The sequence below is a fragment of the Lissotriton vulgaris genome, chromosome 1_1 (genome assembly GCF_964263255.1).
Source record: "Lissotriton vulgaris chromosome 1_1, aLisVul1.2, whole genome shotgun sequence".
In the NCBI taxonomy this organism is placed as follows: domain Eukaryota; kingdom Metazoa; phylum Chordata; class Amphibia; order Caudata; family Salamandridae; genus Lissotriton; species Lissotriton vulgaris.
Window position 1 is genome coordinate 410,978,797 of NC_141685.1, and position 72,089 is coordinate 411,050,885.

Here is a 72,089-nt window from a genome sequence, read left to right on the forward strand (position 1 = left end):
TGTCTATGACCGTATTGTAAACTGAAGAATTCTTGCCTGCAGCTGTTATTTCTGTATAGAAGGAGCAGGCTGGTTCTGTAAAAATGAACAGTCTCCTGAGAACTTACGACCCGTGCTGTTGCAATTCTAGGGCGCTTGTTACTTGGTTGCAGCCAATAAAACTCGATCTCTGACTTCACCTAGAAGACTCTTGGTTTCTGTGGTCCGGAACAGGGAGAACTCAAAGGTCTTCGGGTGTTATCCCCTGGCACCACCGGGTTCCTAAAAACCCGGCACCTCAGTTGGCGCCCAACTCGGGGCGGTATCAAGCGGTGACGGTCCAAGCCAGATGTTCGTGAGGAGCTTCGTGTGAAAATTCCAGAGGACGGCCAGCCACTTCAGCGACCCCTGTATGTCGACGTGGTTCCGAAGGTCTTTGCTGCGAGGTTCCCCGCGTCCCGACGGCTACGAAGGACTGCTGCCCTGACTATCGCCCTGTTTTGGACCCAGTGATCCTTGGTAGAGCGAAACGATAGACGAGTCTTCTAGTGACGTCATCGATCTTCAATACTTCAGTTAAGTATAAGTGGAGCGTCTCCCAGTCCTTAGTTTGATTCTTAGTTTTGGTATCCTTGAGATACACCTTGTTTGGAACTTGCAAGCGCCAAAACCGAGGGATTCGTGTATTCACGAAAATATTGTATTCGATAATCCCTTGAAGTTTGAAGCTAGACTAGTGAGCGAAGATGCCTGGTCTTAGCAGACTTGGAAACTTGTTTTGTCTTGGTTGTGGTAAGGACTCCCGATTTAGCAACATCGCTAAGATCAGCAGGAATAAAGGAATGGGGTCAACTCCTGTTTCAGAATAATCTGCTTGACTGGGATATACTATCTCATCGCACGAACTTCACTCTTTCTAAATTCAAATACTACCAACTGCTGAGTTGGAGTAAGTCTCTCAAAGAAACTAGAAAAGGTAACACTACCCTGGAGACAAAGATGCAGATGTCTAAATCATTTTTGAAAGACACTTCCTACTGGTACTGGGCCCTAATCTCGGCCGGGGAGGAAGATTTCCGAATTCCAGAAGATATCTGGGGAAAAGATCTGCCGACGCTGGATACAAGTAACATATGGCAAGTATCTATGAACATGTGCTGGTCAATTGTAACATCTGCTGCTCTTTAAAGAAACCATTTGCTCACTGTACACAGAGCTTACTGGACTCCGAAAAGATGATCCAAATTTAACGGGGCCACTGTGAAGAACTGCCCAAAGTGCGGTCTACAGAGGGCTGATGATTTACATATGTTTTGGCGTTGTCCCAGCTTGGATACCTTTTGGAATGAAGTGGGTACTACCGTAGAAGGGGTATTTAGAAGACAACTCTCTGTAAGTATGGACTTAGTTATTTTTGGGATCTCAAGAACAAATGTGGGAAGGCCTCTTACTAGAGCCCAAGAGAATTTACTTTTCATTCTGATTCTCTTGGCAAGGAGGGAGATGTGTGTAAAATGGATAACTCCGGTTCCCCCTACTCATAATGAATGGTTGGCCTCAATTTTGAAAGTGTTTAATTTAGATAAAAATAAGAGGTATCCCTCTAAAAAATATAGATTCTGGGACCTGTGGGAAGAATACCATAAGCGATGAACTAAAGGGTGTGGTATATATAATGTATATTTGAAACTTGAAGGCAACACTCCTGGCTCTCCAAATCACCTCCTCTGTTTACGGTCCAATGATTACGCTATCGCAACAATGATGAGAAAGGCTTGTAAGAGTAGCAAAAATGGCTAGCTCAACCCACTAGGAACAACCATGCCTCCTCCCTATAAGTATATGGACGTAAGGGGTTTCCTTTCTCAAGGGTGCCACGAATGTCGAGAAGGATCCCTGAAAACTCCTGACTTTTAAATGTTGCGTAATAAGGACAAAAGAAAAAAAATTAAAAAAAAAAAAAAAAAGGACTCCCGATTAGAGGATTCGTGTCCGGTTCCTCCGGTTGGAACTCCAACATATGAGTTATATATAAAGCACGGAGTAGGCCCTATCACGTATAATGAAGTATGGATAAAATACACCCGCAAGGATGGTGTTTTAAAATGGCCCCAATATGGTAGCTTTGATGCAGAAATTTTAGATAACCTCGAGGTCAAACTGTTTAAGAAGAAAGCCCGGCCGGCGATGTTTGACTCTTTTGGCTTATGGCGCAAAGAAGCCAAACAAAAAGAAATAAAACTAGCTAAGAAAAATAAAAAAGGTATGTCAATGGTGCAAGATGCCATTGCATACAGGGATAATGAGGAAGAGCAAGAGAGTGAACAAATGGTCAGAAGCAAGAAGTTAGCAGTAGATAAATGCTACCCGATGTTGCCACATGAAGGACAAGGTTCGAAGGGAACATCCGAGAAAGATCCATTAATGTCCCATTTATTGAATTCACCACCCCCATACACATCGAGTATCATTGGACCCCCGAGGCGTATTGTTATACCGCGCCCCGGTGCGCGAAATGCAGCTCTTGCACAAGCACCAGCTCCTCTTCAGCTGGTTCCTACTTCTCCGGCGCAGCCTTCTTAAGGGCCGCCGCCTTTTCTACATACTCCATCTACTTCCTCTACAACTTTGCCTACTGCTCCAACTGTTTATCCTGATACTGCTACTGCTACTGCTTCGACTTCCTCTGCTATTGCCTCGACTTCCTCCTTACATCAGCCTGTCTTTTCTGGCACATCTGCCTCTCCACAAGCTTCTCCTTCTGTTCGACAGAGAGTGGCAAGTACTGTCACTGGTCTGTTCTCACCTTTCTTTGGGTCGCCTAAAATGACCCCTAAAACTGGACGTAGACAGTTGCGTAGTCAACTGCCTGATTATGAGGAAAGAGAAGTGCTGAATGAGTTAGCACGCAAATGGGTTACCGACACTGTAAAATATGACGTTCAGTCTGTTATGGAAGTTTTCCGTCAATGGGATGCACCCACTCAGAGATACGTATTTGAAGAGATGTGTGTATACCTTTGCGAAGATTTGGAGACGAACGATCCAAAACGCAAAATGAAGGAATTATTCCATATGCGTTTTAAGTTCTATGAAGGAATGATTGTAGGTGCCGATGTTGAAAAAGCAATAGACTTGTTGTTATCTTATAGGAGTAAGGGAAACGTCTCTAGATCACTGTATGAGGATGACATGTCAGGTAGGAAAAAGCCGCGACAGTACCCCATGAGAGAGGTTCCTCCAGTTTGGAGGGAAGGTGATGCGAATGCAAATCCACCCGTTCTACCGCATTTCCAGCGTGTATGGGTACATGCCCCCTGGAAAAGATCTGAAGTTTTAGCCCTCAAGCAGACATTACCTGATTCTCGCAAAAACCCTGCAGGATATTATAAGGAGTTATCACAGACTGCAAGCTCTTGTATGATGAATTTAGCGGATATAGACATGTTGTTTGGGAATGTTGTTCCACAGCCCTTGTGGAGTAAGATTAGGCATGCAGATCATGATCAAGAACTAGGTGACACGTGGGCTAATATTACTGCTACAGATGCTAGACAAGTTGGTGGTTCTAAACCTGAGCCGTTGGTCGCTGAACTTCCTGGTAGAATTATCACGTATATGAAAACTTTAATGCCTGAATTGCGCGTAAATTGGGATAAGTTATCTGCGTGCAAGCAGAAAAAAGATGAGAATGTGTCTGACTTTTTCACGAGATTTGAAGAGACTTTCGTCGACCACAGTGGTCAGGATATGGCTACCGAGGGTGGCCAAAGATTATTTGTAGACAAATTCGTACAAATTCGTACACAAAGAGTTCGATTATGCACTCAAAACTTCCTGGCGCACCTTTGTCTGGTGAAATGAATGTTTCAGTAGGTTTTTCTGGCGCCCCGGTTACAAACCCAATCTCTAGTCCTATGCCCCTTTCTGTTGGCCCATGCGAATTAGAAGCACCCCTCATTCTTACAACAGGTTGTGGCGAAAATTTGTTAGGTTTGGATTTGTTGAAGAGATTATATGCTACTTTGTACTGTTCTCCTTCGGGAGTACAACTTACCCTAGGTAAGAAAGTGATTTCCCCAATGTATTTGTCAAAGGAAAATATTACAACTGAATTGTCATCTCTTCCAGATATACTTTGGGCTACTGGTTCTAACGATGTAGGTCGTTTGGAGATAGCACCTTATGTCATAACATTGAAAGCCAATGTTAGGTTGCCACGTATTCCCCAATACAAAATTTCTAGCGAATGTGAAAAGGCGTTGTTAGCAATCATTTACGATCTGATTGAGAAAGATGTCATTGAAGAGACAACAGGCAACATTTGTAACAGTCCTATTCTGCCAGTTTTAAAGCGTACTGATCCTTCGCAGCCACCTGTGTACAGATTCGTGATTGATCTCAGAGAAGTGAATAAGATTGTTGTGCCACAATTTCCAGTTGTTCCTGACATTACTGCCTTATTGACAATGGTTCCAGCTTCAGCCACTTGGTTTTCGGTGATTGACCTGAAGAACGCTTTCTTCAGCATCCCGATTGCTGAGGAGAGCAGGGATATTTTTGGCTTCAATCTAGGAGGACGAAGCTTTCGCTTCAAACGCGCTCCTCAGGGCTACCGTGAAAGTCCATCTATATTCAGTCAAGCTCTGAAAACACAACTTGACACGATTGTTCTACCTGATGGTGCGACTCTGATTCATTATGTAGACGATCTACTGATCGCTGCAGATACTGAAGAGATTTGCAAGAAAGCCACATTGTCGTTGTTGCGTCATTTATGTGACATGAAGCACAAAGTCTCTCTTTCAAAACTGCAATTTTGTCGACAAGAAGTGACCTACTTAGGTCACATCTTATCGAAGGAGGGAAGGAGACTGACCCCAGAAAGAATACAGGCAATTGCAAGACTGAGTGCCCCAAGGACACAGAGAGAAGTGCGTGCCTTCGTGCCTTCTTGGGCATTACATCGTACTGTAGACAATGGATACCGAATTTCTCACTGCCGGCTAAACCTTTGCTGGCACTAATCTGTAAAGACACACCCGACCCTATGCCTTGGTCTGAAGATTGTCACACAAGTTTCCACGAGTTGCATGATGCATTATGTTCGGCTCCTGTGTTGGGTAACCCCGACTACAGTAAGCCTTTTACATTATATGTCCATGAGAAGGAAGGTTGCGCATTATCAGTCCTGACACAATACTTTGGGGACAAACAGCGCCCATGCGCGTATTTCTCAGCGACTCTAGATCCTGTAGCTAAGGCATTACCAAGTCGCTTGAGGGCCACTGCTGCAGCAGCTGTCTGTATTCGACAGTCTGCTGGGTTAGTCATGAAAAATACCCTGGTCGTAATGGTCCCACACGCAGTAGACATTTTACTAAACAGAACGAAGACACAGCATTTAACTAGTGCTCGACTGTCCAGTTATGAGCTGACACTATTAGCAAGTCACATACACATAAAGAGGTGTGATACACTCAACCCCGCTACGTTATTGCCTATTCCGGCAGACACAGATGAGGTTGAAAGACATGATTGCTGCTTTAGGACAGAAGAAGAGACAAAAGGGAGAGTAGACTTGCAGGACACTCCCCTTCCCGAATGTAATGATAATTTATGGGTTGATGGTTCATGCTTCAAGTTGCCAAATGGTGATACGACTGCAGCCTATGCTGTAACAACATTGCACACGATTGTAGAGTCTGCACGTATACCGCACAATTCTGCGCAAGCGGCAGAATTGATTGCACTTACAAGAGCGTGTGTGTTGGCAAAAGGAAAGCGAGTGAATGTGTATACTGATAGCCAATACGCCTTTGGCATGGCCCATAGTTTTGGAAGATTGTGGCGTGAACGTGGGTTCCTGACGTCACATGGTACAAGAATCCAACATGGTCAGTTAGTTAACGAGCTTCTCGAGTCACTGACCTTGCCCCTACAAGTTGCGATTGTAAAATGCAGTGCACACAGAAAGATTCAAGATGATGGTGGTCGTGGGAATGCATTTGCAGACGAAGTTGCGAAAGAGACTGCAAGGAACACAATGAGTCGGATGTACGTTGTGGGTCCTGCGAGATGGATCGCCGATGTGGGTATGTGTGAGGACATATTGAAAGTGTGAAGTCTATACAATCGGATGCCACTGAGAAAGAGGTGAATGAATGGAGAGAAAGCAAGGGTAGATTGGATGCGAATGGTTGTTGGGTCGAATTGTCAGAGCATCAACGATGGCTGTTACCCGATGCATATGTGCTTGCAGTGGTGACAATGGCCCATAGCATGGCCCACATTAGTGCGAAAGGAATTTGCAAGTTGTTGGCCCCAGTGTGGCAGAATAGTGGTATCCCGAAATGCGCAGAGAATCTGGTCAGGAACTGTATGGTGTGTTTGAAGTACAATCCCGGTAGGGGAACCCGAACTCCAGCTGGTAATTTTTCGCCTCCAACGTATCCGTTCGAGGTTTTGCAGCTCGATTTCATCCACATGGAAAGGTGCAACAATCTGAAATACGTGCTTGTTGTCGTTTGCGCCTTCTCCAGGTGGGTGGAAGCGTATCCCCTTAAAGACAACACTGCCTTGTCAACTGCCAAAGCCCTGGTCAAGGAATTCTTCCCTAGGTATGGTATGCCTAGAATGGTCTGGAGCGATAACGGAAGTGAATTCGTGGGACGAGTGATAAAGAGAGTGTGCGAGTGTCTAGGCATACACCAGAAATTCCACGCTGCAAATCACCCCCAATCAGCGGGTTTAGTGGAGTGCTACAACGGCACGTTAAAGTTAAAACTAGCCAAGATCCAAGCCAGCACAGGTCTTAAATGGCCTAACGCCCTGCCTTTAGCACTCCTGTCTACCAGAATGATTGCCCATTCTAGATTAGGACTTAGCCCTTACGAAATTGTGTTTGGCCGCCCAGCCAACATCTGGGGCGGGCCAAGACCCAAGAAGCTAAGCGAAGTAGAGCATCCTGTACTGCTTGACTATTTACACGAATTGACAACTAAATTGCGTGTTTTACACCAACAGGTTCACAGTTCCTCTCTGCCAGCATCTGATGATCCAGGTCACTCCATTGAACCCGGCACCTGGGTGCTGGTGCGGAATTTTCAGCGCACGAACAACGAACAGCCCAGGTGGACCGGACCGTACCGTACCTCGTCCTTCTTTCCACAAGATCAGCCGTTCGGGTGGAAGGAAAGAAGAATTGGATCCACGGGACCCATTGTAAACGGGTCCCTCTGCCCCTTCCATATGACCGGTGGGTCCAGGAGGGAATTGTACCACGCTTTGCACTCTTTAGCGATGCACGATTGAAAGGAACTGGTACCGAAAAGGAGAGCGATCGTATTTTGCAAGGATTTGTGCCACCGTCAATGCAGTTGGACACTACAGAACCTGAAACAGTGTTTGAAGATCACACCGTACCTGGGAAACAACGATATAATCTGAGGTCGAGAAAAAGGGACTAATAAAAGCGAATTAATGCGATTTTCCTTTCCCCCAAGAACTATTTTTGATTTTACAGCTCTCTCACCCAGGGAACTTGCTCATTTTTGATTTTCGAACCGCCATCCGGTTCTGCTGCTAGGGTCGCGGTTGATAGTCTGGGGAGTGCAGCTGGGGACGTTTAGGTCAACGGTTCTGCTTGGTCTGAGGGAATTACCCAGGACTGAGCAGAAAGCACTCCTTGGCAGAATCAATCTCCCACCGCGGGCAGCAACTAGAGGATGGAGTGTTCGAGGGTAGAGAGACCTGCTAGATCTAAGAACTTTGAAAAGAAAATATGCACCGTAATGGCAAAAAGACGATTTCTAGTAATATGCATTTTAATGTTGTGTAGCATAATAATGTTTTTAATTGGCTATGCTCTGTTCATTTTTCGAGTTCCGTTCATACACAACACTCAGCCCACACCTTTTCCTACTATTTCCCCGCATTCCTTTCACCCCCTACCTGAACACAAGTCTGCCAGAAGACTAGAATTTGTAAATAACTCGTTCATCCAGCTCCTACACCAGCACCAATCTATAATGAACACATCGAACTGTTGGATATGTGGACTTATGCCACACACCACAGATAAGGGTATTCCGTATTTTGTCCTGCCATTTAGTTATTTCGGTTCTCTGTGGGCTTTCCAGACCATGTTCCTGTTTTCCCTTGAACCGTACATTCCAGGGAAAAATTCAAATAACAAGGCACTAGTGGCAGGAATCAGAAATATGAGTAGGGATATGGACACGGTTAAAGCGACTCCCAAAGATGAGCTTATACCATACAGTCGATGGAATATAACTAAGTATGGAATTTCCTTGGCTGAAAGTCAGAAGGCGAAGAGATCCTCCCCAATCTGGATAGTACCCCACCGAGGTCATCTATGTCTGCAGGGAAATGGGAACAACCCTCGAGCCCAGTTAGGGAAGAGTGTCTGTACTGAGACCTATGTTCTCTTATCTCAGACCTCCCCTTCATTCTTAGCTGCTAAGGGTACATACTTCGTCTGCCACGACAGAGCATATACATGGTTTCCCCCTGACTTCTCGGGCACATGTTTTATCTCGTTTCTGCTGCCACCCACCTACATGGCCGAGGCAGATTACCATCGGACAAGGACAGTTAGGGGTGTCGTGAGTCAAGACGACACTGTGGGTCAAGAGTTTGGGGACTTCGCAAAGGGTTTTCTGCCGTTTTGGGGGCCAATGGTGAACAGCAGGAACATTCGCCAGTTGACAAGGGTAGTCGAATCCGCCGTGATCGAAACGGCCGGTGCCCTTAGTAACTTGACAGCTGAGCTTCAGTCAGACAGACTTATGACCCTTCAGAACAGGGTTGCCCTAGATATCATACTTGCAGACCGTGGTGGTGTATGTAGGGTGATCCAATCCAGTTGCTGCATTTTCATCCCTGATAACGCCCCGACAGTGTACCAGGCCATCTCCAAACTGCACAAAATATCTGATTCCATTCATGTGGATAAAGGGGATTGGTCCTTACTAGGGTGGTTCTGGGAACTGATCTCTGCCTGGGAATGGAAAACTCTGATCTTCATTGGGATGATCTTAGCCATTCTGTTTATGTTCTGCCTATTTGTGCAGTGCGCTCCTGCAATATGTGGCCTCTGTGCTACTTCATGTGTAAGGAAGCCTGTGTCAAGGGACGAATTGAGCAACAGAATGATGCTACAGCAGCATCTCCATGAATTCATTAATACAGATTTGGACTCAGATTAGCATGAGTTATTGCCTAATATGAGGGCAAAAGGAGGGTCTATGGTTCTGAAATTCTAGACCCTGCTGTAATATGGTCCCGAGGCCCAACCTTCGTGACAAAATATCGTCGTGCCATGGCGTATTTAGTATCGGCAGACCGGTAATGGTTAGGACATTATCCCTACGCATTTGCGTCATGATTGCGCAATGCTAACACCCTTAAATCATGGTTTCCGTTCAGAACCCTCAGACTCCATTTTGTGGACGGAGTCCATCTTATGGCTTGCCCTCATATAAGTCAATCGATTAAGGCCGAGCTTGATCTGAAAGGACACGTCCACCTTAGCTGACTTCCCCGTGACCTGGCCAAACTGACTCCACTGTCTTCAGCCAAACCTGTTTGGGCAGCTCCTCGCCCAGTGGCCGAATAAGATAGCATCAATGCACAACATGCCATAAACCATTCACTACATACAGACCATGTTTTCTACACACATACACCTGTCCATGTTCCTTTTTTTATGGCCAGTTTTACGACTAGGAGGTGCCCAGTTTTATTGAGGTTTCATCGATATCTGATGGGAGTTCTGGGCCTGGCTGGGTCATCTGTCACAAACTGGACATCTAAAATATGGGTTTGCCGACATGACTGTGCGTTTTGCTCTATTGTGAAAATATGTCTATGACCGTATTGTAAACTGAAGAATTCTTGCCTGCAGCTGTTATTTCTGTATATAAGGAGCAGGCTGGTTCTGTAAAAACGAACAGTCTCCTGAGAACTTACGACCCGTACTGTTGTAATTCTAGGACGCTTGTTACTTGGTTGCAGCCAATAAAACTCGATCTCTGACTTCACCTAGAAGACTCTTGGTTTCTGTGGTCCGGAACAGGGAGAACTCAGAGGTCTTCGGGTGTTATCCCCTGGCACCACTGGGTTCCTAAAAACCCGGCACCTCATAGTGTAGGTTTATTTTCAATACTGTACGAAATGTCATGCTGTCAGGACAACATGCATCAGTACTTAAATTGCCTCTTATGCCAGACATTCATATGTTGAACGTGGGAGAAGAGGTTGGCTAATGACTAAAAGGAAGGAGGTTTCTGTTGTATAAGCTACTAACCCACTGTTGATCACAGAGTATTGCCAGAATAAGCATGTTCGTCCCCTTTTTTCCACATACGCTTTACTATACCCAAACAAGCTTAGCCTCCCACCCTTTCAGTCATATTAACAATTACGTTCAGTTTAGGTGAGTGCTACTAGAGGTGACAAAAATTGTCTGCACAGGTATTTGTACTTTTATTTGCTTTGTGCACATGTGGTGGAGGTGCATGCTTGTTGGCGAAGGACACCAGGAGCAACACAATTCTGATATACAATATTGGAATGTGAAAACAGGTGCAAAGGTGCGATTTAATATTCCCTATGTTTGGATTCTTACTACTATTCTGCCTCTGACTAAAACGGTATTAACTGTTGAAGACTCCACCAGGTGAGCAGTCATGAAAAATTAAGGAGATAGCTTCTCCAATCAAACAGACTTACACACGTACAGTGGCACAAAAAGAGCTAACAGTGAACCCGCCTGCAACCGGATCAGCTGCAGCTGCAAAGTGTCCCCAAAGATGAAGAATGCCTCCAGGAGAGAGTGAGAGGTCAGCATCCTCTTTTTATTAATGCAAAGGATATGGTCAGTAGAAGTATGTTGTGTACTAGGTTTCAGAAATTATGGAATGCCTAAAAGCTCACAGTTTCATTATGAAAGTAAGTAACGCTAGTGAGGATATATTGTAAAAGTACATCTCTGCTCCCATATCTATGTAAATCATGTTTAAATAAATCATACTAACAATTAAAATGTTCATTGAAAAAACAAGTTCCATTGGATGTTATGGTTCTCTGTTGAGGTCTGTCTTTAATCAATAATACAAAAACAATGAAATTCCCTCCATGAAATTCAATTGAATGGATGTTTTGGTTATCCAAAATGGTAAATAAAAAATACTGACATTTTCCAGTTATGACCATAGCTGCCGCTTTATACACTGCTCGTGACCTCAATTTTGACATTGTTGATGACATCATTGACAACTCTAACACACACTCTTTCAACATCTTTTTTGGTATTCTGTACATTTTTATGATGGTCTTGCTTGTGATTATGAGCTAGAGATCCACATGTCTCCCTTACCGGTGCTTTCTTGCATTTGGCCACGGATGCTCTAGTGCAGACACAAATTATTGGTTCCACTGCAGCTTTCACCTTCTGCATTTCCATGTGTATTTAGTGTCTCTAGATACTACAATCAGGGGTAGATAGGACAAGAAGCAAAGAGTTTGCTTGGATAAAGGCTTTCATAGGTTTCTCAATATGAGCAACCTCTTCTAGCTAGCTGGAGGTCTTTTCCTCTTCATAATTAACATCCTCTATGGTGGAGCGAGAACTACACTACACAATGGTGACCAATGTCTTTGAGGGCGTAGTTGGAGGGGTTATCAAAGAAATTTTATCTTTCAACCCACAAAGCGCCTCCACATCCTGCAGCAGAATATTTGCTAATAAAACACAATGTATCAGAAGCTGTGATTTATAACCGAGGGCATAAATCCTCAGTGAGCTCAAAAAGGTGGTACAAAAAATAAAAGTTGTTGGAGCTCAACAGATAACAGATGAATTTCCCCACATACAATCAGTGTCGCTTAGCTAGAAGAATCTGAGAAAAATCACTGCTGATCTTCCTCCTGACACTCATCTGCTATATCAATTTAAGGTCCACACATACTTCCTTTACCTCTAGTAGTTCCTGCCTTGTCTGTTTTCAGAGACCAATGGCTGGCCAAACTTCACCAATCATCATTGGCAACAATTTTCAGGCGGCTCCTGATGTAGGTAGTTAAATCTTGCTCTACAAGAAAGATTCAAACTGAGTTAAATTGTGCTTTTGACTAACTTTATATCTCATGTCAGCTATGTTCCCTACCTATGCTGCTACCCTCCTCTCTGAGTCGTGTCATCTAAAAATCCCCCAAACCACACCAGCATTATATTTAGCATGTTTCTATTGTTAAACATTTGCCATGGACTTTTATGGGTCCTTGGAGTAAACCTTTTATGCATCTACCTTGTTGGACCTGGGGGAGATTTATAAAAAGTGGTTCACACAGCTAGATTGATGGTTGTTGTGTTGGTCTTTAAAAACTTTTCTTGCTGCACAAATCTGTTAGAAATCACCTCCTGAGTAATGAATTCCAGCGGAGTTATGTGGAGGTACATGGATTGAAAGTATAGGTTCATAGAGAGTAAAAGCCAAAGGAAGGGAAACAAGTTTGAAGAGAAGGGAGGGGTGTTGGGTAAGTGTGGTGGAATTGTGGCTAAGGGGATTAGCAAAACCGACAAGCATTGTCAATGTCAATAGGTCTCCCCTCTAAGAACTATCGGTTTAGCAATGTTTGTAGCTATGCTGCACAGCATGCCTAAAGGTAATTTTTTTTAAAGTGCTATGGTGTAGCTAGGCTTAATGTATTTTGTTTTTTAAAAAGGATATTGGCTGCGTCATGGCACTTTTAAAACGTTTTAGCTGTGTGCTCCCTAGGAAACTATGTGGGGGAGGGCAGGCAGGAGAAAAGGAAGAAGCTGGAGGGATAGAGCTGGCAGGGGAATGAGGGAGCACACGGGTAATGGATGGTGGTTGGGAGGTGCTGGGGCACCCACACAGATAATGAAGAGTGGCCTGGAGGGGCTGGCGGCAAGCAGACAGACAACTGAGTGTGCCCATGAGAGGCTGGGGCGAAGCAGAGGGACAACGAAGGGTGATCTGGGGAGACTGAGGGAAGGACATGAACAGCTAAGTCTGGGTGGGAGGGGCTGGGGAAAGCACACGGACAAGCACACGGACAACGGACTGTGGGCAGGAGGGTCTTGGGAAGCACTCAGACAACCAAGGGAGGGCGGGTGCTAAGGACTGGTGGATGAAAATGTATAGAGAAGTACATGAGGGAGAAAGCTGAAAAAGATACTCAATCTTGTACAGTGCTTGAAGAGAAAATAAAAAGTAGCGTCTGAAAACGTGACCAGTGGAAGGACTCAGTAATGTGCCCAGGCCCCTGGGCATGGACAAACTTGAAGAGGAAGGAAGATGATAAGAAGGAAACAAACAATAAAGCCAATCAATGGGATGCAGAGGGTGGCCTTTAGGTCCCCTCCAAGTTAACAAATGGTCTTGCAAAAGACAACACAGTTGCTGCCTTAGGCTAGACCTAAAAATAGTATTGTGCATATTGTTCAAACAGAACAACATACGAGCTACATAGTAGTATACTATGCATGCTGCAGAAATGTCTATGTCACAGATTTGAATGCAACCATAGGTGTTTCAGCATTTAATAGTTTAAGAGTCAACATACATTAAGGGGCCGGCCCAGCGAGAGACTGAGAATGACACCTCTGCCCAGTAGATAAAAGGGAGATAGTACCATCTGCCTCCAGAAAGGCTGTACAGGCCCCCACTGGGCCACCACGTTGGCCAAAAAAGCATCCCACAGCAACAACTCAGATACCGGCCCATCACTCATCGCCCGAGGGGCCGTCTTACCAATCCACCCTGTCAAGAATGCATCTACATAGAAAAATTGGGTACCCTACGATATTAAATACATTATTTATAACCTAAAATACAAAAAGAAAGCACCAGAATACACAGCATTTCTTCTTGCAATTCTTCTTCTTGTTAGTGAGAATTATATCAGCAGAGTATTGAGAAGTTCTCAACAAGATGAATCCATTACTACATCCATTGATCTTAAAGAGTCACAGTGAAAAGAGCCAAGGCACAACTAATGTTTCCTGAATACAGCCAACTCGTTTAGTGGAATAGGAAGCTGCTATTTCAAGATTATAAACATTTAAACAAATATAGTATAGCTAAATCGATAACTGTAATATAGATGCGAAAGTCAAACATTCCTGAAAAATTAATAACGTTAAATGGTAAAAGAAAAACATTATCACATTAGAACAATAAAGTTAGGTAGTGTTATTCAACATGAAATAAAACAGCTTCGAAGGCATGAGAACTTTATATCAAATGAGATCCCCTGGGGCAACATGCTACCATCATTCACCATGAAATCAATCATCCTCAATATTGCCAACTCCTCCCACAGCCAAGATACCTTCCCATGTGCCCTCAAGACAGAACTGGCCCTCACACTGCTGAAGATCAGACTGTGATTCTACTCCAAATCTTTGCAGTATTGGACACAGTAGACCTTCAAGTACTGGCTACATAGTGGAAATACTCATGGGATTCTCAGACGCAGTCCTGCACTAGTTCACCTATTACATAGCCAATTGCCAACAACTTGTGCAGATAGGAACTGCATCATCTCATAAACACTCTGCGTACTGTATCACTTGGATACACGCTCATCCTACTACAAGATCCATCTATACACCTAATTCACCCAACTCTTCTTCAAAATCAAGTCAACCAACGACACTCAATTATCTCAACCCCAGCCTTCGCCTTATCCAGTAAATAGATATCAAGTGCCTATCTAAACCTCAACAAGACAAAGACTGAGGTCCTCTAAAACACCATTGTTTCACGCCTGGCTAACTCACATAATTCCACCCAGCTTCACTCCCCAGGTTATAGAATAGAAGAAATGACTTAGTTTACTTCCACCACAGACCTCAACTGCACAGAAAGCATCAACAAGAAAACCAAGAGAGTATTGCACAAACTACCTCTCCTGAAAAGCATAAAACTCTCTGTTACAGAAGTTGACTTCAGAACAGTGGTACAAGTCCTGGTCTTCTCTCACCAAATGGTGGAAACACTCTGCTTAATGGCCTCCTTAGCACTACAATGGAACCCTGAAAGGCATCGTACCCTTGGATGCACACTTCACCAATGGCTTAAAGATCTTTCACCACATCAGTCAACAATGAAGGAACTGCACAAACAGTCCTTCCAGGCTTGCATCATCTTTAAAGTGCACCACTTAGAAAGCCATCAGAAACGAGAACCCTACATTTCAAGCCAAGATACTAACTTCTGAGGTTCCGTGAGAATCGTAATGATGTTGTTCGAATATGGACGAGTTTGGTATCTATGAACCGCAAATGACAAGTTTAGTGGGTGTACGCGTTTTCTCTACACTACTTTGCACCGTTCGTCTTATTCCTGGGTTTCTCCACCTGAACCCACGGGTTCCATTTTAGATACGGCATCCATTTTGTTTCTTGCCCTCAAGTAGCCAGCGAACGACACTGTCCTCTTCGTGACCCTGGGATTCCCATACTCTTGCGGAAGACACATGTTCCTTTGAGGGTGTCTTTATGACGAGGGGGATGACACGGCAAAGGCAGATGGCTCCGCTCGAGGCTCATCTTGCCGTGCCGGTCTATTGTTTCAGCCGTGCATGCATAAGGCACAAATCCTTTGATCCCGCAATCATGCTTCCGATATTGCCTCCCCCTACACTCTTTTTCAATCGGTTGTCTGTCTTTATCTTCCTTGCACCTGTTTCTGTCTCTTCTCTTAGCTCGTTTTACAGCTAGAATGGAATGTGCCTAATGGTGGGATAACGTGCTTTTACAGTTGGGAACCGGCGATGTTACTGTAATTATGTTCCGGGCTCCTGAAAACATGAAAGCAACCTCTTTGAAGTTTACTGTGGGAACTGAGTTGTAACCTTTTGTTCGCCATGTTGTGCAGTGACGAAAATGTGTATAAAAGGAGCGATCCACTTTTGTAATTCGAAGCAGTCTCTCAGAACCTAGACTACGTGTACTTCTTGCGATTTCTGTATCCCTGCAGTAAATAAACTCTGATCTTTGACGGCGAAGGAAGTGTCCCGTGTCTCTGTGATTTGTACGCCGGAACAGGTAACCAACGAAGGTTTCAGGTGTTGTTCCCTGGCACCGCTGGGCCTTAGAATAGCCCAGTCCTTCAGTTGGCGCCCAACGTGGGGCGACATCAGCGGTACCGGTCCAAAGCCCGACGATCGTGAGGAACTTCGTGTGAAATCTCCGAGGGAAGGTGCACCCCGCTTCATCGATCCTGTTGTCGAAATAAGTGGTCCGAAGACTTTTCCCGCGAAGATTCCCGCCTCCTGACGGCTGCGACGGACTGATACCCTGACTGTCGACCTGTTTTGGCGCCTGGCGTAGTCCTTTGTACGGCGAGACGATTGACGGGCCTTCCTGGTGACGCCATTGTTCTTTCAGTTAAGTATTTGTGGGTCGCTCCCAGAGTCCTTGGTTGTTGTTGTTGAAACTTGGTTGTTTGCATGGTTCCATTGCATTTGTGGTTCTTAGTTGTTGGTTCTTATTTGTTGATTTTTTATTTGACGATTGCAATTGCCAAAAACCGAGGGTCTTGCATTTTTGCGAGGACATCGTAATTCGATAACCCTTGAAGTTTGTAAACTCGGTTAGTGTGCACGATGCCTGGCCGTAGTACTTTGTTTGGTTTCCTAAAATGTTGCGGTACGGATTCCCGGTTGGAGGATTCATGTCTGATACCTCCAGTTGGAAATCCAATTTATGAGCTCTATAGTCGCCATGGAGTAGGCCCTATCGTATATAATGAGTATTGGATCCGTTATACTAAAGATGATGGTGTCCTTAGTTGGCCACCCCATGGTAGTTTCGAAACTGCAATTTTGGATAATCTCGAAGCAAAATTGTTTAAAAAGAAAGCTAGGCCGGCCATGTTTGATTCCTTTCGGTTATGGCGCAAAGAGGCCAAGCAGAAAGAAATCAAACAGAGTAAGAAAAATAAGAGAGAAGGTATCATTACGGTGATGCGAAATGCAGAACAGTATCAGCGAGACAAAGATGAGAAGGAAAAGGAAGTTTTTGCTAGACTGCATCATATGGCGGTGGATAAATGTTATCCGGTCTTACCGTCGAGCTCTGATAAAAAGGGAGAAGACGTGGTGGAGGACCCTATGCTGTCTTATTTACTGAAATCGCCACCTCCATATGCACAGGATACTACAGCCCCTGTGGTTCCTTCTGTTCCTCAATCTGTTGTTCCGGCAGCTGCTGGTCAGCCTGCCGCTGGTCCTGTCCTTCTGAATCCCCTTGTTCCTCAAGCTGTCCCTTCTCCCTTACCTATTCTTCTTCCTACTGCTCCACTGCCTATACCTTCTCAGTCTATTGTTCCAGCTACTTCTGCTCTTTTGGCTACTCCTACTGCTCCTACGTTCAGTCCTCATGTTGTTGCTCCTGTACTTCTCTCCTCTTCTCCTTCTGTCCGTAGTCGCATACCTAATGCTGTGGCTAATCTTTACTCTCCATTGTTCGGACCGATACTTGGGTCCGATGTTTCTGATGTCTCTCAGAGACGAAGTCAAATTCCTGGTGGTAGGGAGAGTGAGACGTTAGAAAAAATGACACGTAAATGGATTAGGCATCCTGCTAAATACACCCCGCGCATAGTTTTCGAGACGTTTTCTCAGTTTAATGAGCCCACACAAAGATTCGTGTTTGAGGAAATGTGTAAATCCTTAAGAGAGGAGTGGGATAATGATGAGGTAGACAATGTACCACCCGAAATGACTGAACTTCAGAATCAGTTTTCGAACGGTATGATTGTGGGTGGTAATGTCCGACATGCTTTAGAGCGTCTGTTAGCTTTTCGATCTACAGTCCATCCTCGAGCATTGTTCAATGACGACACTGAGGAGTGGGAAGCACAACCTGGTCAGTATCCCATGCGAGAAGTTCCCCCAGTGTGGATGCCTGGTAATCCTGCTGCTAACCCTGCAATTTTGCCACACTTCTAGAGAGTTTGGATACACCTCCCATGGGAGCGATCAGAGGTTTTGCAGGTGAAACAATCTTTGCCTGACCCCCGCAAAAATCCAGCAGGTTATTATAAGGAGTTATCCCAACTTGTGGATGCTACTATTATGAACCTCGCCGATATTGACATGTTGTTCGGTAACGTAGTACCTCAACCAATTTGGGCAAAAATCCATCAAGAGAATCATGTAGCTGAGTTAGGTGGTGATTGGGCTGCTCTTGCGGCGGCTGATGGACGACAAGTTGGTGGGGCCAAGCCTGAACAGATCATTACGGATCTGCCCCAGAGGATCATTACACTTATGAAGACACTTATGCCAGCAATGAGAGTTAACTGGGATAAACTGTCTGCGTGCAAGCAAAAGAAAGACGAGAGTGTCTCCGATTTCTTTACGAGATTTGAGGAGGCATTTATCGATCATAGCGGACAGGATATGAGCACTGAGGGAGGTCAGCGACTGTTTGTTGATAAATTTGTGTCAAATTTGTTGCCTGAACTAAGCAACAAATTGAAAAACTCCAAAAGTTCATGGGCTGTTTCTACCACTGCTCAAATATTAGCCACTGCTCAATATTACGAAAATAGAGAAAAAGAAGAAAGTGATTGTGCAGATAAGAAAACGAAGGAGCTTAAAACTAAGGTTTTGTTGCAGCAAGCATATCCTCCACGCTCGAATCAAAATGAGTCACAACAGCAAAATCGGTCGCAATTACAGTCCTCTAGGACGCAGTCGCGCACGGACTCCTCTACACCAAGATCTATGCTAGGGTATAATCAATGCGCGTATTGTAGGGGTGAGGGCCATTTGAAATTTAATTGTCCGGTTTTACGTGACCGAAATAATGGCGTTTCGGCTCGAGGAGGTCGTAGTGGTCCTCAACAGGCATCTTGTGGTAGAGGTTGTGGTACCTCTCAAAATCAGAATGTGCGTTCTACTACTTTATCAGGCTCGAACAATTGCTTTGATCAGCGCGATTCATCGTCTGGTAGATCTGCACAGTATCATGTGGACGACTATTACGTCGAGCATGACATTGATGCTGATGGTAACTACTAGGACAGCGACAGACAAAGAGAGGGAGTAGTATCAGTTCCGGTTGATCAGAGAGGGCCTTACGTCGCAGTTGCCACATCGGGCGTAGTTGAGCCTTTTCTGTTGGACACTGGTGCAGCAAAAAGTTCCATCATGCATTCGAAACTCCCTGGCGCACCTTTGTCTGGCTTAACGAATGTTTCCGTTGGATTCTCTGGCGCCCCTGTTAGCAATCCAGTTTCTAGCCCTTTGCCCCGTACAATTGGGCCGCGTGAACTAGAAGCTCCTTTGATTTTAACTACTGGTTGTGGTGAGAATCTTTTGGGCCTGGATTTGTTGAAGCGGTTATATGCGACCCTGTATTGTTCTCCTGCGGGAGTGGAGCTTACATTGGGTCAGAGAGTGATCTCTCCTATGTACTTGTCGACTGACAAGCTCCCACCGGAATTGAGTTCTCTTCCTGAGTCTTTGTGGGCAACAGGTCCCAATGATGTGGGCCTGTTGGACATATCACCTTATGTTGTTCAATGGAAATCGAATGTGTGATTACCGCGTATTCCCCAGTATCGTATCTCTCTTGATGGTGAACGAGCGCTATTAGCGATCATCTATGACTTGATCAAGAAGGATGTTATAGAGGAAACCCGGGGAAATGTGTGTAATAGTCCTGTGTTACCTATTTTGAAACGCACTGATCCATCCAAACCTCCTGTGTACCGTTTTGTCATTGATTTGAGGAAGGTAAATAAAATTGTGATTCCACAATTTCCTGTGGTGCCTGACATTACAGCTTTACTGACTCTGATTCCAGCCTCTGCCTCTTGGTTCTCGGTAATCGATCTGAAGAATGCTTTCTTTAGCATTCCGATTGCTGAGGAAAGCAGAGATCTATTCGGCTTCTCATTAGGTGGTCGCAGCTTCAGGTTTAAACGCGCTCCTCAGGGCTACTGTGAGAGTCCATCGATCTACAGCCAAGCTCTTAAGAGTCAACTTGACCCATTTGTATTACCAGCCGGTGCGGCCTTGATTCAGTACGTCGATGATTTACTGGTGGCTGCTGACACAAAGCAGATTTGCAAAACTGCTACAGTATCGCTGCTACAGCATCTATGTGACTTACATCACAAGGTGTCCCCTTCTAAGCTACAATATTGTTGTCAAGAAGTAACCTATCCAGGTCACTTATTGTCAAAGGAGGGAAGGAAGTTGAACCCAGAAAGAATTGCAGCGATTGCTCGAATGACTGTGCCAACGACTCAGAGAGATGTGCGTGCCTTTCTAGGTATCACGTCATACTGCAGGCAATGGATTCCAAATTTTTCATTGCTAGCAAAGCCATTGTTAGCCCTCACGTGCAAAGATGTTTCGACTCCTTTGCCATGGACTGAAGAGTGTCAGAAAAGTTTTTCTGAATTACGTGATGCGTTGTGTTCGGCTCCTGTGTTAGGTACTCCTGACTACAGTAAGCCGTTTACATTATACGTTCACGAGAGGGAAGGTTGTGCGTTAAGTGTCTTGACGCAACAATTTGGCGGTAAGCAGCGTCCATGTGCATATTTTTACTCGACCTTGGACCCAGTAGCTAGAGCATTGCCGAGTTGTCAAAGAGCGACAGCGGCAGTTGCGGTGTCCATCCGACAATCCGCAGGCCTGGTCATGGATAATATGCTTACGGTGATGGTTCCGCATGCAGTTGACACTCTCTTGAATCGAACGAAAACTCAACACTTGACGAGCGCAAGGTTGTCCGGTTATGAGTTGACACTTTTGGCAAGTCATATACAAATAAAGCATTGTAATGTGCTGAATCCGGCGACATTGTTGCCGACTAATATGGAATCAGATGATGTACCACCACATGATTGTTATCTAAGAACTGAAGAAGAAACGAAGGGTCGTGTTGACCTAAAATACACTCCATTGGTAGATCCCGATGGTACCTTGTATTTTGATGGTTCATGTTTTAAGTTGCCGAATGGTGATGTGACGACTGCGTATGCTGTGGTGACGTTGAGTACGGTTGTGGAAACTGCGAGATTGAGTCAGAATTCAGCGCAAGCGGCAGAGTTGATTGCGTTAACGAGAGCATGTGTTTTGTCTAAAGGAAAGCGAGTGAATGTGTTTACCGATAGTCCATATGCATTTGGCGTTGCACATAGCTTTGGTCGTTTGTGGAGAGAAAGAGGATTTATGACATCGCATGGTACGAAGATCCAACACGGACAGCTCGTGAACGATCTTTTGGACGCACTTACATTGCCTAAGCAGGTGGCAATCATTCAATGCAGCGCGCACCGAAAGGTTACGGATGATGTTGGTCGTGGTAATGCGTTTGCGGATGAGATTGCTAAGGAAACAGCTAAGAATCTTGCAACTCGAATGTACGTTATGAGTTCAGTAAGGTGGCTGACGGAGACTGGTATGTGTGAGGACACTGTTGAGAGTGTGAAAGCGATTCAGAATGAGGCTACCGAGATTGAAAAGACTAAATGGAAAGAAAGCACGGGAAAGTTAGACGCGAATGGATGTTGGGTTGATTTGTCAGAATGTCAGAGATGGATGTTACCGGATGCGTATGTGCTAGCCTTTGTGACTATGGCTAACGGCTTGTCACATATTAGCGCGAAAGGTATATGTAAGTTGTTGTCTCCTGTATGGAAGAATGATGGTATTGCTAAATGTGCTGAGAGAGTGGTTAAGAATTGTATGGTATGTATGATGTATAATCCTGGCAAGGGCACCCCCACTCCACCTGGTCATTTTGCTCCTCCTACATGTCCCTTTGAAGTTATCCAATTGGACTTTATCCATATGGAGGGATGCAATAATCTGAAATATGTTTTGGTTGTGGTTTGCGCGTTCTCCAGATGGATTGAGGCCTATCCTCTTAAAAATAATACCGCCCTGTCCACAGCGAAAGTCCTACTGAAGGAATACTTTCCTCGGTATGGAATGCCACGGATCGTATGGTCGCATAATGGAAGTGAGTTCGTGGGGAGTGTGATGAAGAGTGTGTGTAAGGGCCTTGGAATATCTCAGAAATTCCATAGCGCCAATCATCCCCAGTCAGCAGGTTTATTGGAAGGGTACAATGGTACTCTGAAACTGAAACTTGCTAAGATTCAAGCGAAAACTGGTCTGTCATGGCCTGATGCCCTGCCTCTAGCTCTGTTATCGACCAGGACGACTGTGCACTCTCGAGTAGGGCTCAGCCCATATGAGATTGTGTTCGGCCGCCCTGCGAACATTTGGGGAGTTCCGAGACCTAAGGCATTTGATAGTCTCGAATATCCAATGTTGATTGATTATCTTTATGATCTGACTGCTAAATTGAGGTTAATTCATCAACAGGTTTTTGAAGCTCTACCGGCACAGACAGAGGGTCCTGGACATCGGATCCAACCGGGTGACTGGGTAGTCACCCGCAACTTTGGGAGAAAGCGTAATCTGGAGCCGAGATTTGTGGGACCCTTTCAAGTCCTGCTGGCGACAAGGACTGCAGTTCGGTTGGAAGGCAGGAAGAATTGGGTGCATGCCACCCATACAAAGAAAGTCCCCATTCCTTTGCCAGCAGATAACTGGGTCAGAACTGGAATTGCCGCAACGGAAACTGAGACCCCTCTACGATATGTGCCGTTTAGTGATGCTCAACCTGTAGGAAACAATTCAGCGCAGCCAGATACATCTGTTGCATCATCAGCATTGGAGATTTCAAGGTCTGAACTGTCATCTGATCGATCAAACACTGTTTCGCAATCTGAACAGTTATTTGAAGAGCAAACTCGACCTGGAAGAAGTCGATATTTTCTTCGTTCACGTGACAAAGACTAATAAAAAAATCCCTTTTTGTTTTTGAATTCATATTACCCCCCTACTGTTGCTACAAACACTATGACCACTTGTATCTTTTATTGATTATTGAGTTCTTTTTCACATGTATTCCTCTTTTTGTACAGCTAGGAGACTCGTATTAAATTGAATGTTTGTTTAAGAAAACCTATCATCCGGGTTGACCGTAGGGCCGTGCGGGTACTTCCTTCTGTTTAGCAGGTTCCTGACATTAGGTCGGTTACTTTTGTCGATTCCTGGGAACTCCTGGGAATTGATAATCGCTACTCAGAATGAAGTGCGTCAAGAACGTTACGGACGGTTTTTAGAGGATGGAGTTCTCTAAGCTGTCGGAAGTAGAGAGGATGTCGGCGTCAAGATCAAAATTGCATAAGGTTGTAAGAACAAAATGTTTTCTGTTTCAGGTATTCCTGTTGTTTCTGACTGTTTCTATACTACTGGTGGGTGGAGTGTACTTTGGAATACAGTCGTTATTGCCTTCCACTTCACCTACTTCTTCTTCTCTTGAACTAAATCCTATTCCCACTGTTTCTCCACATTCCTTTCAGCCTTTGCCCCAACATGAACAGGTTAGACGTGCGGAATTCAGGAACAACTCTTTTGTTCAGCTCCTACATCAGCATCAGTTGGTGATGAATACTACTAACTGTTGGGTGTGTGGGTTAATGCCGCATACCATGGATAAGGGTATTCCGTATCTGGTTCTTCCTTACAGCTCCCAGGGGTCAGCTCGGGCATTCCAAACTATGTTCCGTAGTGCACTAGATTCCTACCCCCATCGAGAGCCACGCTCTGCAGACCTTGGTCCCGGCCCGTACCACAAGACTTTGGCAATAGCGATTGCTGACTTAGATAGAGATATTTTTGATGCGTCGCTTATTCCGAAGGAAGAAGTGCGAGCATACAAGGATCTGAGTGAAGCTGAGTATAGCATGTCAGTGGGTGATAGACAGCTTAAGAGCTCGTCTCCGATCTGGATCGTACCCCACCTCGGTAATTTCCGCTTGCAAGGTCTTGGTCGAAATCCGAGAGCTCAGCTTGGGAAGAGTGCTTGTACTGAAACGTATGTTTTACCAATGCTCTCTTCCCCTGTTTTCCTGACTGCCAAGGGTACCTACTTTGTATGTTATGATCGCGCATATACGTGGTTGCCCCGTGACTTCTCGGGCACCTGTTATATTGCGAATCTTTTGCCACCGACTTTCACAGTTGCCTCGGACTATCACAAGACTAGAGTTGTGAGAGGCGTTGTTAGCAAAGAGGACACTGCCGGTCAAGAAGCAGGAGACTTCTTTAAGGGTTTCCTGCCGTTTTGGGGACCTATGGTTAATAGTAGGAACCTGAGACAGTTGACTCGTGTGGTAGAATCGACTGCTAACATAACTGCAAGTGCTCTTGGTAATCTGACAGCAGAGCTTCAGGCGGATAGACTTATGACGTTGCAGAACCGTATGGTTCTAGATGTTGTTCTTGCAGATAGAGGTGGTGTATGCAAGGTGATCCATTCGAGTTGCTGTATTTTCAACCCTGATAACGCTCCAACCGTATATCAAGCCATCTCGAAGTTGCATAAGATCTCCGAGTCCATACACGTGGACGTAGGTGATTGGACGCTACTAGGATGGTTTTGGGGCCTGATGACGACTTAGGGTTGGAAAATTCTGATGATCGTAGGGGTTGTTGTGGCGTTTCTGTTCACGTGTTGTCTTTGCGTGCAGTGTGGTCCTGCCTTATGTGGCCTCTGTGCTACAACGTGTATAAGACGGCCATCTGTTACCAAAGAAGCATTGATGGATAGGATAATGTTGCAGCAACATCTGAACGATCTGATGAATATCGAGATCGATTCTGATATCGACTAGTGCTTGCCTACATGAGGGCAAAAGGAGCGTCTGAGGTTCCGTGAGAATCGTAATGACGTTTTGGGCTTGTTCGAATATGGACGAGTTTGGTATCTATGAACCGCAAATGACGAGTTTAGTGGGTGTACGCGTTTTCGCTACACTACTTTGCACCGTTCGTCTTATTCCTGGGTTTCTCCACCTGAACCCACGGGTTCCATTTTAGATACGGCATCCATTTTGTTTCTTGCCCTCAAGTAGCCAGCGAACGGACACTGTCCGCTTCGTGACCCTGGGATTCCCAAACTCTTGCGGAAGACACATGTTCCTTTGAGGGTGTCTTTATGACGAGGGGGATGACACGGAAAAGGCAGATGGCTCCGCTCGAGGCTCATCTTGCCGTGCCGGTCTATTGTTTCAGCCGTGCATGCATAAGGCACGAATCCTTTGATCCTGCAATCATGCTTCCGATATTGCCTCCCCCTACACTCTTTTTCAATCGGTTGTCTGTCTTTATCTTCCTTGCACCTGTTTCTGTCTCTTCTCTTAGCTCGTTTTACAGCTAGAATGGAATGTGCCTAATGGTGGGATAACGTGCTTTTACAGTTGGGAACCGGCGATGTTACTGTAATTATGTTCCGGGCTCCTGAAAACATGAAAGCAACCTCTTTGAAGTTTACTGTGGGAACTGAGTTGTAACCTTTTGTTCGCCATGTTGTGCAATGACGAAAATGTGTATAAAAGGAGCGATCCACTTTTGCAATTCGAAGCAGTCTCTCAGAACCTACACTACGTGTACTTCTTGCGATTTCTGTATCCCTGCAGTAAATAAACTCTGATCTTTGACGCCGAAGGAAGTGTCCCGTGTCTCTGTGATTTGTACGCCGGAACAGGTAACCCACGAAGGTTTCAGGTGTTGTTCCCTGGCACCGCTGGGCCTTAGAATAGCCCAGTCCTTCACTACCCTTGCCAGACAGTGCTGCAGTAGAAGGGATACAAAAGGGGATGATGGACGGAGCGTTTGAGCAAATCAAACACTCACCCCAGTCTACTGATCTGGGTTTAATCCACCATTCTTTAGGTCACTCAGCCACCCCAGTTCAGACATGGCCATATGCAAATCAGTCTGGCCCTGTGCCTAATGGGAATGGTCCAGCCCAAACTGCCAAGCCATGTCTTCCCTGGACCGGAAACAAGCATCCTGGGACCGGTTTCGGATTCATAATCCTCATCAGCCAGGCTATCTTGAATCCAGTGGCCAAGTGAGCAAGGGACTCACGTCTGATAATACCCTGCCAACTTAGGGCGAACAAAGCATACAAAAGGGGGATGATGGACGGAGCGTTTAAGCAAATCAAACACTCACCCCCAGTCAACTGATCTCGGTTTAATCCATCACCATTCTTTAGCTCACTCAGCCACCCTAGTTCAGACATGGCCATATGCAAATCAGTCTGACCCTGTGCCTCATGGGATCAGTCCAGCCCGAACTGCCAAGCCATGTCTTTCCTGGACCAGAAACAAGCATCCTGGGACCGGTTTCGGATTCATAAACCTCAACAGCCAGGCTAACTTGAATCCAGTGGCCAAGTGAGCAAGGGACTCACGTCAGAGCATACCCTGCCAACTTAGGGCGAACAAAGAGATACAAAAGGGGATGATGGACGGAGCGTTTGAGCAAATCAAACACTCACCCCCAGTCAACTGATCTGGGTTTAATCCATCACCATTCTTTAGCTCACTCAGCCACCCCAGTTCAGACATGGCCATATGGAAATCAGTCTGACCCTGTGCCTCATGGGAACAGTCCAGCCCGAACTGCCAAGCCATGTCTTCCCTGGACCAGAAACAAACATCCTGGGACCGGTTTCGGATTCATAATCCTCATCAGCCAGGCTATCTTGAATCCAGGGGCCAAGTGAGCAAAGGACTCACGTCTGAGCATACCCTGCCAACTTAGGGCGAACAAAGTGATACAAAAGGGGATGATGGACGGAGCGTTTGAGCAAATCAAACACTCACCCCCAGTCAACTGATCTGGGTTTAATCCATCACCATTCTTTAGCTCACTCAGCCACCCCAGTTCAGACATGGCCATATGCAAATCAGTCTGACCCTGTGCCTCATGGGAACAGTCCAGCCCGAACTGCCAAGCCATGTAAAATTATAAAAAAATATTTTAAAAAGCAAGAAAAACCTGCTTAATATCTCAATTAGATGAAGCTGGCAATTCAACCAGGGAACTATATAAAATCCTCCAGACCTTTACTAACCCTTCGGCATGTGAAAGCCCCGACACATTCTCCCAAGAGCTGTGTAATAAAATTTCTCAATTCTTTGAGGACAAGATTGAAACCATTTACAATAAAATCTTGGCCAAACACCCCACCAACATCGAGGACTTTAGTGCCCCTTGCATAAAGACTCACACAGATACCTTCCTTGATATCCCTGAAGCCACTGAGAGTGATATTTTATCACTATTAAATAATATGAAAACTGGCTCTATCCCTAGACCTGCTCCAGTGGCGTAACGAAACTTGAGGGGGCCCCCCTGCAGGGTACGTGGAGGGGCCCCCTCTGGACTCAATCAGGAACTCTCCAGCCGAAGTGCGGCGCTGACGGCACCCCCAGCACTGCGGGGGCCTGTGTTACGCACCTGATTGGTAGCATCCTAGCTCAAAGGAGATGGTGTATGCTTGAGCCAGGGCACTATGTAACACAGTTATAGTTACAATACTGTTCAGCCCCCTTCCAGTCTCACCAGAATAGAAGGTGGCTGATTGAAGAAAGTGGTTCTTAAAAGGGCAAGTGCGCGGAGCTGTCATTTTACTAGCCGAGCACACTCCCTATCTGCAATGAATTTTATTGTTTTGTTCTTCATCTACCCTGCCCTTTGTGCTGCGGTCAAGCATGTAACTGACTACCCAAAGCATAATACACAATGTAACTGTATTTCAGGGCTACACGGTGCTAAAACCACACTCCTGGAAATGGGCACTGTATGCCATTTGTAATCATATATAACCTGGATAACTGAAGCACTTCTGAACATGAGAAAGAGTGTATAGTTCGTAATGGCAGATGCCCTGGTTTATCACTGTATTAATGTTGCACTTGAAGGACTGGGTTATTTAGGACCCAGCGGTGCCAGGGCACAACACCTGAAACCTTCGTGGGTAACCTGCTTCGGCGTACGAATCACAGAGACACGGGACACTTCCTTCGGCGTCAAAGATTCAAGGTTTATTTACTGCAGGGAATACAGAAGTCACGACAAGCAACACACGTGCAACTTGGGGAAACTGCTTCAAATTGGTTCTGTGAATCGCTCCTTTTATACACAATTTCCCCATAGAGTTACATTGAACACAAAAGTTTATGACCCGGTTCCCACAATCATCCCCCAGAGGGGTCGCTTTGGTCACTTTGATACACATAAGGTCCGGAACATAAGTGCGGAAACATTTGGCGGTTCCCAACTGTAAAAACCCATCTTCCCAACATTAGTGCATTCCAATCGGTAATAAACAGATCGAAATAGGAACAGGAACAGGTGTAGAGGAAAACGGAGACAGTGGGGAGATCGGAAAGGGTGTAAAAAGGGGAGGCATCGAGAAACACGAGATACAGGCATCAAAGGGACGTGCCTAATGAGATGCACGGCTGAGACAATAAGTCCGTGCGGCAAGATGAGCCTCGAGCGGCGCCATCTGCTTTACAGTAGCATCCCCCTCATCATAAAGACACTTACAAAGGACATGTGTCTTCCGCAAATATCTTGGGAGTCCCAGGGTCGCGAAGCGGACAACGTCCGTTCGCTGGCTACTTGAGGGCAAGAGACAAAATGGATGCCGTATCTAAGATGGAACCCGTGGGTACAGATAGAAATACCCACGTAACAGACGAACGGTTTAGGTTAGCACAGCGAAACTGCGCACACTTACTAAACTCGTCATTTGCGGTTCATAGATACCAGACTCGACCATATTCGTACGAGTCGAAAACACCACTTACAATTGTCACGGAACCTCAGACGCTCCTTTTGCCCTCATGTAGGCAAGCACTAGTCGGAATCATACTCGATATTCATCAGACCATCTAGATGTTGTTGTAGCATAGCTCTGTCCAACTGAGTTCCATTGGTAACAGGCGGCTGTCTCATACACGTTGTAGCACAGAGGCCACATAAGGCAGGACCGCACTGCACACAAAGGCAACACGTGAACAGGAACGCCACAATAACTCCGATAATCATCAGAATCTTCCAACCCCAAGTCGACATCAGGCCCCAAAACCACCCAAGCAGCGTCCAATCCCCTACATCCACGTTTATGGATTCAGAGATTTTATGCAACTTAGAGATGGCTTGATAAACAGTCGGAGCATTATCTGGAATGAAAATGCAGCAGCTCGAATGGATCACCTTACATACCCCACCTCGATCTGCTAAGATGACATCTAAAACCATACGGTTTTGTAATGTCATAAGTCTATCCGCCTGAAGTTCTGTGGTGATATTACCAAGGGCACTGGCAGTAATATTAGCTGTTGATTCTACCACTCGAGTCAACTGTCTCAGGTTCCTACTATTAACCATAGGTCCCCAAAACGGGAGGAAACCCTTGAAAAAGTCTCCTGCCTCTTGACCGGCAGTATCCTCTTGGCTAATTACGCCTCGCACAACTCTAGTCTTATGATAATCGGCATCTACAGTGAACGTCGGAGGCAACAAATTTGCAATGAAGCATGAGCCCATGAAGTCAGCGGGCAACCATGCGTATGCACGATCATGGCAGATAAAGTATGTACCCTTGGCAGCCAGAAACACAGGGGACGAGACCATCGGCAGCATATAATTTTCAGTGCAAGCACTCTCTCCAAGTCGGGCTTTCGATCTTCGGCCACGACCTATCAAACAAAAATTACCAATGTGGGGTACGACCCATATTGGAGGTGAGCTTTTAAGCTGCTTTTCACTCGTGAACACACTATACTCGCCTCTACTCAGGACCCTATAAGCTTGCACCTCTTCTTCAGGAATAAGCGAGGGATCATAGATATCGCTGTCTAAGTCCTCTATTGCTATCGACAAAGGTTTTTGATACGAGGTAGGACCAGAGTAGGGGGAACGTGGTTCTCGAATGGGGTGGAAACCCAGTGCGCTTCGAAACATTGTTTGAAATGCTCGAGCAGACCCTTGGGAACTATACGGTAACACCAGATATGGAATTCCCTTATCCGTAGTATGTGGCATCAACCCACATACCCAACAATTAGTAGTGTTAACCACTAACTGATGCTGGTGAAGGAGCTGAATAAAGGAATTGTTGCGGAATTCTGCACGTCTAGCCTGCTCGTGTTCGGGTAAGACATGAAGAGAATGAGGAGAAGCAGTGGAGGTAAGTTTAGGATCAGGGGTAGGAGTAGGTACAACAGGAGGTAAGAAGTAAGATATCATGTAATACACCCCACCCGCCAATAATGCAGAAACAGTCAAAAATAATACAAATACTTGAAATATAAAACATTTCGTACGGCTAAATTGCTGCAGCTTGAATCTTCTAGCTTGAGCTTCTTCTAAGTCCATCAGCTTCGAAAATGCCATTCCCTATGACCGTCCGCAACGTTTCTTGACGCACTTCGTTCTGTGTAGCAATAGTCAATCCCTAGGAGTTCCCAGGAACCGACGGTCTTTAACCTAGCGTCAAGACCTACTATCCAGAGGGAAGTACGCGCGCGGCCCTACGGCCTTTAAATGCACAATATATATATATGCAAAAACAATGTCTCTCGGCTGTGGAAGCAAAAAAAATGAAGCTCAATGTATATACACAAGGATAATTGCAATAATATGAACATTCAAAACTGATCACGGAAAACGGGATAATGCAGTTGTCAATACAACAAAGCAGGATCGTTTATTAGTCTTTAGTACGAGATCGGAAAAAGTATCGAGTTTTCCCAGGACGTGTCTGCTCGTCAAACAAAGGATCCGTTGAAGAGACAGCGTCCTGCTGATCAGTTGAGTGTTCTGGTCTTGAGTCTTTTGATGACAATTGTTCATCAGAGTCTTTCTGCTGCGCTGAGGATTCTCCGACAGGCTGTGCGTCGCTGAAAGGTACAAACGCCGACAATGCTTCTGTTTCAGTTGATGCAATGCCTCTCCTCACCCACGGGTCTGCCGGCAAAGGGATAGGGACCTTTTTGGTATGGGTGGCATGCACCCAATTCTTACGCCCCTCGAGACGAACAGCAGTCCTCGTGGCAAGGAGAACCTGATAGGGTCCAGTAAACCTCGGATCCAAGTTTTTCTTGCGCGAAAAGTTCCGCGTCACCACCCAATCTCCAGGCTGGAGCTGGTGGCCTGGACCCTCCGTCTGCGTCGGCAGTGCGTCGTGAACCTGTTGGTGAATTAACCTCAGTTTAGCAGTCAAGTCATGAAGGTAATCGATCAACATTGGGTACTCAAGATCACAGAACATACCTGGCCTAGGAACCCCCCAGACATTCGCAGGACGGCCGAACACTATTTCGTAGGGGCTAAGCCCTACTCGGGAGTGTACAGTCGCCCTAGTTGACAGTAATGCTAAAGGTAAAGCGTCAGGCCACGAAAGACCATTCGTAGCCTGAATCTTCGCTAGTTTCAGTTTAAGGGTGCCGTTATACCCTTCAACCAAACCAGCTGACTGGGGATGATTGGCACTATGGAATTTCTGATTAATTCCAAGGCCCTTACACACACTCTTCATCACACTTCCCACAAACTCACTTCCGTTATCTGACCACACGACTCTAGGCATTCCGTACCGAGGAAAGTATTCCTTCAGTAGGATTTTCGCAGTAGACAAAGCAGTATTGTCTTTGAGAGGATAGGCCTCGATCCATCGGGAGAATGCGCAAACCACTACTAAAACGTATTTCAGATTATTGCATCGCTCCATATGGATGAAGTCCAATTGGATCACCTCAAAGGGACATGAAGGGGGAGCAAAACTGCCAGGAGGAGTTGGGGTTCCTTTGCCAGGATTGTACATCATACACACCATACAATTTTTGACCAGACGTTCAGCACATTTCGTAATACCATCATTCTTCCACACAGGGGACAACAACTTACAAATACCTTTCGCGCTAATATGTGCTAACGCATGCGCCATTGTCACAACGGCCAGCACATACGCATCGGGCAACAACCATCTTTTCTGATCCGACAAATCAATCCAACAACCACTCGCATCCAACTTTCCCGTGCTTTCTTTCCACTTCACCTTTTCAGTCTCGGTGGCCTCATTCTGAATTTCTTTCACACTTTCAATAGTGTCTTCACACATGCTCGATTCTGTAGGCCACCTAACCGAACTCGTCACATACATTCGAGTACTAAGGTTCCGGGCAGTCTCCTTAGCAATCTCATCCGCGAACGCATTACCACGACCAACATCATCCGTCACCTTACGATGCGCACTACATTTAACAATCGCTACCTGCTTAGGAAACGTCAGCGCATCCAAAAGATCATTCACAAGTTGGCCATGCTGAATCTTCGTACCGTGCGACGTCAAGAAACCTCTCTCTCTCCACAATCGTCCAAAACTATGTGCGACGCCAAATGCATATTGGCTGTCGGTAAACACATTCACACGTTTCCCTTTTGCTAACGCACACGCTCTAGTGAGAGCGATCAACTCTGCAGCCTGGGCAGAATTCTGATTCAACCTTGCAGTCTCAACAACAGTATTCAGCGTTACAACAGCATAGGCAGTAGTCACATCGCCATTCGGCAACTTAAAACATGACCCATCCACATACAATGTACCATCTGGATCTTCTAATGGAGTGTTTTTAAGGTCCACTCGACCTTTTGTTTCTTCTTCGGTCCTCAAGTAACAATCATGTTCTACTACTTCATCTGACTCTGCGTTAATTGGTAACAAAGTTGCCGGGTTCAGAACATTGCAACGTTTTATGTGGATATGACTTGCCAGCAACGTCAGCTCGTACCCAGACAATCTCGCACTCGTCAAGTGCTGGGTTTTCGTACGATTCAAAAGAGTATCGACTGCATGCGGAACCATCACCGTAAGCATATTATCCATGACCAGTCCTGCTGATTGTCGGATAGAGACCGCAGCTGCCGCTGTTGCTCTCAAGCAACTCGGCAATGCTCTAGCTACTGGGTCCAAGGTCGAGGAAAAATATGCACATGGACGCTGTTTGCCACCAAAAGGTTGCGTTAAGACACTCAAAGCACAACCTTCCCGCTCGTGAACATATAATGTAAACGGCTTGCTATAGTCGGGAGTACCCAACACAGGAGCCGAACACAATGAATCACGCAATTCAGAAAAACTTCTCTGACATTCGTCCGTCCATGGTAAAGGAGTTGAAACATCCATGCACGTAAGAGCCACCAATGGTTTCGCTAGCAATGAAAAATTAGGAATCCATTGCCTGCAGTACGACGTGATACCTAGAAAGGCACGCACATCTCTTTGGGTTTTTGGCACAGCCATTCGCGCAATCGCTGCAATCCTCTCTGGGGTCAACCTCCTTCCCTCCTTTGACAATAAGTGACCTAGATAGGTTACTTCTTGACAACAATATTGGAGTTTAGAAGGGGACACCTTATGATTCAACTCACAGAGATGTTGCAGCAACGACACCGTAGCAATTTTGCAAAGGTCCTGAGTATCAGCAGCCACCAATAAGTCATCGACGTATTGATATTAAGGCCGCACCGACCGGCAACCTAAATGCATCCAGTTGACCCTTCAAGGCTTGACTGTAAATCGATGGACTTTCACAGTAGCCCTGAGGAGCGCGCTTGAACCGGAAGCTGCGTCCACCGAGAGAGAAACCGAAAAGGTCTCTGCTCTCCTCGGCAATCGGGATGCTGAAAAACGCATTTTTCAAATCAATCACCGAAAACCACGATGCAGAAGCTGGAATCAGAGTCAGTAGCGCCGTGATGTCAGGCACAACAGGGAATTGAGGAACCACAATTTTATTCACCTCCCGTAAATCAATAACAAAACGATAAACGGGCGGTTTTGAAGGATCAGTATGTTTAAGGATGGGCAGTACAGGGCTGTTGCACACGTTTCCCCGAGTCTCTTCAATAACATCTTTCTCGATCAGATCATAAATGATCGCTAACAATGCTCGTTCACCATCAAGAGAGATACGATACTGGGGAATACGTGGCAATCGCACATTAGATTTCAACTGAACAACATAAGGGGAGATGTCAAGTAGGCCCACATCGTTGGGACCTGTTGCCCACAAAGACGCAGGAAGAGAATTCAATTCCGGTGGAAGTTTATCGAGAGACAAATACATAGGAGAGACAACCCTCTCTCCTAACGTAAGCTTTACACCCGCAGGAGAACAATACAAAGTTGCATATAAACGTTTAAGCAAATCCAGGCCCAAAAGATTTTCACCACAACCAGTGGTCAAAATTAACGGAGCTTGAAGCTCACGTGGCCCAATTGTAAGGGGCAAAGGGCGCGAAACTGGATTGCTAACGGGGGCGCCAGAGAATCCAACGGAAACATTTGTTAAGCCAGACAAAGGTGCGCCAGGGAGTTTCGAATGCTTAATGGAACTTTTCGCTGCACCAGTGTCCAACAGAAAAGGCTCAACGACGCCCAATGTAGCAACTGCGACGTAAGGCCCTCTCTGATCAACCGGAACTGATACCACTCCCTCTCCTTGTCTTTGGCTGTCCTAGTAATTACTGTCGTCAGTTCCCTGATCGACGTAATAATCATTTACATTATACTGCGCAGATCGTCCTTGCGATGATCCACGTTGATCGAAACAGTTATTAGAATTAGAAGCGTTATCGGAACGATCATTCTGAGCACCACGACCCCTACCGCGTGACACCTGATGCGAACCACCACGACCTCCTTTAGACGAATTACCACTATTGCGATCATTCAGAACAGGGCAATTGAATTTAATGTGTCCCTCCTGTCTACAATAAGCACATTGATTGTACCCTAACGATGATCTTTGGGAGGAGGAATCATTACGCGGCTGCGATCGATTCGATTGCGACTGCGATCTATTCTGTTGGGATGCATTCTGATTTGAACGCGGAGGATACGCTTGTTGAAGCAACACTTTAGTTTTAAGCTCTTTCGTCTTTTTATCAGCGCGGTCGTTCTCTTCTTTCTCTCGGTTCTCATAATATTGTGCTGTGGCCAATATCTGAGCTGAAGTAGAAACGGCCCACGCACTCTCTGAATTCTTTAATTTATTGCTCAAATCGGGCAATAAGTTAGAAACAAATTTGTCCACGAATAACCTTTGACCACCCTCAGTGCCCATATCCTGACCACTATGGTCAATGAATGCTTCCTCGAACCTCGTAAAGAAGTCGGAGACACTCTCATCCTTCTTTTGCTTACAAGCTGATAATTTGTCCCAATTTACCCTCATAGCTGGCATAAGAGTCTTCATTAACGTTATTATTCTTTGAGGAAGAGCAGTAATCAACTGGTCGGGTTTAGCACCACCAGTTTGTAACCCATCAGCCGCTATAATGGCCGCCCAATCACCACCTAATTCATTCGGATGGTTTGCCTGACGAATCTTAGCCCATACCGGTTGCGGAACAACATTGCCGAACAACATATCAATATCAGCAAGGTTCATTATCGTAGCATCTACGGGCTGCGATAATTCCTTGTAATACCCTGTAGGATTTTTGCGAGGGTCAGGCAAAGATTGCTTCACCTGTAACACTTCTGAGCGTTTCCATGGGAGATGTATCCATACTCTCTGGAAATGCGCCAATGTCGGAGGGTGAGCATTAGGGTCAGCTGGCATCCATACCGGCGGAACTTCGCGCATAGGAAATTGACCAGATTCATCTGGCAATCTTTCAACATCCTCAACAAATAAGGCTTGGGGTATGGGAGTGGGACGGAAAGATAGCAACCGCTCAACAGCACGTCGAACGTTGGTATCCACTATCAGTCCGTTCGAGAACTGAAGCTGAAGATCAGACAAAGCGGTCAGCACCTCGTCCGGTGCATCGGCCGATATCTGATCGCGAAGGAACTTACACATTTCATCAAACACGTATCTTTGGGTTGGTATATTGAATTGACAAAACGTGTCGAGTACAACACGTGGCGGATTTCTAAGAGGGTTTACCATCCAACCCATCGCCATATTATATAGCGCAACACGTTCTCTGTTACCAGGAAGCTGACTACGTCTCTGAGGACCGTCGGAACCAGCGGACCCAAGAACAGGTCCGAGCGAATGAAAGAAACTGGCCGCAAGAGGAGAATTACGAGAACGAGTAGAGGGAGAAGTATAGGACACAGGACTAACAAGCGAAGGAGTAGAAACAGTAGCAACAGCAGGAGTTAATAGAACAGGAGCAGTAGCGGGAGCAGGAGTATGTGGAAGCGGAGGAGCAGTAGGGATAGCAGTAGGCAAAGGAGCAGGAACAGTCGGAAGAACGGGTGCAGGTTGAGGAACAGGCACAGGAAGAATAGGCGGAGGAATAGGTACAGCAGGAACCACAGGAGCTGCGGTACCCTGTACATACGGAGGTGGCGACTTCATAAGATAAGACATTAAAGGATCCTCAACTGACTCTTCCTTCTTTTCCGACTCCGTAGGCAAAGCGGGATAACATTTATCCACGGTCATACGCTGTAGTCTATCAAACACTTCCTTATCCTTAACCTCCTTGTCACGCTGAAATTGCTCTGCTTTCTTCACCAAGGTAGCAACATTATCTCGCTGATTTCGTTTAGTCTGTCTGATTTCTTTCTGTCGGGCTTCTTTACGCCACAACCGAAAGGCATCAAACATGGCCGGCCTTGACTTTCTTTCGAACAATTTAATCTCTAGATTATCTAAGATCGGGGCCTCGAAGCTACCATGAGGTGGCCAACGAAGGTCACCGTCCTTCTTCGTATATTTAATCCAATAATCATTAAAAGTAATCGGGCCTAGCCCATGTTTACTGTACAGTTCATAAGTGGGAGTTCCAACCGGAGGTATCGGACACGAGTCCTCCAGTCGGGAATCCGTACCACAAGGTCTGAAGCAACTAAACAAAGTACTGCGACCAGGCATCTTGCACACTAGCCGAGTTTCACAAACTTCAAGGGTTACGGGATTTATCAAGTCCCAGCAAAGAACAAAACCCTCGGTTTTTGGCGGCTGCAGTCGTCAAACAACACAACAACAAAAACGCTAGCAAAGTGTCATCGACAAAAACACTCTCGCAGCATCAACAACAAAAGTGTCAACAACCAAGGACTCTGGGAGCGACCCACAAATACTTAACTCAAAGATCAATGGCGTCACCAGGAAGGCCCGTCAATCGTCTCGCTCTACCAAGGTCTACGCCAGGCGCCAAAACAGGTCTACAGTCAGGGCAGCAGTCCGTCGCAGCCGTCAGGAGGCGGGAATCTTCGCGGGAAAAGTCTTCGGGCCACTTATTTCGACAACAGGATCGATGAAGCGGGGTGCACCTTCCCTCGGAGATTTCACACGAAGTTCCTCACGATCGTCGGGCTTGGACCGGTACCACTGATGCAGCCCCACGTTGGGCGCCAACTGAAGGACTGGGTTATTTAGGACCCAGCGGTGCCAGGGCACAACACCTGAAACCTTCGTGGGTAACCTGCTTCGGCGTACGAATCACAGAGACACGGGACACTTCCTTCGGCGTCAAAGATTCAAGGTTTATTTACTGCAGGGAATACAGAAGTCACGACAAGCAACACACGTGCAACTTGGGGAGACTGCTTCAAATTGGTTCTGTGAATCACTCCTTTTATACACAATTTCCCCATAGAGTTACATTGAACACAAAAGTTTATGACCCGGTTCCCACAATCATCCCCCAGAGGGGTCGCTTTGGTCACTTTGATACACATAAGGTCCGGAACATAAGTGCGGAAACATTTGGCGGTTCCCAACTGTAAAAACCCATCTTCCCAACATTAGTGCATTCCAATCGGTAATAAACAGATCGAAATAGGAACAGGAACAGGTGTAGAGGAAAACGGAGACAGTGGGGAGATCGGAAAGGGTGTAAAAAGGGGAGGCATCGAGAAACACGAGATACAGGCATCAAAGGGACGTGCCTAATGAGATGCACGGCTGAGACAATAAGTCCGTGCGGCAAGATGAGCCTCGAGCGGCGCCATCTGCTTTACAGTAGCATCCCCCTCATCATAAAGACACTTACAAAGGACATGTGTCTTCCGCAAATATCTTGGGAGTCCCAGGGTCGCGAAGCGGACAACCTCCGTTCGCTGGCTACTTGAGGGCAAGAGACAAAATGGATGCCGTATCTAAGATGGAACCCGTGGGTACAGATAGAAATACCCACGTAACAGACGAACGGTTTAGGTTAGCACAGCGAAACTGCGCACACTTACTAAACTCGTCATTTGCGGTTCATAGATACCAGACTCGACCATATTCGTACGAGTCGAAAACACCACTTACAATTGTCACGGAACCTCACACTGCTGTTGTATTGCTCTTTACAAATTGAACCCCATGCCTACTTGAGATGTACACTTCCATAAATATATCAATCTATTTAATAGGTAATATCAGACCATTATCAATTAAAATAACTCTGGACTCGTGTTCTGATATTAGTGATCATTACGGCAGCACTTATACACAAACATTCAAACAAAAGTAAACATGAAGAGACCATCATCTGCTTCAAGTTACTGGACCTAATTTACAAAGGAAAACTAGCAGGTTACACCCCAAGGTAAAGCTATTACTTCCCAGAACTAATACAAATCACTGCCAGCAACAGGCCCATTACAGAGGAGACAGACTTGGCTTCCACATTTATAGGATGGGGAGATACATGAACGGTCTGTTTATCGTAAACCATACTAAAGAGTGTACTGGAGGAGCATCATAGTTGGAGTTTGAAAGATCCCCTTGGATCAGAGCCCCACAAATTCTTGTTAAAAGCCAAAAGATGGGTACTGCATGGTCAAGTGATGAAACACAGCAATAATAAAGCTGCATCAACGGTCGTGCACTTTTGTCCTTACATACTGCTCTTCTCTGGTTAGACTGCACCGGGAAACTACTTGCCAGCAGGAGAGACTTGTTTATCTAATCAGCTGAAATTCCCTGAATCCATCCACATTCCCACGGGATGTTCAGCATGCCACCTCAATTGCTGCCTAGATGACAAACTCCGGGTAGAGAATTCCACTATGTGGTTTTGACTCCTCCTATGGAGTTGGGAGGAAACCCAATAAAAGCGAAGATCAAAGGAGTCAGCTTGGGCAATCAAAAGTTGCCGGAATCCGGTGCCTCACACAAAGGTTTTCAGGTGACCAAAAGCTCCTCCTGGGATGTCAGAGCTACAAGCAGAGAAACAATAGAACCATAGTTCTCCATGAAGTACTGGCAATACCTACTGATATCCAAGAATGAGGAAACATGTCTGGGTGTTTGGGCTCTTCCAATTTAAATTGGTCAGAATCTTGGAGTTAAGAGTATCCACCCTTCCACTACCCACATTGGGACCAAGGCTGCACAATATGGGCAAAGCTTACGTCAGGCACTTGGTTGCTTTCATTGTGAGGTTAGCTCACTTCAGCACCCACAACATTAGCTTGAGGTGAATCTGATAATTGGCCCAGTGGTCATTCAGCAAATATGTTCTACATAGGCAACATAATTGTTATCCAGGTCATTCAAGACATGATTTGCCAACCACTGGAAAAAATATAATTTTTAATCCACAAGGCAAGGGCCTTACATAGCCCAGGATCTCTGAAGTGGAGGTTAAAGTATTATCCTTGGAACCAGAGTTCCAGGCAATCTGTCAAGAGCCACTAATCAATGCAAAGGCAGTCAAACAATGGGCAGCTCCCAACTTACTGATGAGCTTATCACGTAAAGGAAGAAGGTCGCATGGCACCATTTAGCGCTCTCTGGTTCACTCAAAAGCGGAGGTGTGTTGAGCCCTACTCAGCACTAGTACAACAGAGTTGATCAACTAGTTTGAAGAGAGCTCAATGACTCCAAAGTTCAGCATTTTAGAGACTTCCACTTCGATGCAATCTGAAAAAGCTTGGCCCAGAGTCTCATTTTTCTTCTTTAACCCCTCCCATGCTCATGACGAGCTGAGCTCATCATGAGCCACGGCGCTCCGGTGCTCATGACGAGCTCAGCTCGACAAGGCCCGTGGAACGCTCGGGTGCGGGGAGAATTCCCCTGCTGTGCTGAGCGTTCCACGGGAGCCGGTGCACCTGTGACGAGCTCAGCTCGTCATGAGCACAGGAGCGCCGTGCCTCATGCCGAGCTTAGCTCATCATGAGCATGCGGGCGCTGTGCGGGCCCCCCTCCCCCAGCACAGCGGGGGAATAACCCCCGCAGCGAAGGGGTTAACCTCTCCATATGGTGTCACAATACTACCCGTACAGTAGGTCCCATCTATCCACCCAGGTCTTATAGTGGTAGGTCCCTTTTTTCTCCAAGGGCATCAAGAAAGATGGACATCAGGGTTGAAGGATAGTGGCAGGCCATTTCTCAATTCTTTCTCTTCTACACATACAATTATTTCCATTGACAACTGCAATGGCCACTAATGGCCAAAGACCTGCTTCATGTTCACCCTGAGATTTTGGCCACCTACTGTGTAGCTGCCCACCTACCAGCACCATACCATGCAAACACATTTCAAAGTAGTGTACTTTGTTAAGCCAATGTTTTAGTGCTTCTATGGTGTTTAAGTGAATGCCACATATTGTGGAGTTCTTACTGTGGAAATGTGTTCTTGGCACTAAGGAACTCTACCCAAACACAGTTCAAAAGCATCAAATAGGGAATGACTTACACTGGCTATTTCTACGAGGCCTGGATATAATATCAATCATGCTGGAGTAATCAGACTAATTTTAATTCTGTAACACTTTTTAAGGAGAAATTACCAAAAATAACTAGATTTCGCCACTTACGTAATTAAGAGTAACTTAGGGGGGGTCCTATGGTGAGAGCACATTTAGAGAATGTGAGCAGCTGCTTGCACTGCAGTTTATGTTCTGTTGCATTTATTGCTATATTCTTAGCGAAAAATACCCCCTCACATCCATTTTGAAAGTGATGGTGCATTTTGTGCTAAGAAACTAGCGCTAAATGCCCTGAGTCCTTTGGGGGGGAAATCTTTCTCCACTTTCACATTTACCAAATGGTAGCTCACAATGTTATTAATGTTCTGTTGCAGTTAGTGCTATTTTTAGATAAAATGCTTCCTCGCGTGCATTTTGAAGGCGAGTGGGTATTTGTGCCCAAAGAAAATGGTGCTAAATGCTAAATTACACTTATGTGATTCTGTGTAATCACACACAAAAAAAATTACATTAAAATCCCTGCACTTTCAAAGTTACAATGTATGAAACATAGGCATCTGAAAAGCACACAACGCTGCATTTACATCCGAGGTAGTAATACAATCTGGAGAGCGAGGCCTGGCCATGGTTATTGACATCAAGTGAATGTTTCTATTAAAATTACCAAAGTGTTGACACTTTACCTATCATCATAACTGGAATTACATTTTTGTGCACATAACTGGCGCTAAACATCTCTACATAATAACCCGCCTGCCCGGGCAGACTCCCCCACAAAAACGCAGAGGGCTGGCTTCTATTCCCAAACATGGGCGTTTAGGAACAGTAGTCATATAGAATGTGGACTGTACAAGTGATGTACGGAATCCACCTGAAACGTCTGTTTGATTAAATAATATTCTACAAAATATGTTGCCTTTGAATTGTCTTTACATAAATGTAACTTTTAATCTTCATTAAGGGGTCTTGCCTTTGACTTCGTTGGGGTCGTGTCTCTGGCAAAGGAAAGTTTAAAACATGAGGCTTTTTAGTTACTTTCTTTTTCTTCATGTCCATGCAGAATTAAAATTGGACAGGAGTACATCCGGAATACAGAAGGTGAGACTAGACCAGACAAGTAGCGGTAATGCTGGTGGAGAAGGGAGTGCACACAGAGAGAGCCACAGGAATCCTAAACCCAAGTCTGGGGAGGGGGCAGATTTTCCTCGTGAGTGGCAATCAACTCGTCGGACACAGCCCACACTAAACACAGCATCTATGATCTGCAAATACAATGGAGAACTTCTTAACTTCCTGACAGAAAAGGTCAATGGGTAGACAGCTCTGAGATTTACTCCAGCAAGACAATAATGCCCTGCCACCGACCACTTGTAGCTTCTTCCACCGGCGCCCTGACATCCAGCACACAATGCCGAGGCCTACTTCCCCCTGTTGAAGTAACCCCCAACCACCCTATTCTCCCCATTCTAAAGAGCAGCCAGGGGCATTACGCACAATGCCAGCCTGTGACCCCGTCTATCCACCGTTGCTCTCAGTCGAGACAGTCGCCCAGACAGACTGCCAAATAAAAGTGCAGGGCAGCTCTTCGAGAAGCCCCTAACAAGCCAGGAGCGCTGGCGGCCCCCTGTCCTGAGCCCTACGCCACAGCCGTAAAACAATTTGTCACATTAAAAATACTCGTATCCCTGCCAGATCTTGCTATTTTGATCTACCTTGGTCCTCGCGCAGGACTTTTGTTCTCCCCGCCCGTGACTTAGACCTCAATTAAATTATGATTTTAAATCCGATAGACAGCCCCACTTACCCTGCTGTTCTCCCTGGCTGGATTAATTAGCGATGGCCAGAGCTCCCCCAGTACCACCTGAAGGATGAAGAGCTGGCACAGACTTGGAGACAACTGCGCGCCGGGCACCATTTAATTTAAAAAGAGACCGTGTGAGGTGCAACGATGGCGAGCGTAACCACGTAAGTGACGTAACCCGTCACATCCAAGCAAGACTGATGTATTGTGCTTTCTGACTGCCGAGGGGGCCCTTGAGCGCTAGGGGCCCCCCCGCAATGTGGGGTCTGCGTGGGCCTGTGTTACGCCCCTGACCTGCTCCTGCCAGACTGACGACCAACCTGAGCATGATACTATGCCCAATCATCCGGAAAATCCTGAACCTTTCTTTTAAAGAAGGAAAACTCCCTCAGCAATGGAAAGAGGCAATAGTGAATCCCATACGTAAAAACTCAACCTCTCCTTGGACGGAACTCCCAAATCTCCGTCCTATCTCTCTTCTGCCCCTCCTGAGCAAACTGGCTGAGAAACATGTCAACACCCAGGTTTCCAGTTTCATAGAGGCGACAGGGGGCCTGGACCACTCACAATCTGGGTTCAGGCCCAACTACAGCACCGAATCAGCACTTCTCTCCGTGACAGATAACATCAAGATGTCACAGGATAGAGGAGGGTCGATGATTCTGGTGCTGTTAGACCTGTCGGACGCTTTTGATACTGTGTCCCACAAAATTCTTCTGGGCCGTTTGCAGGGAGTGGGCTTTGGAGGACAGGCCCTTTCCTGGTTGGAGAGTTTCCTCTCCGGGCGTTCACAATCTGTTAGTTGGGGCCCCTATTGTTCCTTCTCAAGGGCGCTCACGAAGGGGGTGCCACAGGGCTCATGCCTAAGCCCCACATTGTTTAATGTGTACGTGGCCCCCCTTGCAGGAATTGTGAGGAAGTATGGATTCACACCGGTGTCCTACGCCGACGACACCCAACGTCTTTACCCTTTCCACTCCCTTAACTCTAATGTTAGGGAAAATTTTGCTGAAGGCATGAGGGTAGTTTCTAATTGGATGGCTTCCAACTGCCTCCAATGTAACGTCGGGAAGACGGAAGTAATGCTTTTTGGGAAAGCTACTATACTCTGGTCCCCCGACTGGTGGCCTCTGGACCTAGGACCAGTGCCCTCCCCAAAACTGACTGTTAAAAATCTGGGTGTGAAGTTAGACCAAAATCTAACCTTAAAGGAGCACGCTAATGTGATTGCTGGAGCATGTTTCCGCACCATTGGCCTGCTGAGGCGAGTTTTCCCTCTCCTGCCAGATATGTATAGAAAGACTCTTGTACAGGCCCTGGTGATAAGTCGATTAGACTACTGTACCGGGCTCCTGATACTCGCTAACGAGGATGCCATAAATCGACTGCAGGTGGTCCAGAATACAGCGGCAAGACTGATTCTGAACGCTCCCTCAAGAACCCCTTCCAAGCCCCTACTGAGAGAACTTCACTGGCTTCCAATACGGCAACGTGTTAAATTCAAAATTTGTTGTACCGTTCATAAATGTCTTTTCGGAAATGGCCCCAAATACCTGACCCAAAAGCTACAACTCTACAAACCAGACCGTTCTCTGCGTTCAAGCAATCAACTGCTACTAAAACCCCCTCTCATTAAAAAGACCAGACAAGGCGGCCGCGCTCTTTCCTTTGTGGGGCCGACCCTGTGGAATAACCTGCCCTTTAGTCTCAGACAAATCTCCAACCATCTATCCTTCAGGAAAAAGCTTAAAACTAACCTGTTCCTAGAGGATTAACTGGCCTAAATTCAGCCACCAAGACTCTATCTTCTGCAAGTTACACCAATATCCATCCTGGCGAGCAAAGCGCGGAGATAACCCGAATGGGGTCGATTCTTGCGCGATATAAGAAATTAAATAAATAAAAAAATAAATAAATGTCTTCCCTGGACCGGGAACAAGCATCCTGGCACCGGTTTCGGATTCATAATCCAATTCAGTAGAAACCAAGAAATTGCCATCCTGGAAATGAAGAAGTGCAACAAAGAAAAAAGCAGAAGTCAACGTATTTTCCCATCTATGCACCCATGATGCGGAACAATATCTCCACCTATTTCAGAACTGCTTTAATTATGCTGCAATTAAGAAAGAAACTGAAAACACCTGCTTTAAAGGAGGACTAGGTCTTAAACAAAACAAGCATTGGTAATGCATTGGTTTCGCCTTTGTAACGAATAAACAGCTGTTCTCATCAATCATTTTGTGGGAGAAGGAAAGAGTTCTCTGACAGATAACATGGGAGTGCAGGGGTGTGGTGCAGTGACCAGAGCTGCTGACTCAATGGCTGGGGATCCCAGTTCGAGTCTCGTTAGTACCTCACAATATCATGTGATTCTATGCAAATCACTTGTATAAACGCATTTTGCATTTGTAAACGGTGTGAATCGCAAAATTCTGCTTTTTGCAAATACAAAATGGCTTTTCGTTATATATGAAAGGCTTTTGGATTCTCAATTTAGATGACAATTTTTTGCGATTACCTAAACTGCGAATGCAAATAGGGAATCACAATTCGCAAATCCCTAATGCACATGTAAGAAGCCTTTCCTAAATGCGAACTGTGCATTTAGGAAGCGCTAATTAGCATCAACTTCATGTTGATGGTAACCACGTGCCCATAGGAACGAATGGAGTAATATTACCTAATAGTGATCGCTATTTACCAAATAGCTAGTAGGCAACATTAAGGAATTGCTAAATTATTTGCGATTCCTTCTTACATAGCATTTTGTGAGTCCCAAATAGTGATTCGGTAAAAATAAAGCTTTTTGGGAATCGCTAAAATGCTCTTTTGATAAATCTGTCTAATGATCTCTCTGGACGATAAATTGTTCTATAAATATGCTGCAATAGTAAAAGGCAAAACTTTATGAAAATATAGTTCCACCAAAGCAGATGTTAACAGTATTTCGGCAGTGGGAAACTGATAAGAGAAGCAGACGAGGAACAATCATTGGTAAATGCAGGAAAATATGCTACATAAGTGGAGATAAGGTAAGTGTCATGCACAGGAACCAATGAGAAGCCAGGAAAGAGAGAATGCTGGATGTAAGTTTATATTAAAAACAAATCTGAGATTGAGACTGCCATTGTATTTCTTTGTTCCCAGCTTGTTTTAAGTGTTTACCAACAATAAGGGTATTGGTCACTGACTCAATGTTAAGTGTCTTTTTTGGCCGGAGGCGTGCAATCTTCCATTTTACAGCCTTGTCATTTTGGTCAGCATGGGCCAGATGTATTAAGAAACCGATTTGCAAATGCTTGTGATTTGCAATTAGGAAAACACAAAATGGCATTTATGAAAGTGTGTTGAACACTTTCTGCGATTCCCAGTGGGTCGCAAATGACCCACCTCATGAATATGAGGGCCAGATGTAAGACCCTTCCATTTTGCGAGTCGCAAATTACAACGTTTGTGACTCACAATTTGCAACTCGCAAAATGGAATGTACAACAGTGCCTTAGACACTGTTTGTGATTCCTAATGGGGTTGCAAATGTCCGGCCTCATCAATATTCATGAGGCAGGTCACAATTTGCGACCCATTAGGAATCACAAAAATCACAGGAATGGTGGCCTGATGCATTTTCACACGCACAAAATGTATACAAAAAGTTTGTATTTTGAGTGGGAGAGTGGCCCAAACACCCACTATTCAAGGATACATACAAAGGTGGAATTTCTTCATCCGAAACACGTCTTGGATATGAAGAAAAAAATATGGGCCAAAGATCTACAAAAGCATGCTTAATACACCATTACAACCATGAATTGTTTGTCTGCAGATACTTCGCATGCACGGGGTTGGGGAAAAAGGTATGTACCTAGAAATCTATGATTTCCATTGAATTCCACGCACTCTTATGGGGTTTTTTTGATTCTCAAAAACAAGTGCTTGTGAATAGATATGTTTGGTGTTCTCGAATCACAGGTATAGCGCATAGAAACATGTAGGAGTCCTCTGACGTTCTGCCATCACACTCACCTTGACTCACTCCCTCTTTCTGCATTCATTTAAAGTGCCCCATTCATTAAACGGATAGAAACCATCGCTGACAGTATTGGCTGAGGAGGCTGCTAAGAGGCTCTTGTGTATAAACAACATAATGGAACATCTCTCCCCAGAAGACTGTTCTAGCTCCAAGCTTTCAAGACATGCATCTATTTTATAAGCACCTTTGCAGAACGGGGCCCCCTGCATAGTACTGCCGTGTTTGTTTAACTAAATGCATACTATGGCCATCTGGTTATCATAATACTTCAGCTGTAAAATATGAGCTTGTGCTTCTACCTTTCACATACTTTATTTTACGAGCAGACACCGCAGGGTAAAGGTTTTCCTCACTCGCGGCCACTCACGCTGAGGTCCAGGGAAGCAGGAAGGTTGGGGCCAGGCCCTTGGGTGCATTGAAGAGGCCTGCGGGCCGACCTGGCCTAACGCGGGCGTCTGCGGTGCAGGGGGCCCCCAGCACTCCAAGGGCCGCCCGTCCTTCAGGGGCCCCTATTCAGTCCAAGGCCAATACACTTCTGTGAAATTTTGGAGACTCGGGGGGCGCTCGTCACATTGGGGCAGGGCATCCTTTTGTGTTACGTCATAGCTTGTACCTTGACTTGGGCCCCAGGTTGAGTAGGCAGATAATGACTTAAATAACGGGATCTTCAATAAATAATCTTTTTAAACTCTATCATCTAGATTCATCATTGTCCCGTTTTGCGAGTCCTTAATAGCGATTATTAAGGAATCGCTATTAAGGACTTGCAAAACCGGATTCATGTAGGAAGCGTAAATAAATTGCGATTCCTACACATTCCTTATTTGCGATTAGTAAATTGCTAATCGCAAATAAGGAACAACTCCCCATTCATTCCTATGGGCCTAAAGGCCCATAGGAATGAATGGGGAGTTATTCCTTATTTGAGATTAACAATTTGCTAATCGCAAATAAGGATGCGATTTCAAGGGTGCCAGGGGTGTCCAAAGGACACCCTGTAGCACCCCTGAAATGTAATCTACATTGGTGTTGCGCACACACATGTCTAAAGGACATGTGTGTGTGTAACATGCAACTTAGAAAAATGCATTTAAATGCATTTTTCTAAGTTTTCGCTATTTACCACGAGGTTTGACCTCGCGGTAAATAGCGGCCAGAAATAGCGAATTCGCAAATTAAAAATGGTTAATGAATTGCATTTAAGGAATCTCAAATAGAGATTCCTTAAATCCAATTCCTCGCAAATATACGATTTCGCAATTACCGATTTTTGCATTTGGGATGATGAATCCCAAATGCAAAAATTGCGCTCGCAAAGGGCCAGATTCGCAGAATCTGGCACTTTGCAAGCCAAATTTTCTTCCATGAATCTACCTGAATGCTCATTGTTGTGGGGACGAAAACTAAACACAGTTGCAGCTGATTAAATGGGTCAGATCTCAAAACATGTTTGTCTAGCATTGTTACATGTCCTTGATGCGTTATTCGCAGGATTTATTTCCTCCCTTGGTACAAAAAGCTTTTGGGCATTATAAAGATACTCTGGTAGCACACTGGGGATTACTACCCGCTCCTGCATTTACTAAGGAGCTTGGATTCAATGATGAGAAGGCCGGTACGCAGTAGTTACAACACCACCATTCCCATCTGTGAGGTGTCTCCTCCACATTATCCATACTTATTGAGGTATTAGACTAGGGTCCTTGTTTGCCATAAGCTGCACATCAAACTACCACATCAAATATGAAAAGGTTTTTTAATAACTTGAAAACAGGAGTAGAGTTTGTTCACTTCTATGTAGCTACAGACTCATTTTCTCAAAAAACAAATAAAGATGAATTAAATGGACTCATTTTGAGTTCCTTTTTTCTGAAAAAAATGAAACATTGCTTTGCTGCTGCTTGATTTGGGTCCATTTGTATTATCTATATTCAAGCCAGTCAAGATCCCACTCCTCTTGGGGCCCTGTGGCATGGTACAGAATATGCAATTACTATCTTGAATTTTAAGGCCAACCCTACAGCACAAATCTTATACAATGCCTTTAACTTTTCAAGGAGCTGCAATGAAGGGCTATTTACAGCAGGGCTTGATACGCCTTGTGAGGTATGATGGAGTACATGCTCCCGCAAAGCTCAAGTGTGGCAACCATCTACCATCTGACCTTACCCCTTAAGATAACCCGAAACCTGACCACTAGCTGGATGTTAAGCACCTGTGATCCTATTAGGGCAGCGGTCCTTTAAATCTCATCTGAGCAACCCAGCCTGAGCTCTCACAATTGATTTTCATCTGAAACCTGAAGATCACATTAATGTTTCACCGAAATGTTTGCACAGGTAACCAATGCAAGCTTCCTGTTTTATTGTGCTCTGCATGGCCAAGAGCTCAAGCCACTCGAGATCCAGAATAAGGAACTACTTTCAGATAAGAACTGAGACTTATGCTCATCAGGTGACCTGTGGATCTATCGAGACAAATCCTGTGCAGTCCAATGGGCTGTGCATGTAGCTTGTCATCACCTTCGCTTCTCCGCGGCAATTATCCGAGATTCTGCAAACTCCAAAGCCACTTTTGGCGTGTTCAATTCTTAGAGCGCGTCCTTCTCTGAGAGACAACAGGTCATGGGAAGCTGATTACCCGCATCAAGCATTCTGCTGCAGGATTAGCGTCTTGCTTTAGAGAGAGACAAACAAACACAAAAATAGTGGTCACGTGGTGATATCTCATGCATGTATACATATGCGCAGAAAAAGAGGGACAAGTACTGTGAACTCATAAACTCACGAGATGCAGCATAGAAAACTAAAGAAAGAAGTAAAAACTGGCAGAATTACACAAACCTTGCAAGTCATAAAATCTCCCCAAACAACATGGACAAATTGGAGGCAGGGAAATGGTAACCATCGCAATGGCAACATTCTGGTTTGGCCTGTTTTAGGCTCTACAGCGCCCTCTGTCGGCTTTGTCATATTTTGCTACAAGAGAAAGCTATTTAATTTTATTCTGGTGAGTGTCAACAGCCCTGCTTTTAATGGCAATTTTAGCAAAAAAGTAGCACAGCATTACGTGCAAGTTTACTGCATAACGAGAACGTTGAGTTTTGTTCCTAGGCTGCTGATACATAAAACATGGCAGGGTTTCACATTGGATGCTCCACAATTATAACGTCACAAATATCTGAGCACCCACTTGCAAGCAAATTACTGAATTATTTTCTATGCTACTCAGTTTGCTTGATACCGTGTTATCTCAGTACGGGCAAGTTTTTCTTAGAGCATCCTACGAAATCCACTCTTCTTTTACGGTCCCCTTTTATGTGACTCCACTGCCTTCTAATGTCCTTACTTCATTGCATTGCATCTTAAATCGTTTAAGATGCAATGCATCTATGTTATCAGCTCTGGCTGATAACACAGCAAGGCCCGTTTACATCACAGGCACATATGAACTTGACTTCCTCAACAACTTAATAAAACTAAATTAATATAGTCAAACGGGAAAATTGGTTGGAAAAAGAGTTTAGAACAGATTTCAAGCTGATTGACTTTGAACCTTGAAAGGATTTACAAATCCTTTGGCCACAATGTCACTCTCTGCCTGTCCACTTTGATGGGATTAATAGCAGAGTTCAGAGATCAGACATCCCTTGATCCAGCCAGCGTCAAGCTCCTCTCATCCCCCATCCACTAATCCTGGAGGGCACATAAAGGGACAGGGAGCCATTAGTGAAAGTCCACGCGGCCGGGTCTGAAGGAAGGGACGCCCCTGGGATCTGTCCTCTGAAGTACAGCAGCGACACTTTCCTCGTAGTGTTCACTGAAAAAGAGAAAATGCGTTGACGGAATAAAAAGTGTTATATAGTTGAGACGAACATTATTAGAAACAGCCCCCGTGACAGAGACGGAGAGAACTATGCTTTTCAGTGGTGAAGCAAACATTCCAGTGACATGACCCGCCTACATGCCATGATGCCCGAGTCAGGTGGGAGGCTCCTGGTTACAAAAAATAAAAAATAAAGACAAAAAAAAATAAAAAAAAAAAAATATATATATATATATATATATATATATATATATATATATATATATATATATATATATATATATATATATATATATATATATATATATATATATATATATATATATATATATATATATATATATATATATATATATATATCTTCACTGAAAAAACCATAGGTTTTATGGGTGTTATAGTTCTTTTTTTTTAAACTTTCTTTTTGATTTTGCAACATGGAAGAAACAATTCCCCCCCGAACTTGGCATCGATCATCAAGCATGTGTATACCATACGATAACCTCATTATGGCACTATATGGTACAGAGAGTACAGTTCAGGCTGTGTTTATGAGCGACATAATAACCACATCAATAACATGAAGTACTGTCGAGGAACAGGCATTGCACCTACATTAGCGCGGGTCCAATCTCCCCCCTCCCCCCCTCCCTCTCAGATCCAGAGTACCCAGAAGTGAAAAGTTCAGCGCTCGTGCCATCTGAATCGCTGTGAGACAACTCCGAGGCACACATAACTCGCCTTGCAAGGAGATCATCCTGCAACATCACATCCCTGCGGGTCCTCTGCATATGCGTCTCCTCTGTCAATGACCACTCTCTTACATCTTTACGCCACGCTGACAACTCAGGAGCTCTCCGCCCCATCCAGGTGATCGCCATCCTACGCCTTGCCAGCACCAACATTAATTGCAAAAGTTTATAGGAAAGATTTCTCTTCCTAGGTTTAGGGACCAGGGCTAATAGGCAGTGAAGTGGGTTTAGATCAATCCGGAGGCCGGTTACGGCGTGTATACGATCCACCACACCCCTCCAGAAGCTACCGACCAAACGGCAGTCCCAGGCCAGGTGTAGGAACCCCACCCCGTCCATCCCACATCTGGGGCAGTTGTCCTCCCTGTCTCCCGAAATATGCCTTAAGGACAGCGGGGGGAAGTAGGTACGGTGCATAAAGTTGAAATGTGTCAATTTGAATCTCGCATTGCAGGACACTCTGTGGGTAAGTCTCCCTATTCGCTTGCACTGTCCCGGGGTCAGGGTGATTCCCAGGTCTACCTCCCAGGCCCCCCAGGAAGGCGGAACCGGCGGGGTCGAGTCTTGTCTCATGGCCGAATACAGCAGAGATATCAACTTACACCCTCTGCCGCAAGAGAGGAGGAAGTTCAGGGTGTGGGACAACGGGGGCGCCTCCGGGAACTGGGGCCACGTCACTCTCGCCACCTCCTGAAGGCCCCGATAGTGCAAATATTGCTCTTCCCCCAGGCCAAAGGCTTCCATGGCTTGCTCAAAGGACACGAACGACTCGTTGGGGTAAAGGTCCGCCAGAGTCTCACAGCCTCTCATTTTCCAATCCCGAAAGGACATGTGTTCCACCATATCCACTACAGGGGCCAGGATCCACACCGGCAACTCCCTATGAAAGGGGGCTCGCCGCAGTATTTTCTCCACAAACCTCTGCCTGACTGCAGCTGCGTGGTGCACCACGTAGGGTAGGCCCTCATCTGCTCACTGTCCTCGCATCAATGCCACCTGCAATCCTCGCTCGTTAGCTCTGTCTGCCAGCAGACTCATCTCCCAGCTGTCCCCATCTGCGAACCACTGTGCAACCGGCAACAGCTGTGCCGCATAGTAGTACAAGTCAAATCTAGGTGCCTCTAACCCCCCTTCCGCCCATGTTCGGACCACGGTATGGAGGGCAACTCGGCTACGCCGTCCCGCCCAGAGTAACGAAGTGAGCAACGTGTTAAGTTTGCGAAAAACACGTGAGGGGATTGGACACAGGGAATTCTGAAGGACATAGAGCGTCCTAGGGAGCATCACCATCTTTGCAACGGCCAGTATCCCCATAAGGGATAGTGGCAAGGAGTTCCAGAAAGTGACCGATTGCTGCAAGGACTGGAGAACTCGGTCAATATTTCGGGCCAACCCCTGTGCATCCGTGGGCGTTACCTGGATGCCGAGATACCGGAACACCTCCTGCTCCCATCGCAACCCAAGGTTCGGCAGGGCCGTCAGTGGTCCGACGCCGTAGCCTGCCAGTGTGAAAATCATGGGCTTCCCACAGTTGATTCTCAGATCCGAAGCCGCACCAAATCGATCCAAGTGCTGAAGGAGGACAGGCACCGACTCCCGCGGGGTCATTAAATAAAAGAGGGCGTCATCCGCATATAAGGAGATCACATTGCACGTGTCGCCCACTGTGATGCCCCATTGCGCCATGTCTGTTCGGACCTGGACTGCCAAAGGTTCGATCGCCAGGGCGCAAAGAAGCGGCGAGAGGGGACACCCGTGCCGCATGCCCCGACCCAGGAGCCATTCCTCTGAACGTGCTGCGCCGAGCCGCACTCTGGCCCGGGGGGCTTTGTACAAGATGCGGATCCAGAAACAGAAGCCAGGGCCCATCCCCACCATCCGGAGGACCTCTAAAAGGTACCCCCAGTCCACGGTGTCGAATGCTTTAGCGAGGTCAATCGACACCAGGACCATTTGGTCCTCTCTGTCTCGCACCTCGTGGATGATGTGGTTCAATCGTTTCAAATTCATGGCGGTGTTGCGGCCAGGGATAAACCCACATTGGTCGGGGTGTACCAGGTGCGCCATGTGCGGTGCCAGCCGGGCAGCCAAGAGTTTAGTTAAAACCTTCACATCTGTATTTATCATGGTGATGGGCCGATATGCTGCGGGGCCGCCACTATCCCCACCCGGCTTCAGGATCATACAGATCTCTCCCTGATTCATACTGGGCGGAAGAGCCTCCCGTTCAAATGCCTCCAGGTACACCTGCAAGAGGGGTTGGGCAAGGGCGTCCGCGAATGCTTGGTAAAATTCGGAGGGGCAGACTAGCCATCTCCTCCCGGGGATTTAGCCCTCGGCAGGCCAGCTATCGCCACCTTCACATCACGGAGCGTCAAAACTGCATCCAGCTCCTCCGCAGCTTCTTGTGGAAGTGTCTGTAGGGTAAGTCCCCGGAGATAAGGGAGGAAGGAAGCCCCAGTAACTGTGGGATCCACGGCATACACTGTCTGCAAATGGGACCGGAGGACCCGAAGGATACCCGCCTCTGAGTGCACCATTCCTCCTGTGGGGCTTCTCAGGGCCACAATCCTCTCTGGGGCGAACTCACGCCGAAGGATCCAAGCCAACAGCCGGCCCGATTTGTCCCCTTCCCGATAGAGGCGCTGCCGATACTGGCCCAGAGTGTATTTGTCTAGGCGGTTCAGTGTATCATGTAGACACGTGCGAGTCGTCCGTTCCGACTCCTGACCCAGGTCGTCGGGATCTGGCAAGGTTTGCAGATGCAGAAGTGCATCTTCCGCAGCCCGCAATTCCCGAAGTAGCTGTTTCAGGACTCCATAGGTGAGGGCCATACACTCACCCCGAATGACCGCCTTCAGGGCATTCTACTTGGTAGAGTAAGTAAGGTCCCCTCCCCCCCAGTTCAAGTCAAGGTAATTCATGAGGGCAGTCTCCACAGGGTCCTTCCCCACCTGGTCCTGCAATAGATCTATCGGCATCCTCTAGGTGCGAGGGCTGGTTCTCCCACTGGGCAACGCACGTTACTGGAGAGTGATCGGATAGGAAACGGGCCTGATGGGTGACCGTTAGAGAGAGAGAAGCGTCCACATTGGCTGCCAGCACCCTGTCTAGTCTGCTATGTGTATTATGAGTGGGGGAGAAACACGTAAATAATTTTTGAGTCGGGTTACCCAGGCGCCACACAGCACTGAATCCCAAGTTCTGCATCACCTCTCTAAGTCGCGCTGTCATGCGCGGTTTTGTCCCTGTGCAGGGAGGGGACCTATCTAATACAGGGTCCAACACACAATTATAGTCCCCGAACCATAGCAGTGGGCCCTACAGATCCGATACAAGGACCTCCTGTAGGTGCAAAAAAAGTCAGGGTCTTCTACATTAGGTGCGTATGAGTTTAAAATGGAAGTTCCCTCCCGTCCAGTTTCACCCGCAAGAGCAGGTACCTACCATCGATATCCGCCTCCACATATTGAACAGCGCACGGGACCCCAGGGGCCACCCAAATTAGGACCCTCCTAGCATATGTTGAGAATTAGGAGTGAAACACCTGACCACTCCACTTCTTTGCCAACTTTTGGGCACCCTCCTCATCTAGATGGGTCTCCTGTAGACACGCAATGGAGATCCCATGTCTCCGGAGGAAGGATAGAACCCTATGCCGCTTGGTACATGTGCCTAGGCCCCTCATATTCCAGCTTAAAAACTTGTGTGCCATGAGTGGTAGTAGTGCCCATCCGGGCGAACAGCCCTACGTCCTGTGACCCACCATTTCCATGGCCGAACTGTAATACATCAATGCCTGCAACATTCCCCCCAACTGAACCTCCCTCAACCCCAACCACCCCCCACCCACGAGCAATATTACTGCAACAATTAAACACGCTAATATGCCCTTCCCCTGCCGGTGCCAGGACGTACACAGCATTCCCAAATACCCAAACGGTGAAAACCCACCTATAAACTCCCCCCGACTCCCCCCAGGCCACCCTCCAGGACCCAAAAACAACCTCCACCTCATTGTTAGCGATAAAGGAGATCCTCATTAGCACTTCTCCCCGTCCCCATCCCTGTCCCCCGTCCCCCACCCACGTCCCGCAGTCCCAGATCTCAGCATTAGGCAGTGTCCCCCCATCCATCATAGCCCTCTTACTGTCCAATCAATGTCCAGTATTTTGTCCAGAATTTTAGGAAAGTATCAGGAGCAGAGCCCCTCCTCACGACAGTCCATCCGGCTCCTGCCCCTGCGCTCCAGCCATCTCCGGGACCGTTGCACTGGTCGCAGATGGCAGAAATGTGTCAGGTACCAGGATCTCCCCATAGAAGCAGGCTGTGACTCTGCCGGTACATCCATGTGTAGGGAGCCATCTTCTCTCACTAACTCGGTTGCTCTCCACACTCTCATCCTCACGGGATCCTCAGTGCCGTCTCTGGCTGCGCCGCCTCCGCGGTCTGGTCCCCCATGAGCTCCGAGCCCCAGCTCGCTCTCCAGGAGGGAGATCATCTTCCCGGATCTCGAGCCACTCCCACACATCCGCCGGAGCTTCGAAGAAGTGAGCCTTTCCCTGGGAGAGAACCTTGTGTTTCGCCGGATAGAGTAGCATATACTGGAGGTGCATCTCCCTGAGCTTTTGTTTAACTGCCAGAAAGGACTTGCGCTGTTCCTTGACTAGCTGCGTACAGTCCGGGAAGATGGACACCTTCGCATTCTCAAAAGTAAGGTCCTTGGATTCCCTCGCCGCTCGTAGAATGCGATCCAAGTCACGGTGGTTCAGAATTTTGGCGATGAGGGCCCGAGGAGGGGCACCGGGCTTAAGGTGGGACCAACGCTCTGTGCGCTCTCTCTATCACAAAAACGTCCGACAGGCCCTTATCGGCTACCTTGCACAGGTCAGTCCGCAGAAGGTTCACGTCGATGGACACAGTCTCGATCTGATGTTCCAAGGCCGAGTGAGAACCCTGTATCGCCTTCAGTAATTCCGCCCGTGACGGCTCCTCGGGTGCTGGACCCCCCTCCTCCTGACCCGACTGGCGAGTGAGTTTCTGAGAAGGGAGCCTCTGCGTGGTATACTGTGTAATGATGTTGGGCTGGACCGCCCGGGGCGTTCTATCCTTGCGCATCATGACGTGCGGCGGAGGGCCACTCAAGCGTCCACTATCCTCTAGATCGTCGGCACAGCAGCACCCTCAGATGCCTTATACGGTGGGGGCACCAGGGCACCAGGCCCACTAAATCCACTGCCCAGGAATGTCACTGGTGTAGCTCTTTTTTGTATCGAGCCAGGAGGGCACTACCCTCCTCCGGGCCACTGTGTCAGGATCCTCCAAAAGCGCCTACCATACCTTTGAACTACATCTCCCAGAATCCTTAGAAGGGGTGTGGTTCTATAAAGGCAGGGAGGACCAACCCCCCCTTGTTCGTGATTTTGTACTCGCAGGGTTTCTTTGGTGATTTCCGTGGTTAATAGCATCGGCTCGTTTGTTCTGGAATCCGAGCAGGGAGAAGCCTGATTTTGGCATTTATCTCCGTGAAGACGTCGAGAGGAAAAACGAAACCGCGCTTTGAAGTTTGATCTCGGGATTCCGAGTAGCGCGTTGTGAAGCGCATTGCAATCATCGGACCTCCGAGGGGAGTTAGCAGCCAAAGTACTTTCGTGGTGATAAGGAAAGGATAGACATCCAAGAAGGAGAACATTTGCAAGTACCGTGAGTAACATATGCTCAGCGTGACTTTAACGCGTAGCGTATGGGGAGAAACTTTGTACTTAAATTTAGTCTGCCAGTGTAAAGAACTCAGAGAAGATTACAGGCGCGGCGGCGCCCTGCAACAACGCCTTCTTGTTGAAGTAAAGAGAGAGCGGGGTGTTCTTGGGGCTCTATTGTTCTGAGCACAGCCGCTACGAAGAAAGGCACTAGTGTCTACCACGTCAAGTGCCAAAGCGGAAGGTAGTGGGTTTTCTACACCTTGCCGTGTTTGGAGTTGTTGGTAAAGGAGCAGGCTTAGAACGGGAGACGGTAGTAGGAAGCTACGTCTTACCGTGTCTACAATTGGAGTATATTGGTGCTTTTAACCTGGAACGTTTTTTCACTGCCAAACACTTGACTTTTGTTTTTGATTCAAGGGTGGAGTTCACTCTAAGTAACACGTTTATATTTTGGGCACGGAACATTTACTAGGCAGGGTACGTATAACCACAGCAGAGCGAAATTGGTGCATGTGTTCATGTGAAGTAAGAGTGTAATTGTTATTATTGTTCCATAGGGACTCACTGTTCGGTTTAGTCATATTCACAACACGGGAAGGAGGAGGAAGACAAGGCATTCTGAAAAGGTGACCTTTTTAGTCTACTTAGTGAGATTGAAATGAGAGTAGGTGTTCCCTTGTGATCAGTGGTAACCTGTACAATTGTGTTCTTGTCTTTCAGCCATCCCTTCCCTGCTGTCCCTTTCCGTCCCCTCCTTGTTTTGTTCCTTTGTTTTCCCTCGCCCTATCCCTCGAACACACTGTGTTTTTAGTAACAGTGTGTTGGTGAGGTCGGGAGGTGGAGTTGTATGTACAACGACCGGATCCTGCAGCGTGGAGTCTGACAGAATCACGAACCCACGAATTGCATTCTGCCTGGTCCGGTTGGGGTACATATGGCCACCTTAGATGATGTATTGAGGGCTTTGGTTGTGGTTCAACAAGAATTGGCAGCATCCAAAGCGGAGGCTGTACTTCTTAAGGATAGGGTTGAACAGTTATCAAAAAACCCTTTTTCCTCAGGTCCTTCTCAGATTCAGGTTACTGTGCCACCCCCTATTCCTTTAGCTACCCCAGAACGATATGGGGGGGACCCTCGTAAAACACAAGCTTTCATGACACAAATCATGCTCCATTTCTCTTGTAAACCAGCCTCCTTCCCTACGAACCATTCCAGGGTGGCGTTTGCTATCTCTTATCTAGTGGGGGACGCGGCCAATTGGGCAGTCCCTCTGGTAAAAAGAGATGATGCCATATTGTCCAACTGGACAGCGTTCAGGGACGAATTTGAGAACGTTTTTGACAGAAGGGCCACTAATTTCAGCGCAGATAAGGAGTTATTGTCCCTGCGTCAGGGTAGGAGTGACTTGATTACTTATTTAACCACGTTCAACCGTTTGATTGCAGAGACTGAATGGCCCGAAGGCAAAAGAATGTCCCTATTTTATCAGGGTTTGAGGGAGGAATTGAAGAACGCTGTGGCATATATAGATCCACAACCCAACACTTGTGTAGATATGGTGAATTTGGTCCTGAGATTGGATGGTAGGCTGACTGAGCTGAGTGGGGATAGAAGAAAATGGGACAGGGGTTACAATAGTATAGTGAGTTCCCCTCCTAGAGCTCTAGAGGCATCAGAAGAAGGGGCAGAACCTATGGAAATAGGAGCTATTAGATCCCCTCTGTCCAATGAGGAGAAAGAAAGCAGAAGAGTACATGGTCTTTGTATGTACTGTGGCAAAAAAGGGCATTACGTGTGTGAATGCCCTTCTAAGCCCCATAACCCCTGTAGTTGGAACAATAATAAAAGAATAGCTGTTTCCACTATGGGAAGGGAGACAGACAATTTGGTGGCACCTTCATCCCGAGAGAAAGAGATACCTAATTGGAGACTCACTTCCCTATCTTCACCTGGTATAGGAGTGAATGAGTCACACCTGGTTCTTAACATGTCCTTAGAGTATGAGCAGAAAAGTCATCAAGTTAGGGTTATGTTGGACACAGGAGCCACAGGAAATTTTATTGATAATGGGTTGGTGTCTCGCTTAGCTATACCCAGAGTACCTAGAGATATACCAGAGGAGGTTTTGGCAGTAGATGGACAGCCTATAAAATCGGGTCTAATAGTTGAGAAGACAGCTGAGGTAATGCTGTCAATGGATGTGTCAGAAGGGAGACATGTGGAAAAGATAACATTGAACATCATAGAGGCTCCTCAATACGAGATCATATTGGGGATGCCGTGGTTTACGTACCACAACCCTTCTATAGACTGGAGAACTCGAACAGTACATTTTTTGTCTGGGTATTGTCAGGAACATCTGGTGTCTTATGCATCCTCACCTTTAGAGGTAGTCGCATGTCAGTTCAGGGTGGCCACTTTGGCAAAGAAAGAGGTGGTCACCGTCCGCACTGGGTCAAGTAATCAGAAGACAGACACATTCACCCGACAGATACTGCCAATCAAGGAGGGAGTGGATGATCAACAGTCTATCATTCCTACAGGGAAGGCTAATTTCATATGGAGGGCGGAGAGGTCCAGTAAGAATGCGTGGCTTAGTTCCCCTAGAAGGTTCCCCTCTCTAGCTAATTCCGGAATTGATGTAAACACTTTGCCGGTTGATCTTCCTTTTGATCTCCATTCTCAGCCATTAGTTAAGGAAAAGGTATTCATATTGCAGAAGGCTCACAATGGGGTGCAGGGATGTTTGAACAAGGTCAAGGAGGAGTACATGCAAGGGGTGGGATGTTCCGAGGTGCCTGCTCCTGAGAAGGTGCTGTCTTTTAGTCAAAGTTTTCCTGCTAAGCCGGGCCCTAGAAGGCGCTAGGGACGGGGACATACTGTCAGGATCCTCCAAAAGCGCCTACCATACCTTTGAACTACATCTCCCAGAATCCTTAGAAGGGGTGTTGTTCTATAAAGGCAGGGAGGACCATCCCCCCCTTGTTCGTGATTTTGTACTCGCAGGGTTTGTTTGGTGATTTCCGTGGTTAATAGCAGCGGCTCGTTTGTTCTGTGATCCGAGCAGGGAGAAGCCTGATTTTGGCATTTATCTCCGTGAAGACGTCGAGAGGAAAAACGAAACCGCGCTTTGAAGTTTGAACTCGGGATTCCGAGTAGCGCGTTGTGAAGCGCATTGCAATCATCGGACCTCCGAGGGGAGTTAGCAGCCAAAGTACTTTCGTGGCGATAAGGAAAGGATAGACATCCAAGAAGGAGAACATTTGCAAGTACCGTGAGTAACATATGCTCAGCGTGACTTTAACGCGTAGCGTATGGGGAGAAACTTTGTACTTAAATTTAGTCTGCCAGTGTAAAGAACTCAGAGAAGATTACAGGCGCGGCGGCGCCCTGCAACAACGCCTTCTTGTTGAAGTAAAGAGAGAGCGGGGTGTTCTTGGGGCTCTATTGTTCTGAGCACAACCGCTACGAAGAAAGGCACTAGTGTCTACCACGTCAAGTGCTAAAGCGGAAGGTAGTGGGTTTTCTACACCTTGCCGTGTTTGGAGTTGTTGGTAAAGGAGCAGGCTTAGAACGGGAGACGGTAGTAGGAAGCTACGTCTTACCGTGTCTACAATTGGAGTATATTGGTGCTTTTAACCTGGAACGTTTTTTCACTGCCAAACACTTGACTTTTGTTTTTGATTCAAGGGTGGAGTTCACTCTAAGTAACACGTTTATATTTTGGGCACGGAACATTTACTAGGCAGGGTACGTATAACCACAGCAGAGCGAAATTGGTGCATGTGTTCATGTGAAGTAAGAGTGTAATTGTTATTATTGTTCCATAGGGACTCACTGTTCGGTTTAGTCATATTCATAACACGGGAAGGAGGAGGAAGACAAGGCATTCTGAAAAGGTGACCTTTTTAGTCAACTTAGTGAGATTGAAATGAGAGTAGGTGTTCCCTTGTGATCAGTGGTAACCTGTACAATTGTGTTCTTGTCTTTCAGCCATCCCTTCCCTGCTGTCCCTTTCCGTCCCCTCCTTGTTTTGTTCCTTTGTTTTCCCTCGCCCTATCCCTCGAACACACTGTGTTTTTAGTAACAGTGTGTTGGTGAGGTCGGGAGGTGGAGTTGTATGTACAACGACCGGATCCTGCAGCGTGGAGTCTGACACACTGTGCATCCAGATGCTGTATTTCAAATCTTGTGCCCCAGCGTTAGTAGAGAGGTCCTGTGGACATGGGTCCCCTAGCACCAGGAGAGACTTGTTCCAGGGGTCCAGTATACCGCTCCCAGTCCGGTCTCCAATAACCCTGCCTCCGGGCAATCTGGACTCTGGCCTCCGTCCACTCAGTGTCCACCTATACTGTTCCCATAGAGGGGGGGAAGGAAACCCCCGTTGGTGGCAAGGGTCCGTAAGATCCTTCCTTCTGCAGGCTCAATGGGCAGGCCCAATCCCCGGTCCCCACACTCGCGCGGCCCTGTCCCGATGCGGACAGGCCGTCTTCTCACCTTCAGGCCGGGGCACAATGTGGATCCAAGGGCCGGGTCTCAATTAGGAGCTGGCATCGTGTAGGGCGACATTCCCGCCGCTGCAGAGAACCCCGGAGGCGGTGGGCCCCCCGCACCAGGCACCCTGACAAGGCACAGGCCGCCACAGCCACCGGCACCGGTGGGCCGTCTCTCCGCCTCCCGAACCGGCCGGTGCGACAATTCAGGGTCCAGGTATCGCCTCCGCCGCCGCCGGGCCCCCCGGATGACAATGGGGTCTTCGGGCAAGTCCGCTGCTGCGCCTCGTTTAGGCCCGATCCCCGGCCTCGATTAGTAGAGGCCGTAGCCACCACCGCGGCCGGCCAGTGAGTCCGGCCCACCAAGGCGCCTCGGCAGGCACAACATTGCTCCAGCTCCACAGTAACTGCGGGAGGCCTGATGGCAATAGGTCCCCTGTGTGTCCGGAATCGCCGATTGTCGGGTCAGGCCGCAGTCCCCGGCCTCAATTTCAGGCAGGGGTGGCGGCGGAAGATCAGTCGGGTCGAGCTCGCCGGTGATCCGGGCACCCACAGCCTCAAAAGCGGGACCGGAGGAGCACAGGGCGGTCCGGGTCCGCAGCAGCTCAGTGTGGGTGTCTGAGGTGGGCTGAAAGGATCAAGAAATCCGGATTTTAGTGGCGGCCGGCAGGGAGCCAAAGGAGCTCATGTCCTGTCGGCCATGCTGCTTGGCCACGCCCCCTATGGGTGTTATAGTTAGCTGGACATTTCACTCGTACAAAAACATTGAAATTCCTCCGTTATAGTTAGTTGTACTAACTATAACTCGCGCGCCCGCAATCCATTGCTGATGATGTCACAAATTACATCATTCATGACATGGTCAGTTTTAGAAACTTTTCTGGTGCAAACCAGACAATGGATTCCTATGGAAGGAAATAAAAGTTACTAGTAAGTTTGTGTAGAATTACTTTCCAGGGTCAGTGATCAGCTAAAGATACAGCACTGGGTTCTCTCAGGAGAACAGGTGAGTAAATCGGACTTCGTTGTTCGGCTGATTTTAGGTGCATATTTTAACCAGGCAATGATATCCTATGGAAGGAAATTCAAGTTACTGGTAAGTACGGTTAGAATAACTTTTCAGGATCAGTACTGGGCGCAAAGATGCAGCACTGAGGTCTCCTGATAACAGGTGAGTAAATCGGAATTCGTAGTTCAGCTGATTTTACAGGAATATTTTAAAGTTCCAAAACTCCGCCCACACTTAGAAGAATTTCCAAGTGAAACCAGTCAATGTTAGCCTATGGAAGGAAATTGAAGTTACTGGTAAGTACAGTTAGAATTACTTTTCAGGATCAGTACTGGGCACAAAGATGCAGCACTGAGGTCTCTCCTGATAACAGGTGATTAAATTGGAATTCGTAGTTTGGCTGATTTTACTTCGGTCCAGTATATATAGAGCCACTTTCCTACACCATCCCCTCCCTTCACCGCTGTGCAAACACGCCCTGTGGCGCTTTTTAAGTTGGGGAAATAATTCCCCTTCAGTCCTCAGGGTCCCTAGATTCCAACTAGCCCACTAGGTTCCTCCAGTAAGCACCACGAAGCTGCGTTGCAGAGAGGTGTAAAAAGGGGCATGGCCTGGACCACCTCTCTGCAACACAGCACAGTGGCGCTTACCGGAAGCAACTGGTGGGCTAGTTAGCCCCCTGGGGCTCTCAGGATTGAAGGGGAATGATTTCCCCAACTTAAAATGCCTCATAGGGCGTGTTTGCACATGCCACCTCAGGCCCCGTCCCCTCCCTTCCCCACTGTGTAAACACGCCCTGTGGCCATTTTAACTTAGGAGATTAAGTCCCCTTAAATCCTGAGGGTCCTTAGGGGCAAATTAGTCCACTAGGTATCTCCAGTAAGCGCCATTGCAGAGTGGTGTAAAAAAGGGCATGGCCTGCATCACCTATCTGCAACGCAGCGCAGTGGCGCTTCTTGTAAGCACCTGGTGGGCTAGTTTGTCCCCAGGGTCCCTCAGGATTGAAGGGGAATTGTTTCCCCAACATAAAACGCGCCACAGGGCATGTTTGCACACATCACCACAGCCCCGCCCCCTCCCTTCCCTACTGTGTAAATGTGCCCTGTGGCCTGTGGTCGTTTCTAAGTTGAGCAAGAGAGTTATATTTAGTAAGTCCACACCTTCCCTTCTCTGATGATCAAATTTTAACTGTGTATATGTATAAATGCGTGCATAACAGCGCCGTGACCATCCCTTGTCACAGAAATTCAATATGATACTTCCAAAGGGGCAACATTTGTGCCCCTGCTGCTGCACAGCGGCAATGCGGAAACTTTTTTCAGCATAAATCATATTTCTTCCAATAATCAATCTTAATCCATAGTGAACCAACATGGTAATCCAAGTATTGCAGAGAGGTGTTCAAAGGTCACGCCCCTTTTTATAACACTCTGCTATGCAGCACCGTGGCGCTTACCGGAGGTACCTGGTGGGCTAGTTGGCCCCCAGGGACCCTCAGGATTGACAAGGATTTAATTCCCCAACTTAAACCGTGCCACAGGATGTGTTTGCACACATGTGAACTCAGGCCCCTCCCCCTCCCTTCACCACTTTATTTTTAACATGCTCCCGGGATTTGGCCCCCGGGGGCTTATTAGCATTGAACCGCGGTAGCCCACACTTCATTTTTTTTTGGGATCACAGGATCTGGGCACCCAGTGCAGATTTTGCCGATTTTTGGGTTTGGGGGTCCTAGTGGGTCCCCCTAAGCAGGCCTAGGGGGTCAGGGTGTTTCTACCCTGCCCCCCTTTTCATGTTTGTTTAGATGGCTGCCAACACTTCCTAATTTGGAGTGTTGACAGCCAATTAGAATTCAGCTTGTGCACGGCAGGGTGCGTGGATCCTACGCGGCCAGTGATATATGTATGATTTTACTTTAAATTTTCTCAGGAACTACTGAACGGATTTACACCATTTAAGCAAAAGGCACAAGTCTGAACCAAGGACTACCTCTTTGCCAAATTTGGTGTAATTCCGTTCAGCAGTTCGGGCTGTAGCCGTGATTAACGATCACTATGAAAAAACATGTTTTGGGACCCCCCCTGTTTTCTCGGCCCCCGCTTGGTGAATCACCCGAGACTTTCAGGATAGGAGTGGACCAGAGAAGGCCACCACTTTTGAAAATTTCGCGAAGATTCGTCAACAGGCGCCAAAGTTATTCCAAATAGAATGTTGCGGATATCCATTGGATAATAGGTCATATCTATAACTACCTACTGGCAACCACCAGTAGGTAAAAAAAAAAAAATATATATATATATATATATATATGTGTGATGTGACCAAGGCCGCTGGGACGGCCGAAACGCGTCATGACATACTATCTAATGGCTGAATAAAAGAATGCTGAGAAAAAGCTGGTCCTTGCCTCGTGTCTCTTTGTGAGGAGCGCTGCTGCGAGGTATTTGCAGATATATATATATATATATATATATATATATATATATATATATATATATATATATATATATATATTACCTACTGGCGGTCGCCAGTAGGTAGTTATAGTTAGGATTATTTTCAATACAAAATCTCAACATTCTATGGTGAATAACTTTGGCGCCGGTTTAGGAATCTGCCTGAAAATTTCCTCAAATTTGCCTTGTGGCACCCTGGTCCTTCCCAGAAAGTTTGGGGGTGATTTTTCAAGCGGGGGCCGAGATAAAAGGGGGTCCCAAAACGTGTTTTCTCCATGTTAATTTCCATAGGGCGGTCGACCTCACTTTTAGCCCGAACGGCTGAATGGATTTCCACCAAACTTGGCAAAATTGTAGGGACTGGTAGCCCGATGTGCCTTTGCTATGTCACAAGATATGTGCTCCAGTGAATTTTGAGTAATTTAGGTTCAAAAAAATATATATATCTATAAGCGTGCCCCGGTATGCACACCAGGGCACGCTCCATCGCGCTACGCGAGTTCACGCGTGGAAAGCTGATTGGCTCTCGGGTGTCTGTAAACATTCCAAAAAGTCCGGAGCGGCCGCCATCTTGTGTCTAGGTAGGATCGAGACACAAGAGGTGCCAAAAACAAAGGGGGAAAAGACCATAAGGGGCAGAGTAGACCCCCCTGACCCTCTAGGTTTGATGTGGGGGCCATAAATGGGCCCCGTGGGGCAAAAAAAAATGTTTTTTTTCTTCGATTTGCGCGGGGGAGCGCCCGGTACGCGCACCGGGGAGCGTACCGGGGAGCCTACCCTGGAGAAAAAAGAAAGACAGTTTTTTAAAAATGTAGCATTTTTATATAAATTGGAGGTAGTTCTGAAAAGAACTGTTTTTTTATTCATTTTGTTGTTTTATATTTTTTTGAACATTTCTTTTGTTTTGGCTTTTCTGTACAATTTTATATGTTTTTTGGTAGTTTTTCTGGGGTCAAACAAAACACAGGGAATTGCAAACAGCTCAACTGGAGCAAAAATAAAATTAAAGTTGCTTGCTGCAGTGATGGCTGTCTGCAGCTCGACTGAGTAAAGTGATGCTTTGCTCATCATATGAAATTGTTTTGTTGCAATATATGCAAACAAATTTAAAATTTGCAAACCTGGTTTGTACATTAGGGACCATCTCCCTAGCCTCTGCACCCGATGGAGTGGGTTGGTTGGAGGTGCTTGAAGAAGAAGGATGGGGAGGGTTCTTGGTCAGTTCCCTGACCTCTGCTCTCGAATAATTGTTCGGGTGCTTCCTCTGCATATGTCTAATCATAGTGTGGTTCCCAAAAGAGTATTTTTTGTTTGGGTTCCCTCTTGACAGTTCTTGGTGACAGATGAGGCAAGTCACCTTAGCTGCATTCACTTTTTTTGAACCCCTTGGCACCTTGAAAAACTCCCAAATAAAATGTTCCTTGGGTTTGTATGGGGGATTGTCCTCAGGCAGATATTGCATCTCCTCCTGCTCCTCTTCATCCTCCTCTTCTTCTTGACCACCAATGTGGTCTTGTGGTGGTCCTTGTGGTGGTGGTGGAGGTGGTGGTGGTGCTGATGCACCTGCAGCTGCTACTAGTGAAGCCATTTATCACAGAATGAATGCAGGTCTTCTTCACTCAAACAACAAAGTGAAAATGAGGAAAAAAGGTGGGGTCTTTCAACATTTGGAAAACAAAACTGTTGTGAACCAATCAAAAGTGTTATTTTCAGGTCTCATGACCTGGGCTTTCTCAACATTTGGAAACTAAAAGTGTTCTGAACCAATCAAAAGTGTTATTTTCAGGTCACATGACCCGACGCGCTTACGCTACGCGCCCCGGTGCGTGCCCCTAGTCACGCCCCGGGGCGCGCCCAGCGGCGCTCACGTTGCGCGATCGTATGCGCTCGGGTGCTTCCGGGTGCGCTTACGCAGTGCGTCATATGACGCATCACGCGGCTATGCGATACGTGTTGTTTTAGTTCGCGGAAATAGCGCTAACGGGACGCTCACCGGTACGTGCCCCGGGGCGCGCCGAAGCACTGCGCTTACCGGTGAGCGCATCGGTACGTGCCACGGGAGCGCTCCGGGGCAAAAAAAACAAACAAAAAAAAAAACTATTACATAATTATACAATATAAAATTCGTTATAAAAAATATTACATTTCATACCTATAGAGATTTGCTATTAAAAAACCTTTGAAATTCACTGAAAAAAACATAGGTTTCACACCAGTTATAGTTTGTAATTAGCATTTAAAAAACCTATTACATTCACTGAAAAAACCATAGGTTTCACACCAGTTATAGTTAGCTGGAAGTTTTACTCGCATAAAACCATTGAAATTCCCACGTTATATTATTATAATTATATGAAATTGACTCTGCTTCAATATAAGTCAATGGGGAAAATATATTTCCCTGATTATTTTTAAAAATATCCCACTTTCCTGTTTTAAAATGTTGGCATGTGTCAAACATATGCCAACTCTGAATGGCATTGTAGTGTCCTGCAGGGCACGTCATCCCGCAGCCCCTCCCTTGGGGCTGTGCCCATCCAGCACAGGTGTCAGAAGTTAGGTGATCTTTCTAATAACAGGGGTTGGGCGCACGTGCTCTGGGCCAGTGAGGCTGCCCCATATAAAAGTCTCCGCCCGTAATTTACTTAGTATGTGGGCGTAGGGCCCACTGCATTACAGTCATCACCAGAACAGTGCTTAATTTGAGATGGTGGTTTCTGGTGCTGTGTACCAGCACTTAATTGCCGGAACCTGCAAAATTTGTGTAATTTAAAGATTATCAGAAAAACAGTTGTTTTTGACAAAAAACAACTGATGCCTGTCACCCTAGCCATTCTTAAAGTTTTGGCGGCCTCAAACAGTCTGAATTGTCAGACTTGTAGCAGTGTGATGGTTAGTAGTTGTGTAAGTACAGTGGCAATGTTTGGTGCTAACAGTGGTGGCCTCCTGACGAGGGCCCAACACTTACCTTTTTACAAATTAAGCACTGCCTCAGAACAAAAGTTTGCTCCACTTTTAGCTCCTTTTTCAGTTCTCTATTTGATGTGGAGGACCTTTCAAAGGGTAAACATAGAAAAATGCAGTAAGCATGGCTCGCACTGCCCTCTTTTTGTCCATACTGTCATGGCACCTGCAATCAGGGGTAGCAATGGTAGCTGTAGGATTTAGAGCTGGTGTGTAAACTCTTAGCTCACATTACGTTTTCTCACTATTGCACTTAACCATGGTCATTTAAGGCTGCTCACAACTTCAATGTGATTTCCCTGAGTGCGCCGTTTTCCATGCTCCTGTAAGGACACGTAGGTTTCCGATGAATTGTTGATTATTTGGGCCTGGAAGAGAAGCCCTGCTGGTGTTGTACAAAAGGTTAAGCTTGTGAATTTTGTTTGGGAATGGCGTCCAGGTTCTGGATCTTGTGCAAGGATGTTAATGCAAACCTCATGTCTTTGCATGGTTCACACAGAGTACAGTCTCTGGAGCTATATTTCACTAAGACACACTAAGATAGAAACATTTCAATTTATGAAGGCACACTGCCTAGAACACATGACCATTTTTATTTGAAAAACAAAAACCAGTACAATCTTATCTGGAATAACTCAGGTCTGTGTTCTTTTGAGGTCATCTTAATTTAGATTCACTTTTGTCTCCTGACTAAGCATGGGTGGAAAATCTGTTCCGCTCGCGGATTTTGCGGATTTTCGGTAAATTCGCAATCCGCAATCCGCGAACTCTCGCGAATTTACCGAAAATCCGCAAATTCGCACTCAGCGGATTTTTTTGCTTGGTGATACAATATTGCGGCGTGCGGCGTTCACTTACCGTCATTCAGCGTTTGCCGAGTTGTTTTTCTGCGCCATTTTGGATCTTGCTGCGGGATCCCGCGGGAGTTTGGCGACGCATCGTGAGAGTTCGCAATTTCGAACATGTAGATGCGGCGGGCAGCAACAATCTCGCACTCACGAAATTAAAAAATTTGCAATTCTGCACAAGAAATCCACCAGCAAGCAGCATAGACCTTCTGAAAATGATGATTTTTATCAGAATAACTCCTCAGGTTGACATTTGCCTGCACTTTTTTGGATTTGAGGCCTTTTTGGCTTTCTTTGGATCACTTTTGGATTAGAAATCAACTTTCACAAGTAAGTTTGTTTGGGGCATTACAGTTGCTGTTCTGCAGAAAAACGAGTTTTGCAAAACTGAAAGCACTCTGCAGGTGCAAAAGTTCACTCAACATTAGTAACCATTCCCTGTAGTGCTTCCTGAAGGGCCCCTCCAGAGTTCAGTTGCCTACGTTTGTTTGGGGCATTACAGTTGCTGTTCTGCAGAAAAATGAGTTTTGCAAAACTCAAAGCACTCAGCAGGTGCAAAAGTTCAAACTCATCATTAGTAGCCATTCCCTGTAGTGCTTCCTGAGGGGCCCCTCCAGAGTTCAGTTGCCTACTTGCAACTATGGAGAAGTGTGGCTCACTGGTTAGAGCAGGCAGACCCTGAAGCAGAGGTCAGACCCGGGACCAGGGTTCAATTCCCGACGCGGCAGGGTCTTGAGCTCAAATGTCCATGGACTCGATAATTCTCGCTTCGGTGCCTGACCTAATCATGGGTTCACACTCTGCAACTCTGGGCATTAAGCTTGCTTAATCTCCACAACGGCCCCCCGCAGCTGGATGCCTGGCTTTCACCTTGGGGATGCCCTGTAGGGGCTATCTCACAGGGAAAAAGCCAGGACGGGTTCCCAAGGCAAGCGCTTAGAGACCCCTGGGTGATAAGCGCTATATAAATCCAATATACTATACAATACAATACAACTATTCTATGACCCTGCTCTGACCCTCACAGCAGGCTCATAGAGTAGCTACAAGTAGGCCACAAAGGTCCTGGGAAAAAAAATTGCACTGCAACAGAAAGCAAATTACAGATAAGGAAGCAGGAGCCAGACAGGAAGTTTAAATTCAGTGACACATTAATCAACCCCAAATTAATTCATGTCAGTTGAAGCAGGGCAGGTGTGCTTGCTCCCCCCCCCCCCCAATAATCTACAGTGATGAATCAGAGGGTGGCAGTGATGTACCAGAGGGTGGCATGGGTGAATCAGAGGCTGACAGTGGTAAAACAGAGGGTGCTGTGAACCTGTGATGATGAACCAGACGTAGAAACAACAAAGTCGCGACCGTTGCAGCCGACAAGTAAGTTCGCAATTGCGAACTGGTACAAAACCCTCGCGAACTGGCAGAAACTGTTGCAGAGTTTGCAGATTTTGCGGATTGCGAGTTCGCAAGTACGCAAATTCACGAACGCCAGATTCCCAAAATTCGCCCATGCTTACTTCTGACAATCAATGGAAGTTACCTTGATTGCACAGGGACTCATTATGAATATGATATGTATGTGTTTGGTATTTCTAAAGCACAAACCTTTGCAAGAGTTAGTGTAGCACAGTACATGGTCAAAGATATTCAAAAGGTCAAGAAATAAGAGGAGAGGCAATGGTGTTGTGAATATTTAATGTATTGTGATGTAGTGTTCTTTAAATAGATGAGTCTTCAACTCTTTCCTAAATTGGAGCAGCTCTGGGGCTGTCCTGATGGATGCAGGGATGTTGTTCCAGATGCAGGGTGCATAGATGGAAATGGCCTGCTGACTTCTTAGTCTGCAGTCTGATGGTGTCATGGTTGTAGCTGTGTGTTCCTGTCTTGAGCGTGTGGTGCAACTGACAGCCAGGAGGTGAGGAAGGGGGCCGAGGCAGGAGACGCAGTCTAATCTTCCATGGATTTCCTGTGTCGGCCCGCCTCCTGGAAACTGTGCTAATCACAGTCGGGTTTTAAAGCACAGTGGCATAAAATCCATGCTTGGGAACCCGTCTGGGATTGTAATTGAGTTTTCATTATACTTACCTTTATTTCTTGACAGCCTTACCTTCTTCCATTTGCTTCTATTTGCGATCACTCTGCTGACTTACCTGCTACCTGTGAATAGGCTCCCACATTCCTGTTCCTGTCTGCTTGTGAGTCACTTGCTGTCCCCAGGTTCTTAAGTTGCTTCTGGAAGTTAGTTCGTTCTCCATATTTCTGTGGGAACAAGGAGCACAAAAACATTTATCAATAGCTGCTTGATCTTCTGATTCGGTACGATGCATGAACATAAATATAGTTGGATATTACTCACCACCCTGCAGTTGGATTCCACCACTTGTATTTTGGATATTTTGGATTCTGCAAAAAGAAAAAAGGCAGTTAATGAACATTCAGATATACAATCAGTAAAGAAGAAAAAGACTGATTTAAAATAAAAATTCTTTTTTTGAGATACAGTTTTTAGGAATTAAATAATTCCTGTTCACTGTTGTTCCCAGAAAGGTTCCTCCATTTAACATTATTCGATATAACTGGCTTAATTGAGGATTCACTTACCAAGAATAGTGAGTGCTTGTATGATTCAGTATTCAGTACTACTTATTACTTTGTTTAGGATGCAACTTTGAAGCTTGTCTAGGTTAAACCTTGCGCAAAACCAATATTTCAATCAGGCTATACAACAGTATCTTTGAAGGGTGCTCCAGGGAACAGAAAGAAGATGGACACCTACGTCCCAATAATCCTCTGTTACTGCCAGAAAACAAAAGCTAGACACAAAACCAGATATCGTTCCCGAGCAAAAGACAGACAAGAAATCAAAATCAATAGAACATCAGTCCAAAATATTCTCAATTATTATTATTCTTTTTTTTTTCTTATTTCTTTCATCCTGTTCATAACCATGGATGCATTATGCATAGGTTCATAACAACAGATTGGTATAGATGGTATAACCAAGATGTAGTCAGTAGCCAACAAGTGTTTCGTTTTGGGTAAATCGCCCAACGACTTCCTCAGGCTACAAAGACTCCTTTGCTTTGATGCCATCAGGAAAAGTATGAGTATCCAAAGGTAAAAGCCACCAACGACATTCACCCAGGATGAAGGATTTACAGTGGTAGACTAGCTGATGGTCTACTTTAATCGCACATTACTTGTCTATGTAAACAGGGTGTGATTTGTATATGTTGGACAAATACTATTCTTCTTTTGGTTAATAGCTTACAATGAGGCATAAGACTTAGTCTTGCCCCATTGAAATAACCAAATATTCTGTTGCATCTCTCTCCAACTTTGCCTTTTTTGTCTCTCTGGTGCACTATTCACAATTTTATCTTTTATCACTGGGTGAATGTCGGTGGTGGCTTTTACCTTTGGATACTCTTACTTTTACTGATTTCGTCAAAGCAAAGAAGTTTTTGTATAAACAAATTTCTATAAGCTACATTGGACAATGTTTGAGTCTATTTATTTCTTATTGTCTTTGTAGTCCTGTGGAAGTCGCTTTGATTTATCCAAGACGAAATACGTGTTTGCTACTGGCTACATCTTGGT